The sequence below is a fragment of the Heterodontus francisci genome, chromosome 13 (genome assembly GCF_036365525.1).
Source record: "Heterodontus francisci isolate sHetFra1 chromosome 13, sHetFra1.hap1, whole genome shotgun sequence".
In the NCBI taxonomy this organism is placed as follows: Eukaryota; Metazoa; Chordata; class Chondrichthyes; order Heterodontiformes; family Heterodontidae; genus Heterodontus; species Heterodontus francisci.
This window is the reverse complement of record NC_090383.1, coordinates 116,343,016-116,404,342: the sequence shown is the minus strand read 5'-3', so window position 1 is coordinate 116,404,342 and position 61,327 is coordinate 116,343,016. Positions and strand designations below refer to the sequence as shown.

Here is a 61,327-nt window from a genome sequence, read left to right as displayed (position 1 = left end):
GTGGGAGAGAGAGGGAGAAACGAATCCAAATGAGTGAGAAAGGTAACAGAAAAGCATAAAGGAATAGAGAGTAACAAAGAAGAACCGGAGAGAGCGAGAGTTAGAAAGAAGAAAGGAAAATGAACGAGGAGAGGGTGAGAAGAAACGAGTGAGAAAAACCCCGAGAGGCATAGAAACCTGAGAGAGAGAGAGAGAAATCAAGAGTCAAAGCAAAAAATCGTATTGGCGAAGGAAAAAGAGGTTTACAATTTCAGCACCGGACCTCGGGGACAGCTCCCTTTACATTGCATGAAACACTGTATTGGAAAATGTGACCAGACTCAACCTTTCAGCGCCCTCAGATCAGTGTCTTTCCTCGCACCCAAGCCGTACTGGGACTCAACCTCAAGTATTTTCGAAGCCCTGGGTTGCTCATTTTAAAACTTTTGCTAATATATTATTGTGAATATTTAGATATTAAAATCTTATCACTGGTGGCTATTAAAGAGCATTCTTGCGAATATTTTGCCGAAATATCAATCGATTTGTGTCTTATGTTCCCTTCCTCTTTTCATTCTTTCTTTCAGGTAACTTGTGGCAAATTGGCTCAAGGACAGTGACCAAACTGGCCGAATATCGCGACCGCCCATTGCATTGACTGACTGTTATAAAGTTGACTTCTAAACCATTGTGGTCGAGTACCTTTTCCAGATTTTATTTCCCTTGGGAAGTTGAGGGACACTTTATTAGGATGGACAGTGGACTGTTCAACAGCACCTTCCTCTCCCCAGATAATGCAACTTTGAATAACTTTGCCGGGGACATCGTCTATCTCGACACTGTGTTCTTCGTGATCAAATGCACCATTCCACCCATTTATCTCCTGATCATCACGGTAGGCTTGTTGGGGAACATCACTCTGGTCAAGGTCTTTGTAGCTAACAGCGCCATGCGAAGTGTACCCAACATTTTCATTTGCAGCTTAGCCGCCGGCGATCTGCTGCTTTTGGTGACATGTGTCCCCGTGGACGCTGCAAGGTACTTCTTCGAGGAGTGGATCTTTGGCACAGTAGCTTGTAAACTCATCCCCCTAATCCAACTCACCTCGGTGGGAGTGTCAGTGTTCACACTAACAGCCCTCAGTGCGGACAGGTAAGAGGGATCTGTAGACAATTCCGAATATCTCGATCTATCTAACCTACTTGTACCTATCTATCTGTCTGTCGGTTCATTTGTCCGTCTATTCATCCAAATAATATTTCTAATTCTAATTAGAATCATTTTAGTCATTGGAAGCAGTAGACCATTATCAGCAAATAGCAGCACTGAGTGTTTAAAAATTAAAAGGAAGGGAACATACCAAAGATACACAAAGGCAGAAAAATGGCGCCTCTTTTTGAGGGGTTGAGGAATTTCTTTACTCGGGGTGAAAGGACACTGTTCTGATACATGGTTCTCTAACTAATGCAACAATCTTCAGATTCATCACAGCGGGAGCCTCAATGATGAAAGAGCAGTGCTCTCATATTCCCTGCTATCATGACCCCCTTTTTGAAATGTAAGCCTCTCAAGCCATCTGTATGATACAATTAGAACAAAACTGGCAGACATGAAAGGGCAGTACGCTAAAATCCTGTGCAATGCAGCAGCGTTGTTTGGTGGTAATTAACCTTTTTAGTAGTGCATACTCTTCATGGCTTTCACAACCATGTCTCGAATCTGCGTTGATGAATGTCAGTAGTTAAAATTAAAGAAATACACAGTGGTGTCATTCAGTGTAATCTCTAACTGAACTCAGAAAAATACAATTTCATTATGTACCCACTGCATGATGATCTATACATGAGTGATGAATATGAAAATGTATGACTGGGATTTACTGTAACCATGAACCATGGAATCCGCCATTCATTAGACTTACTTTTGCCCATTTAATTCCCAAAGGGTTTTGCACGGTAAATTGCTGCAAGTAGGAGATTGAAACAGCAAAGCGCCCTCTACAGGGTATCTAAGTCCTGTGTGAACAGGGAAAGCGACTGTATATCTCCTCAGATAACCAACTTGAAGAACTGTTAATGAACAGTGCAGAAAATGTGTTAGAACCATGAATTCGATGTCATATCAGGTACAGAAAGTGAAATAGAGAGGGGAAAAAAGATTGGATTAAGAGAGAGAGAGAAATATATATCATATATTTTATACATTATAGTTGGGGTCTTGTGGCTCAGTTGGTAGTGCTCCTACTTTTGAGCTAGAAGGCTTCAGCTTTAAGTCCATTCTAGGACCTGATGGCCTCAGCAGGAGTGTTTATGACACAGCCTATCAGGTTGCTAATCAACCTGAAAATTCTTCCAATGCTCCATACCAAGCATATGAACTAAAGGGGAAGGCAAATAGCAGCATTGTGATATGAAACAGCATGGTTGAATAGGCAAAAGCTGGTTAGATGGACAGATGTTGAAGCTAGAAAGTCATTAGGGAAAAGCAACGGTTAAGCATCTTGGCCTGTACTCTCTCCAGGTCCTTTAGCTTTCCTGTTATACTTTATTTGCCCTCGGGATCTCTGCTGGGACTTCAATCAATGTTGCTGTTCTTCCCTTGTACCCATTCCTACTCTCCACTCTGCATCATTCAGTGCATCATGTCATTCTACCCAATCAGGTTTATGAAGATCGATGACATTTAACCAAAATAAAATTCTTCTCCCGTATGACATTTTATTTCAAGAGTTCATATTTAGCTTCCTTTTCTTCAGATGAGGGAATTGTTTCCAAACCATGAGTTTTACAAGATAAGGAGCCAATTATCTATTTGTGTTTTTCAGTTGCTCATTTCACATTGCTATCTGGGGAATTGTAAAGAGTCATGAATGTGCCAAAACAGGGTGATTTCCTTCAGTTGCTAATGGCCAGTAACATTATATATACAGTGGGATGACTTTATGTGTCCATTATTCTAACCAAGCAGATTTATAATTTTGCTACAAAAAGAGACCAGCAAAATCTCCCCATTGTGTTTGCAATGTTGTTAACACAAGTGACCAGAGGAAATCATTTCCCTCACTTGCTAAAATCCAGAATAGTTTGATCAACTTGCATATTAATTCATTTCATAAACAGATGAGATATTCCTTATTCTGTTTGGCTTCATTTCTCCCCCTCCCCCACCCCCCCCCCCCCCCCACCCCCGGCTCATCCCCACACTGATTCCAATTAGTGTTCAACTTTGGTGTTAACTCTGAGCTGAATTTCAAACCTCACACCCCAAAGATGCAACTACCTCCATAGTATTGCCCATTGTTACCTTAATCTCACCCCTACTTCTGCAATAGCCAGAACTCTCGTGCATGCCTTTGTCACCTCCAAGCTCAATTAAGGAATAATAATCCTTCTCATGAGCTCCACCCTACATATACTGCAGCCCATTCAAATGTTGACCAATTGATCCTATTCAACACTGTACAATTCCCCTTTGACCACTGCTCCCACCAAACGTTGTTGATTTCCAGAAACCCAGATCATTATATCAAAATCTTTATGCCATTTACAGATCTCCTGGCTGCATTACTCCAGATCTCTATAACCTCCTTCAATCCTATATTCAAATACATGCCCTCTACATTTCCAACCTGAATTTCCTTTGTGTTCACCCTCACCCCACTTTTGATGGAAAAGCCTTCAGCCATTTGGTACACTCTCCCTAAACTCCTTTAGTGTGTCTTTCTGAACTGTTCCAAATCATCTTCAAAACCTACTTCTGAAACTATGCCTTTGGTCACCCCCTAACTTCATTCTTTTCACTAAATGCCTGACCTCATCCCTGTTGAACATTTTGGGATATTGTATTACAGTCAAGGCATGATATAACTGCAAGTTGCTATCTTCATATGTGCAATAAACATTCAGCAGGCACCACAACTGGGACATCAGATGTATCTGTGCCAGTATGTTGTTCTTCCAATCAGTTGTAACATTTTCATTATATTTTAGGATTTATTTTTCATTTTTTCCTTATCCCTCAAACCTTGAAATGTTGACTCATACTGACCTCGTCAGCCTTTGACCTCGTCAGCAGACGTGGTCTCTTCAGACTACTAGAAAAGATCGGATGTCCACCAAAGCTACTTAGTATCATCACCTCATTCCATGACAATATGAAAGGCACAATTCAACATGGTGGCTCCTCATCAGAGCCCTTTCCTATCCTGAGTGGTGTGAAACAGGGCTGTGTTCTCGCACCCACACTTTTTGGGATTTTCTTCTCCCTGCTGCTTTCACATGCGTTCAAATCCTCTGAAGAAGGAATTTTCCTCCACACAAGATCAGGGGGCAGGTTGTTCAACCTTGCCCGTCTAAGAGCGAAGTCCAAAGTACGGAAAGTCCTCATCAGAGAACTCCTCTTTGCTGACGATGCTGCTTTAACATCTCACACTGAAGAATGCCTGCAGAGTCTCATCGACAGGTTTGCGTCTGCCTGCAATGAATTTGGCCTAACCATCAGCCTCAAGAAAACGAACATCATGGGGCAGGATGTCAGAAATGCTCCATCCATCAATATTGGCGACCACGCTCTGGAAGTGGTTCAAGAGTTCACCTACCTAGGCTCAACTATCACCAGTAACCTGTCTCTAGATGCAGAAATCAACAAGCGCATGGGTAAGGCTTCCACTGCTATGTCCAGACTGGCCAAGAGAGTGTGGGAAAATGGCGCACTGACACGGAACACAAAAGTCCGAGTGTATCAGGCCTGTGTCCTCAGTACCTTGCTCTACGGCAGCGAGGCCTGGACAACGTATGCCAGCCAAGAGCGACGTCTCAATTCATTCCATCTTCGCTGCCTTCGGAGAATACTTGGCATCAGGTGGCAGGACTATATCTCCAACACAGAAGTCCTTGAAGCGGCCAACACCCCCAGCTTATACACACTACTGAGTCAGCGGCGCTTGAGATGGCTTGGCCATGTGAGCCGCATGGAAGATGGCAGGATCCCCAAAGACACATTGTACAGCGAGCTCGCCACTGGTATCAGACCCACCGGCCGTCCATGTCTCCGTTATAAAGACGTCTGCAAACGTGACATGAAATCGTGTGACATTGATCACAAGTCGTGGGAGTCAGTTGCCAGCATTCGCCAGAGCTGGCGGGCAGCCATAAAGACAGGGCTAAATTGTGGCGAGTCGAAGAGACTTAGTAGTTGGCAGGAAAAAAGACAGAGGCGCAAGGGGAGAGCCAACTGTGCAACAGCCCCAACAAACAAATTTCTCTGCAGCACCTGTGGAAGAGCCTGTCACTCCAGAATTGGCCTTTATAGCCACTCCAGGCGCTGCTTCACAAACCACTGACCACCTCCAGGCGCGTATCCATTGTCTCTCGAGATAAGGAGGCCCAAAAGAAACTGGCAGCTCCATTGTTCTGTATGAGCATCTCCTCCCAAAGCCTTAGGCTATTTGAATCTCAGAAGGCACATCACAGCTAAGCCTAACTCAGACACTATCACGCAGGAAGGAAATCTGCTGTCCTTATCTGGAATGTTAACTGCCCACTGAAATGGCCTAGAAGCCATTCAGTTGTATTCAAGGAGTCTCACCATCACCTTGGAGGAAAGTATAGGTGGTCTGATTAGCAAGTTTGCAGACGACACTAAGATTGGTGGAGTAGCAGATAGTGAAGGGGACTGTCAGAGAATACAGCAGAATATAGATAGATTGGAAAGTTGGGCAGAGAAATGGCAGATGGAGTTCAATCAGGGCAAATGCGAGGTGATGCATTTTGGAAGATCCAATTCAAGAATGAACTATACAGTAAATGGAAAAGTCCTGGGGAAAATTGATGTAGAGAGAGATTTGGGTGTTCAGGTCCATTGTTCCCTGAAGGTGGCAATGCAGGTCAATAGAGTGGTCAAGAAGGCATACGGCATGCTTTCTTTCATCGGACGGGGTATTGAGTACAAGAGTTGGCAGGTCATGTTACAGTTGTATAGGACTTTGGTTCGGCCACATTTGGAGTACTGCGTGCAGTTCTGGTTGTCACATTACCAAAAGGATGTGGATGCTTTGGAAAGGGTGCAGAGGAGGTTCACCAGGATGTTGCCTGGTATGGAGGGCGCTAGCTATGAAGAGAGGTTGAGTAGATTAGGATTATTTTCATTAGAAAGACGGAGGTTGAGGGGGGACCTGATTGAGGTGTACAAAATCATGAGAGGTATAGACAGGGTGAATAGCAAGAAGCTTTTTCCCAGAGTGGGGGATTCAATTACTAGGGGACATGAGTTCAAAGTGAAAGGGGAAAAGTTTAGGGGGGATATGCGTGGAAAGTTCTTTACGCAGAGGGTGGTGGGAGCCTGGAATGCGTTGCCAGCGGAGGTGGTAGATGCGGGCACGATAGCGTCTTTTAAGATGTATCTAGACAGATACATGAATGGGCAGGAAGTAAAGAGATACAGACCCTTAGCAAATAGGCGACAGGTTTAGATAGAGGATCTGGATTGGCGCAGGCTTGGAGGGCCGAAGGGCCTGTTCCTGTGCTGTAATTTTCTTTGTTCTTTTTCTTTGTTCTTTGTTCTCAAGGGCAATTAGGCATGGGCAATAAACATTGGCCTTATCAGTGATGCCCATAGCCAATGAATGAACTTTAAAAAGGTGCACTTACCCAATTGAACCAGAGGGGAAGCTGGAACCATAATTTTTCGACCATTGTTGATAGCTCCAGAGATTAACGTCTTCATGGACTGTAACAATATGCTAATTCCAGGTTAGGCAATAGTTTTATGGGCTAGATATCCCTGTTGTCAATAACAATGGACACATTCTTAATGCATTCATGTGACATTCCTCTGATGCATTTAAGGGAAAGCTGGACAAACGGATGAGGCAGAAAGTAATAGATGGATATGCTGATACGGTTAGATGGAGAAGGGGGTGGGAGGAGGCCTGTGTGGAGCATAAACACTGCATATACCAGTTGAGTGGAATGGTCTGTTTTTGTGTTGTACATTCTATGATTCCATGTAATGTCAACAGGGGCCTTAACCTGTTTTACAAATGGACAGATACATCAAAATGTCATATTAAAGGTATTGTGTATTATTGTTGCCAACAATTTCCAGCCATTTATGCTTCCATTACATTCCTGCTATCAGGCATGGATGAATCCCTGATATAATTTAGCAGATGCATCTCTGCTCACAGCTTGGTTTTCTCTTGTTGTGTTTTATTTAACTTTAATTACACAAATCACTACATATTCATTCTGTAGTTTCCTTTTGTACACGTCTCTTTTCTAAACATCTCCACCACCCGATCTTGCTTTCCTCCTTTAAGACACTCCTATCTCTAAAACCTACCTCTTTGACCAAGCTTTTGGTCATCTGTCCTAATATCTTATTATGTGGCTTGGGGTCAAATTTTGTTTGATAATGTTCCTGTGAAACACCTTGGGATTTTTTATTACGTTAAAGACACTATATCACTATACAAATGCAAGTTGTGTTGTAGTAATGTGATAATTGATGTTTACACATTCCCACTGTGGTAGTTTGTTGCAGCTCAGCTGTTGGGTTATATTGTGACTGGGATTTAAATATGATCACATGTTCGTGTTCAAGCCCAAGGTGTCTCATGTTCTGCAGCGATTCCCACTGTTTTAAAGCATCTTGAATTAACTGTTGGTTGATTCCTGTACGGCTGGCTTTATTTTGGCTGCTTTCTCTTCCTCATCCAGATGATCATCTTCAGTGACATGATGCTTAGACACAGGGTTAGTTTGCACCCGCACACTGATGACACTCAGCTCTACCTGCCCACACTTCCCATGGTTATAAAGCCATCTACCTCCACCTTTACAGCCTACCAGCAGCCTCCCACCAAAGTTATGGCAGGAAATTGGAAGAATCGCCTTGCAATCTCCCGCTCTGCTACAGTAGCATCGGTGCAATCTATATTTTTATTTATTTTTATTTAGAGATACAGCACTGAAACAGACCCTTCGGCCCACCGAGTCTGTGCCGACCAACAACCACCCATTTATACTAACCCTACAGTAATCCCATATTCCCTACCACCTACCTACACTAGGGGCAATTTACAATGGCCAATTTACCTATCAACCTGCAAGTCTTTGGCTGTGGGAGGAAACCGGAGCACCCGGCGAAAACCCACGCGATCACAGGGAGAACTTGCAAACTCTGCACAGGCAGTAACCAGAATCGAGCCCGGGTCTCTGGAGCTGTGAGGCTATGGTGCTAACCACTGCGCCACTGTGCCGCCCACTGCGCTACTGTGCCGCCCACTGCGCTACTGTGCCGCCCACTGTGCCACTGTGCCACCCACTGCGCCACTGTGCCGTCGTGCCGTAGTGCACTGTGGTGCAAAGTTGCATAGGGTTTGCTAAACAAAATATTTGCCTTTTAGGAAGCAGATTGCTGAACCGAGTTGGTGAAATATCCTGCAGGCAGGCAGCTATTTAGACCATATTTTGTTGCTGTACATTCCTTTAATTCTGCCGCATGTGTCGCTGAGTCCAGAGAGAAGGTCTTTCACAGCAGGTTCATTTCCCCAGAGGATGTGAGCTCTTGCTTTCAAAACACTGCACTTGAACCAAGTAAGGGCTTTGGGGGATCCACCAGTGACAGTAGATAGACTGGGCCTTGTTCTTTCCCACCAGCAACCCCACCCCCCCACACCGGCCGCCTCGCCAATGTTACTTTTGTAAAAAATGTTTTCGGCAATAAATTTAATCATAACTGCTGAGTCCACAGAGCTTCCTGTACAACTGATGAAGCTTTGATTGCTTGTGGAGTATGGAGTGTGGACTGCAGCTGTGAGTGCCGGCTGGTGTCCTGGAGACTGATAAACTGATGTTGCTTTGCCAGATGTCAGAGCCTGATATTCTTTCATGTTGTTTATATGGATTGTGTTGTGCTGATTGCTGGAGCAAATCACCAAACTGTTTATTTTATAATGAGTGTGTGTTTGTGTGTGTGTGTGGCGGGGGTTTGCCTGTATATGTGTATGCATGTCTGTGTGTTGCTGTGGGTCTGTGTCCTTATTGGTGTGTATGTTGGTTTGTATGTGGGTCAGTTTGTGGGTGTGTATGGGTGGGTATGGGGGCGTGGGATGTGTGTGTATGCTGTTGTAGGTGTGTAGGGGTGTGTAGGGGTGTGGGGTGTGTGCATATATCAATCAAGATGGTAGCTGGGGCACTGTAATGGGCCTCAGCACTCCAGGAGAGACAGCAGAAATGAGCCAGGGTGACTGTTTCTGATCATTGTTGAGTTGACCACCAATGGGGACCTTAGAAGGACGTCACCTGTAGAAGTTTTCCTAGACATTTCATAGAATCATTGAAATCTAAAGCAATGTAGGAGGCCATTTGGTCCATCATACTTATGCTAGCTCTTTAAAAGATCTATCCAATTAGTCCCACTCCTTGCTATTTCCCCATAGCCTTGGAAAGTTTCCTTTTTAATATCTAGCTCCAGATATCTATCATTACTACAGGTCAGTTACAAGTGGCATTGATATGTTGTCACATCCAGATTCTCACCAGTCAGGACCTGTAGCCATGTCATCACTGGGGACATAAAATATACCCAGAGTAACATTACATTGCCAGAGACACACCAATACACACCAAGATCTGCCACAAAGACAAACACAGTGCATGAAGGAATACAACATAATCTCTTGCACTCTAGCAAAGAACAGAGGCAACAACCTCACTTCCAGGACCACTTGGGAACACAGACACAAGCACGTAGACACGCATGCGCACACAAAATGACACACATACATATACGCACACACGCGCACACACACACAAACATTTGCCACAGGAAAACAAAAACACTCCCATCTCCCCCTAGGAAATTTGAGAACACATTTGCTCTCCGATTGGGAATATGGATGCAATCTTTCCGTAATGGATCATCTCCGAATATGAACTCTACCTCTCTCCCCCGCTTCTTCCCCACAACCTGTTGCCACCTCCACCCACACCCACCGCCCCCCCCACCATCAACGTCCCAACACACATTTCAGACCAGTGAATTAAATTACAATTATATTTGACCAATTTCTGCCTCTGGTGCTGTGACTGCAACATATTCCACCCATTGTGGTTACATGGGTTATTAGAAAGGAGAAGGACGCTGGGTCCTCTGATTTTTTTACTGGTCACTTTACTTACTATCTTGTGTAAAATATAAACTGCTTGTAATAAAACCAGAGAGCGCTGGAAATGCCCAGAAAATCCATCAGTGGTGGGCTGGGTGCAGTACCAATTCTGATGAAAGGTTTACAGCAGAGATATCAATCTGTCTTTTCCCATTCTGATACTCACTGACTTGCTGTGTAGCTCCAGCATTTACTCCCTTCAATTCAGTGCCCAGTTTTAAAAAACAAATCAATTTCATTTGTAATATACACTACTATTGAATGGATATCAATAATTCATCCTTCATCTCACTCTTCATTGTTATCTTCATTGTAGATAAATTGAATCCCATTTCACAAACATTCACAGCACAGAAACTTGGCTCAACTTGTTCAGGTTGGCAATGAAAACAGAAAATGCTGAAAATACTCAGCAGGTCTGGCAGCATCTGTGGAGACAGAAACACTACAATGTTTCAGATCATTGACCTATCATCAGAACTGGTAAAACGTCTGATGGAAGGTTTTCGACCGGAAATGTACAGCTAAATTTTAACCGAATAAAGAAACGGGCGGGTTTGGTGAGGTTGGAGGTGGAGTTAAAGTCTGAAACATCTGTTTCCCGACCCAAACCTGCCTCCAGTCTGCCCATTTCAGGCTTTAACTGAAACCGAAGGTTGGACAGGGAACTAACCCAATCCAAGGAGACATGTTGGAACTTTAAATATTAGTGTCGTCCAAGTTTTCAATTTTAACTCTCACTGAGCGTTGAGACACCTGACAGCTTCATCAAGGTGAGGACTTGGCAGACTGAGGGCGTAGGTGCCTTAATACCTACCTTCTTGATCTAGAAGCTTGCCTGAGAAGCCTCCATGATTGGGCACCCACCTCCTATCCTGTACCCCCGGGGAACTGAACCCCCCACATCCTTTGGCTCCATCCCGGTGCGGACTCACCTGCTGGTGCCGTCTCCACCAACTGACTGGAGGTGGTGTCAGGGAACCAACCAGTGATGTCAGTGACATGTGAGAATCCTGAATCACCAGCTCCCCATGACTTTCTGACCAACCCTGCAGGTCAGGTAGGTAAAAATACCCCCCGTTTTCTCTCTCCATAGATGCTGTCTGACTTGCTGAGTATTTCCAGCATTTTCTGTTTTTATTTCAGATTTTCAGCCTCTGCAGTATTTTGCTTTTGTCTATGTTGGTGTTTATCCTCCAGCCAAGTCGCCTCCCATCCCTCTTCATTTCACCCTATCAACATATCCTTCTATTCCTTTCTCCCTCATACTTCGTCTTAAAACCTCTTGGATAAGGTCAGAAATTTGAATGACTTTAATAGATTGTGAACTCTTGCGGGGACGGGGGCGGAGGTGAATACCTTGTGAATTGTCAAGAATATGTCCTTCGAATTGAATGAGTAGTTAAATTGAATGCTGGGAAATCCAACAGACTGATATTAATTAAACCCGTGAAAGCCTGCACATGTAAACAAAATATTCCCCACTAATGTTGGAGGACCAGGATGGAGGACACCAGCACCCAGTCTTTGGGGTATAAATATGTTATGCCATGTTTGGATCTGTGTAAGACCCTCTGTTAGAGAAATTTTGGGGAGTTAGGCAGTAAATGTGTGATCTGACATGCCTAGGTATCCATCTCAATAACTTAGTTTAAGGGCTTTGCATGCCTATTGGAAATGATTGTCACCAGAAGAGGTTAACTCCTCTGACACATGTATCTCTACTTAATCTTTACTTAGCCTATGTAGAAGCATGTCTCTAAAGAGGCCAAGACAAAGAGGAAGATGGTAAACAGTCAGGTTGTACCGTTATCAGCCAGTTACAGGCAGAGATAGGTGTATTTCCTAACCGTACAACTTTGCTGAGAGTGTGCAAAATGGCTTCAGAGGAATCGAGGTCTATCACGCGATCTCCCACAAACTGTCACCAATGTCCAAAGGAAGCAGAGCAGTCAACTCAACCACAAGGACAAGGTTGTATCAGCTCTGGAACATTGCTAGCCACCAGCACATAAACTCACTTGATGGATTAGAGTCTGTAATCCTACATTAATTTCTCAATTATAATAGCCTCAGAAATTGATCTTAACTATAATTTAATAACCAATTAATGCTGAATTATGACAATACACCAAACTGTCTTTATAACCTTTATTATTTGAAGTGCTAGGTGAACCTGTCTAAATTTATATTCATTAATTATTTGTAAACTCATTGTGTTTATAGTGTTATGGCCAGGTGAGAAAGGGGTCTCAGGCTCCCCTCTTGCCCTTCCTCTTACTTGACCGCAACAGGGTTTATTCCTTTTAAACAGTGGTTGTGCTTACCACCTCTGTGAGTGTTTTACCTTTATCCTTTACCGTGATTGCAAAAGAACCAATCAGACAGGTTTTCCTGAGTTTAAACAAGAAAGAGGTAAGTTTATTATACTTAACATTCTAACCCGACTTAAAATACTAATAATACACTACAAATTTCTGCACACATTCACACAAGAATCACACACACACACAATTAGATTACAGGAGGGAAAATAGATTTGGTGGTTGGATTAAATACAGAATAAATGGAACTTAACTACTGTCTGTAAAGTGGATGATCCAGTAGTCCTCGGTTGAAGATGTATTCTTGAAGCTCTTGGTTGGTCAAAATGTATTTTGGCTGGCTTGCTTCACTCGGGGTTTTCCTGAAGGCAGAATCTTTAGTTGGCTCCCTTCCCCTGATTGCTGGCTGTAGTGGTCTGTAGGCTTGGAGGGTGCCCAGTCACACACAGTTTTCATTTTTCATTTGATGTTTTCTGGGGAGAGAGAAGAAGAGAGAGAGAGAGACGGGGGAGCAGCAGCCTACTGTGCTGCTGTCCACTCGGTTACAGTCTGTCTCCTTGTCTGTGTAACCAAACTTCCAGTTTCTTCAGAGAGGAACAGATGGTCACATGGTTCTCTCACTCCCCTTTGTTTTTAATAAGGTCCAAAGTCTAAAACCCAAAACCTCTCTTAGGTGGGGTTGGCAGTGTTTACCCCCTGGAGGGATGTCCACATTTATGAATGTCTGGAGATGGTTTGGAATGTCCCACTAACGAGGCTGATCTGGCTAATCTACTCAGTTAGCCAAAGCATTGTTCTGGCTGGGCTTCTTGTTAGACTTTTTGTCTCCAGTTCAATCTCCTGGTATTTCAAATGTAAATTGCAGTGGCCATCTTAGCTGCTAGTTTTTTAAAAGTTAACTTGTAGGATTTTTTCCAATAAGATTCTAAGGTAAGTTTCCAACCGCTGAAATTAATACGTCCAATTTGGCTTATAGGGTTTTCCTGACAATAAATTAATAAACAATTGCTAGTGCTTGATTTGCTTTATGATGTCTTTAATTTAGTGAGAAAGGGTTAATTCATTCACTGAGCATCTTGTGGGTATCCTATGTAAAGGTGAGTAAGGTAAACCTGAAGTCAATCTGAACTGGGTGATGTAAGACTGTTTCAGTCTAACTCCAGTATCAGTCACTCTTAGATTTAAGCTAGGTGATAAACCAGAGACAGTTCCTTGACAGGGAGTTAAGATGAAGGATTTCTCTGTCTTCTTGACACATATTTTCAGGAATGCTGGTCCTAGTGTCCTAACGGCTCTTTCCTATTATAAGGAAAGAATGGCAATGTAAATAAGAATTCTCTGCTGATGATGCACAGGTTCTTTATAAATCACATCATTCATTTCATCTCATCAATCATCCCTTGGTATGTTCTTTACATGGAATAGTCTCATATCAGTATAAATTTGATCAATATCTTGAAAGGAGTCAATGGCAGGACACAGAGTATTAAAATAATTCAATGAGAAGAATCTGAATAACGTACGGAGTTACTTCTCTCCTCAATCATGAGCTGGGCCAATTTAGTGAGATGGTCAACTTTACTGTCCTTGTATCGTGGCTCCATGGAGGTTTACAGCAAAGAAGGTGGCTATTCATCCTGTTATTTCTCCGTCAGCTCTTTCTGCTGGAGTGGATCCTGTTGACCCCCTCTCCCCTGTCTTTCCTGCCATTTAATTTTCCCTGTAAAAGATGCAATGGTCTGCACATCAACTGCTCCCTGTGGCAAAGTGTTTTGCGAACAACTCTCTGCATGAAGAAATTTCTCTGCACTTCTCTCCTTGCACTCTTAAAGCTTTCTCTCATCAACTTTCTCCCCTCCCCTTCATTGGGTGCTGTTGGCTTCCTACGAGGGTATGGTTCCACAGGCACCAGTTGCTTGCTGGTACTTTGTCCAGCTGGCAAATGTTCAGGTGTGAGCCTTGACAGTATCAGTAGGCAACTTGACCTTAGAGGCATCAAAGGCACTGGCTGATTCTATCCTCACTGAATGCCAGTATATGGGAGCCTTTAATGGGAGAGTGACTCAGTTGGTAGATTTCAGTCAGAGGCATGAACCACGGTGGTCTTTTCACCTCCCCAGGGATCTTGAGGACAATTGCACCACCCCAACTGCTACCCTGATTAGCTACCTCAAACCGAGCATCAAACCTGAGACCTTGTTGGTACTGCTCAGATACTCGATGGATGTCAATCCCTTCAGCCACCTGAAGCTGGTTCCTGCACTGTTCAGTTTTTGCAGCTTGTAGCTGCTTCTAGAATTGGCAGATCATCCAGCACAGAAGGAGGCCATTTGGCCCATCGTACTTGTGCCAACTCTTTGAAAGAACCGTCCAAATATCCCACTCCTCTGCTCCTTCCCCATAGCCCTGCAATTATTTTTCCCTTGTCAAGTACTCTGAATGTTTTTATTGACTCTGCTTCAGCTCCTGTTCAGGCAGTGCATTCCAGATCATTACAACTTGCTGCATAAAGAAGAATTCCTTTCCCCACCCCTCCGGTCCTTTTGCTAATTATTTTCAATCTGTGTTGTCTGGTGACCCATCCTCCACCTGTAGTAAAACGCCATCATTATTTACTCCATCAAAACCCTTCATTATTTTGAACATCTCTATTAAATCATTCCTTATTATTTTCTGCTCTAAGGAGAACAACCCCAACCTCTCCAGTCTCTCCATACAACTGAATTCCCACATCTCTGGTACTGTTCCAGGAAATCTCCTTCCCCTCTCCAGCCTCCACAAGGTCTTCATTGTCCTTTCTAATGTGCCCAGAATTGGACACAGTTATCCAGCTGGAGCCGAAACAGTGATTTAAAAAAAGTTTTAACATAAGGGCGGCACAGTGGCGCAGTGGTTAGCACCGCAGCCTCACAGCTCCAGGGACCCGGGTTTGATTCTGGGTACTGTCTGTGCGGAGTTTGCAAGTTCTCCCTGTGTCTGCGTGGGTTTCCTCCGGGTGCTCCGGTTTCCTCCCACATGCCAAAGACTTGCAGGTTGATAGGTTAATTGGCCATTATAAATTGCCCCTAGTATAGATAGGTGGTAGGGAAATATATAGGGACAGGTGGGGATGTGATAGGAATATGGGATTAGTGTAGGATTAGTATAAATGGGTGGTTGATGGTCGGCACAGACTCGGTGGGCCGAAGGGCCTGTTTCAGTGCTGTATCTCTAAACTAAACTAAACTAAACATAACAGTTACTGAGACAGGTTTTCCTCAGTCACACTGAAATTCATGCTGCCTAATAAGTAGCTTCCACCTCAGTGGAGTTTTATGCACCATTTTATGGAAGATAGCTCTTGGCTCATTGCAAACGTCACGTGGTTCACGTCTTGTTGAGCTGTTTCGTTTGCCTGATTGCATCTGATGTTCCAAGGACCGATTTAACTAACTGCAGGCGGTAAATTAAAATATAAATTAATGGCAAATCATGCCCTAGTATTTAGGCAGGAAATAATTTTAATTACCCTGTATGTACCACCTACATAGTACAAATGGCTGCAACATATTCACTTTGCCGCAGGAATTATATGAAGAAATGTCTGCTCATTGAATGTACATTTATTAACTACTCCAGCACCTGGCTGTTTGAACTTACTTTGCAAAGAAAAATTGTAAACAAAATGACAATCCCCTACAAAATGTAATAATTCATGAGGCTACCAAGGTTGGAAAGAGTAGGGGAGGTGTGATAAATTAAGTACTGGTTATGTGATTCCAAACCTAGGTTATCATAAGGACTGTACTGGTTCAAGAAGGCCCACCACCGCCTTCTTGAGGGGCAACTAGGGATGAGTAATAAATGCCAGCCTTGCCAGTGTCATTCATATCCCGAGAACAAATAAAGGCTTGTAGGAGGAAGGCGAGGCTATTGAATTCCACAGATCTGAATTTCTGGGTGAAAATTGAGTTGGGAATCTAAGATATATCCCACCAAACCTTGTCATCCTAGAATTCTGTCTCTCCAAGCCCAATACCCAATAGTATTATGATAAATTATGGGTCTCTACTATCTCATTTGGTAGATCAGGGCGGCACAGTGGCGCAGTGGTTAGCACCGCAGCCTCACAGCTCCAGGGATCCGGGTTCGATTCCGGGTACTGCCTGTGTGGAGTTTGCAAGTTCTCCCTGTGTCTGCGTGGGTTTTCGCCGGGTGCTCCGGTTTCCTCCCACAAGCCAAAAGACTTGCAGGTTGATAGGTAAATTGGCCATTATAAATTGTCACTAGTGTAGGTAGGTGGTAGGGAAATATAGGGACAGGTGGGGATGTTTGGTAGGAATATGGGATTAGTGTAGGATTAGTATAAATGGGTGGTTGATGTTCGGCACAGACTCGGTGGGCCGAAGGGCCTGTTTCAGTGCTGTATCTCTAATCTAATCAAATTATTCCAGCCATTTACCAACCTTTATGCAAATAAATTCTTTCCGATATTTAAGCTAAATTTATTTTTTCACTGATTATGAGCTATTACGCTATTTCATGCCAATATTAGGAAAGTACAATGAGTCTTTGTTTCAACCTAGTGAGGATTCAGGGAGGTGCAAGAGTGCAAAGGATGATGCATTTGCTGCATAGGAGGAATGAGGGTTGGCTGTGGTGGGGAGTGGGGGAGGTGGTGGTGGTGGGTGGGTGTTCAGAGGAATGCAGACCAGAGCTTTGCAAGATTAGAGAGGAGAAATGATATGAGAGAGAGGTTAGTAACTGTGGATCAGAGAGACTGTACTACATAACATGGCAGAGAAAAGTCACTAGAGCTGATTTTGAAGCCTTCTGCTTGGTAGAAATGAGGCACCAGTGCCCCCAAAACTGTGGGGAAATTAATTACTGCCTTCCTTCTGATGACAGAGGCCTATCATCCCAGGGCCTGTTTGTTGGCCACAGCTCTCTCCTGGGTTGAGTGCTAGGCCTGTTTAATATTCAAATCAGGGTCCTTTGATGCTGTGCTTCCTACATTGCAGCAGTGACTACACTTCCAAAGTATTTCATAGAATCTAAGAATGGTTATAGGACAGAAGGTGGCCATTCAGCCCATCCAGCCCAGGCCAGCTCTCTGTAAGAGCAATTTAGTTAGTCCTTTTCCCCGTAGCCCGGCAAATTTTTTCCCTTCTGGTGCTTATCCAAGTCCCTTTTGAAAGCCATGGTTGAATCTGCCTCCACCAGCCTTTCAGGCAGTGCATTCCAGATCCTAACCACTTGCTGCGTAAATAGTTTTTCCTCATGTCGCCTTTGGTTCTTTAACCAATCACTTTAAATCTGTGTCCTCTAGTTCTCGACCCTTCCACTAATGGGAACAGTTTCTTTATATATACTCAGTCTAGACGTCTCAAGATTTTGAACGTTTCATTGGCTTTAATGCGCTTTGAGATGTCCTGAGGAAATGAAAGGCGCTATATCAATGCAAATCCTTTTTTTGTTAGAGATTAAGATTAAGAAATAAGAAGGGGAATCATCTTATGAAAAAAGTTCATTTGCATTAAGTTTGATTTGAATGTTAATTTGAAAGCGAAAGCTGAGAGGCAGAGAAAGGGAATTACAAAGCCTTGGGCAAAGACGGCTGAAGGCCCAGTCACCAATGGTGGGGCAAAGGGAGTTGGGGATGGACAAGGGGGCAGAATGTGAGGAGTTTAATTGGGCCTTGATCTGATGACTTAATTCACTGACACATTTTGAATACTTAAAAAGATGAATCAAAAACTTTTGGCTATTCTTGATAGATGGACTGACCGTCCTCCCTGCCTTTATGGGGAAGCTACATATGTAAATAGGGTTGCCAACTCTGGTTGAACATATTCCTGGAGGTTTCATCACATGATCTCCCTCCTCTAGCTGCCGCATCCAATTAAACTGCAGTTTTCCCCATCACTAATATCTTTAGAACTAATAAACAAAAGACTTCAAGGAAAATGAAAAAAATCTGTATTTTAATGTCCCTGTAATTTTTGTCCCAGGTTGCTAACACCAATGTCCAGGAGATTAATCTTTAATTCCTGGAGACTCCAAGGCAATTCTGGAGTTTTGGCAACCATAATACATGAGGGATAAAGGGACAGAAGGATATGCAGATAGAGTGAGATGAAGTAGTGTGGGAGGAGGCTCATGCGGAGCAATAAATACCAGCAGGAACCAGTTGGGTTCAATGACCCATTTCTGTGCTGTAAATTCTATGTAAGTATATTTAAGATTACTAAAGGGTCTGATGGAGTATCGTAGAATGGTTATAATACAGAAGGAGGCCATTTGGCCCATCATGTCTGTGCTGGCTGTCTGCGAGAGCTACACAGCTAGTCCCACTCCCCTGCCTTTTCCCCGTAGCTCTGCAAATCTTTTCTCTTCAGGTAAATATCCAATTCCCTATTGAAATTCACGATTGAATCTGCCTGCATCACACTCTCAGGCAGTGCATTCCAGATCCTAAACACACTTTTTAAGTAAAAAAGTTTTTCCTCATGTCACCTCTGTTTTTTATGCCAATAACTTTAAATCAGTGTCCTTTGGTTCTTGACCCTTCCACCAATGGGAACAGTTTCTCTCTATCTACTCTGTCGAGACGACTCATGATTTTGAGCACCTCTATCTAATCTCCTCTTAATTTCTCTAAGGAGCACAGTCCCACTTCTCCAATCTATCCATGTAAGTGAAGTGAGGGAAAACAGAAATAAGGTTCATAAATATAAAACAGTCACTAAACCAACAGGGAATTCATGAGAAATTTCTTTACCCAGAGAGTGGTGAGAATGTGGAACTTACTACCACAAGGAGTAGTTGAGGTGAATAGTATAGATACATTTAAGGGGTAGCTGGATATGCACATGAGGGAGAAAGAAATGGAAGGATATGCTGATTGGGATGGACAAAAGAGAGTGGGTGGTGGCTTGTGTGAAGCAATAACCCTGGAATGGACCTGTTGGGCTGAATGGCCTGTTTCTGTGTTGTAAATATTATGTAATAATGAGTAAAGTCAATGTTTGTGCATTTATTTCTGTTGCAGGTACAAGGCGATTGTAAATCCCATGGACATCCAGGCGTCCAGTGCAGTCCTTCACACATGTCTTAAGGCGGTCACCATCTGGATGATCTCCATGGTCCTAGCTGTTCCCGAGGCTGTGTACTCACAGGTGGTGCAGCATCACAATGGGGAGAATGAAAGCTTCAGCGCCTGTGTTCCATACCCACTGTCCGACAAGCTGCACCCAAAAATCCACTCAGTGCTGATATTCCTGGTGTACTACCTCATCCCCCTTGGCATCATCAGCGTCTACTACTTTCACATCGCTCAGAGCTTAATCAAGAGCGCACACAACATGCCCGGAGAAAGCAGCGAGCATGTCAGGCGGCAGGTAAGTTATCAGAAACCACCGCTCTCCGTGCAGATAGAGGGGTCTCAGCATCTGTCACTGATCTTATACAAGCAGTTAAAGGGAACAACAAGAACAACCCACATTTATTTAGCTCCTTTAACATAGGCACTACACTGGAGTGTTATCAACAAAATTTGGATGTTCGGATAGGTGGCCAAAAGCTTAGTCAAAGAGGTAGGATTTCCGGAGCATCTTAAAGGAGGAGAGATTGAGGTGTAGAGGTTTAGGATTGGGGTAGCTGAGGATACAACTTATATTTATATAGCACCTTTAACGTAATAAAATGTCCCAACGGGTTTCACAGGAGAATTATAAAACAAAATATGACACCGAGTCACAAAGGAGATATTAGATCAAATGACCGAAAGCTTTGTCAAAGAGGTAGGTTTTAAGGAGCATCTTAAAGGAGGAAAGTGAGGTGGAGAGATGGAGAGGTTCAGGGAGGGAATTCCAGGCTTGGGGGCCGAGGCAGCTGAAAGCACGGCCACCAATGGTGGTGTGATTAAAATCAGGGATGTACAAGAGGCCAGAATTAGAGGAGCACAGAGATCTTGGAAGGTTGTAGGGCTGGAGGAGATTACAGAGACAGGGAGGGTGAGGATATGGAGGAATTTGAAAACAAGGGTGAGAATTTTAAAATTGAGGCTTTGCTTGACTGGGAGCCAATATAGGTCAGTGAGCACAGGGGTGAGAGGGGAATGGGACTTGGTGTGAGTTAAGAGATGGACAGCAGAGTTTTGGATGACCTCCAGTTTATGGAGAGTAGAATATGGGAGACCAGCCAGGAAAGTGTTGGAATAGTCAAGTCTGGAAGATACGAAGATATGAATGAGGGCTTCATCAGCAGATATGCTGATATGGGGCAAATTCGAGCAATGTTACGCAGGTGGAAATAGGTGGTCTTAGTGATGGCATGAATGTGAGTTTGGAAGCTCATCTCAGATCAAATGTGACACCAGGGCTGTGAACAGACAGGTTTAATCTCAGACTGTTGCCAGGGAGAGGGAAGCTACGGAATGGAGTTTGGAGTGGGGACTGAAAACAATGGCTACAGTCTTCCCAATATTTAACTGGAGGAAATTTCTGCTCATCCAGTACCGGATGTTGGATAAGCAGTCTTAAAAATTAGCAACAGTGGTGGAGTTGAGAGAAGTGGTGGTGAGGTAGAGCTGAGTGCCGTCCGCATACATGTGAAGACTAACGTTGTGCTTTCGGATGATGTTGCCAAGGAGCAGCATGTAGATGAGAAATAGGAAGGGGCCAAGAATATATCCTTTGGGGGAGACCAGAGGTAACTGTGCAGGAGTAGGAAGAGAAGGCATTGCAAGTGATTCTCTGGCTATGATTAGATAGATAAGAATGGAACCAGGTGAGTGCAGGTCCCACCCAGCTGGATGACAGTGGAGAGGTGTTGGAGGAGGATGGTGTGGTCAGCCGTGTCAAAGGCTGCAGAAAGGTCGAGAAGGATGAGGAGGGAAAGTTTACCTTTGTCACAGTCACATAGAATGTCATTTGTGATTTTGATAAGATCGGTTTTGGTGGCGGGGCAGAAACCTGAGTGGAGGGATTCAAACATGGTACAGCCAATAGTGGAGCGATAAGAATTGAAGATGTACAAAAGGCCAGAAATGGAGGAGCACAGAGGGTTGTCGGGTTGGAGAAGGTGACAGAGAGGGGGAAGAGCAAGGCCATGGAGTTAGATAACCACATGAGGGAGAAAGGAATAGAAGGATATGGTGATGGAGCGAGCTGAAGTAGAGCAAAAGGAGGTTCATGTGAAGCATGAACACTGTCATGGACTAGTTGGGCTGAGTGGCCTGTTTCTGTGCTGTAAGTTCAAATCAAGCCCAGACAAAACAAAATTTTTAAAAAATATCAAAGGTGAATGCAATTCGGAGAAGCTGACCTTTCCATTGTGGTGTCAAATTCATGTTTTCAGTAATTTTAAGGAGGTGGAGTGCAGCCCAATAGAGAGCACCTGGTCAGAGTCACATTCAAGATTAATTGGGAATGGAGTTAACTTTTGCAACAAGATTGCATTTGGAAAATCAACAACAGCAAAAATAGGCTCCAAATGAATAAATGCAAAATAAATGGGTCTTGGAGGACAGGAGACTCAGGTGCACGGTTCCTGATTGGAATCAGTAGCTCATCAAATGCATTGATGCTCAGTAATAGGGCATTCAAATGTTGCTAGGATTACCTTGCAAGCTGGGGTGAAGATCCCCATCAAATCTTATTTATATTTAATTTATTGCTTGTAAGCTTATGTCAAAGTATCTAATGAACAGTTGAAATTGTAATTCTGACTGCAGACTGAGCATTCCATTGACATATGACAAGAATCGAGTTTGACTGGATCTGGGTGCTGCATTATGTTAATATAGTAAACCAGCAATACTGGGAGCTGACGGCAAAAATGAGGGTAAAGCCATGCCTTAGTGGGTACCACTCCCTCCTGTGAGTCAGAAGGCTGTGGATTCGAGCCCCACTCCAGAGACTTGAACACATAATCCAGGCTGACACTCCCAGTGCTCCACTGAGGGAGCACTGCACTGTTGGAGGTGCCATCTTTCAGATGAACTGTTAAACCAAGGCCCCTGTCTGATCTCAGGTGGACACAAAATATCCCTCGGTGCTATCTGAAGAGAGACCTGCCGAATATTCATCTCTCAACCAACATCACTAAAACAGAATATCTGGTCATTTAACTCAATGCTGTTTGTGGGATCTTGCTGTGCAGATTGGCTGCAGTGTATCCTGCATTACAACAGGAACCACACTTCATAAGTACTTCATTGGCTGTAAAGTGCTCTCGGACATCCTGAGGTTGTAAAAGGCGCTATATAAATTCAAGTCTTTGTGAGGTGAGGAGATGAAAATATCCTCTCTCAACTATCCCAAAAATCTTAAGGCTAACAATACCATCTTAGACCAATTTCATGCTTGGTTACAGTGCGTACGAGTCTAATCCCAAATAGAAATGTGGTTGTATAAACTACTAAGTTAAGGCCATTGCTCCATCCACGTTAAAATGAAATGCTCCAATAAATTCTTTTAAAATGCCAATGTGTTAATAAGAGGTGGTTTTAGTTGCCCTTGTCAAGTACATGAATTTTTACAGTGAAAAAATCAGAACCAAAGCACTTTCTACTTGTGTGACTGTAAAACACAAAATGGAGGGCATTGCAAAAGCCCAATAATCCAATCGCTAAACTGGTGAATAAATCACTCCTCAAAAAATGTCTTACCGCTTTGAATCCAATATTTTACTCCAAAAAAATGGAAGTGCGAAATTGAAAACAATTTCTCTTCAAACATCAGAGCTGAGTAATCCATCCTGTCAGCCTGTCCCCTCATTAGGGAGCCCTTCTTGACAACATGGCTGATTCATCATCTGTCAGGATCATCAGTGAATAATATGAAGAGTATCTTGTAATAATGTCTGTCTGTGCAAGCACCACAGAATATGAAGAAATGGTCGCTGCATCAAAAGAGCACCCAATAGGCAGCGAGTCCCCAGTGTGGGGAAACTACGAAGTGGGGAAGCTGTGTGTCAGCTGATTGGGTGGTGATGTGGTGGAAGCAACCGAAAGCTTCCAGTGTGGTCCAACCGCTAACATACCAGTAATCACTCTCATTCTCCACGTTGCTGACCCCAACAACAACAGATTGCATTGATATGGTGCCTTTAACATAGTAGAACATCCCAAGGTGCTTCACAGGAGTGTTATCAAAAATCTAGCCACATAAAGAGATATTAAGACAGATGAAAAAATACATGTTCAAAGGTTTAGGGAGGGATTCCAGAGTTTACAGCCCTGGCAGCTGTAAGCACAGCCACCAATAGTGGAGCGATTAAAATTGGAGATGCTCAAAAAGTCAGAAATGGAGGAGCAGAGAAAACTTGGAGGATTGTGGGGCTGGAGGAGGTTACAGAGGTAGGGAGGGGTGAGGCTATGGAGGGATTTGAAAACAAGGATGGGAATTTTAAAATTGAGGAGTTGCCGGACCAGAAGGCATGGGTGAATGGATTTTGATGTGAGTTAGGATACAGGGAACAGAGTTTTGCATGAATTTTAGTTTGTGACGGGTGGAAGATGGGAGGCCAGCCAGGAGAGCATTGGAATAGTCAAGTCTAGAGGTAACAAAGGCACCAGGATGCAGTGGCCTTGAAAGCCAACATCCCAAAATGCTGGTTCGACAATTCAGTTACTCTTGACGCCCAACCATTCCTTGATGTAGTTGAACATTTCTGCTTTCCTCTTCCTTTCATTATTCCTCCGTCAGTGCCCTGTGAATTTCTGGCCACTCTTTTGACCCACTAATCTCAGCAGCTCTTTCTCTCAGAGCTTGCCCTGCTAACCAGAGTATCTGGATTGTCCATCATGTACCGTCTAGAGGACCAGAAAAGAGAGTTTTGAAAGGGGTCACATACAGCACAGTGGGCAGCACAGTGGTGCAGTGGTTAGCACTGCAACCTCACAGCTCCAACGACCTGGGTTCAATTCTGGGTACTGCCTGTGCGGAGTTTGCAAGTTCTCCCTGTGACCGCGTGGGTTTTCGTCGGGTGCTCCGGTTTCCTCCCACATGCCAAAGACTTGCAGGTTGATAGGTAAATTGGCCATTATAAATTGCCCCTAGTATAGGTAGGTGGTTGGGGATGTGGTAGGAATATGGGATTCATGTAGGATTAGTATAAATGGGTGGTTGATGGTCGGCACAGACTCGGTGGGCCGAAGGGCCTGTTTCAGTGCTGTATCTCTAAATCAATAAAAAATAAATATATATAAAAATAGAATAGTGTTTTGTTATCTGCTGAAAAATATGTCTAGTCCACCTATGGAACTTGCTACCACAAGGAGTAGTTGAGGTGAATAGCATAAATGTAATGAAGGGGAAGCTAGATCAACACACGAGGGAGAAAGGAATAGAAGGAAATGCTGATAGGGTGAGATGAAGAGGGGGTGGGAGGAGGATCATGTGGAGATAAATAGCGGCACAGACCTGTTGGGCCGAATGGACCTATCTCTGCCATACACTCTATGTTATACTGCACGAGCTTGGTGACGAGGGTAAATCCAGGCTCAGGTTATGGCCTAATGCCAGATTTATTCTTTGCAATTTTAGCACTGATGTGCAGTGGAAAGCACTTCACAGTATTTGCAGTGTTAATATGTCTGAAATATTTGCAATGTAAATGGATCCTCACTCTACCTGGCTTCATTGTATGGTTTTTTATATTTACATTTATGCACAGATTTAAAAAGGTGCCAACGTCTGAACCAGTAGCTTGTAATTGAGCTGAACAATATCATGTGGCAGCTTGATGGCTACATATCTCAATGCAGATGGAGTTTTAACATGGTTAACTGGAGTTATTCATTGAAAATATTGACCAGGAGCATGTATTAATCAAAAAGGAAAGCTTGATGGGATTTTCTAAAACCAGCTATCTCCCGAGGGAGTGCTACACAGTGTAAATCACAACTGCAACTGTTTATAATGTATACAGACTATTTTTGTATTCAGCTATTTAAATCACATATACTTATGGTTAGGGCCCATTACCATGACCTTGTACAACGGTATATTTTTGTAGGACGGCTGTTATAACGGGGATACGGTAGCATAGTGGTTATGTTACTGGACTAATAATCCAGAGGCCTGGACTAATGATCTGGAGTCCTCAGTTTAAATCCTATTATGGCAATTGGGAATTTAAATTCAATTAATTAAATCTGGATTAAAAAGCTAGAAATAAAAACAAGAAATGCTGGAACCACTCAGCAGGTCTGGCAGCATCTGTGGAAAGAGAAGCAGAGTTAACGTTTCGGGTCAGTGACCCTTCTTCGGAAGCTAGTATTGGTCATGGTGACCATGAAACCACTGGACAGTCATGATAACTTATCTGGTTCACGAATATCCTTTAGGGAAGGAAATCTGCCATCCTTACCTGGTCTGACCTACATGTGACTCCAGACCCACAGCAATGTGGTTGACTCTGAAATGGCTGAGCAAGTCACACAGTTGTGTTCACTTTCTCAAGGGCAATGAGGGATGGGAATTAAATGCTGGCCTTATTGGCGATGCCCAGAACCTTTTTTTTTATTCATTCATGGGATGCGGGCATCGCTGGCTAGGTCAGCATTTATTGCCCATCCCTAATTGAACTAGCATTCTTGAACCACTGCAGTCCTTGTGAGGTAGGTACACCCACAGTGCTGTTAGGGAGAAGGTGAATGAATAAAAGCAAAACTAATGTAAGCACTTTTGCAGTACTACAGTTGGGTTGCTACAACCAAGTATTTTAAAGGACGAGAGAGATGGAGAGGTTTAAGGAGAGAATTCCAGAGATTAGGGTCTAGACAGCTGAAGGCTCCAATGGTGGAGCAATTAAAATCGGGGATAAGAACATAGGAAACAGGAGCAGGAGTAAGCTGTATGGCCTGTTGAGCTTGCTCTGCCATTCAATACAATCATGGCTGTTCTTGAGCTTCAACTCCACTTTCCGCCCGTTCATCACAACTCTTGATTCCCTGAGACCAAAAATCTGTCTGTCCCAGCCTTAAATATATTCAACGATGGAGTACAGAATTCCAAAGATTCACAATCCGTTGAGTCAATAAATTTCTCTTCACCTTAGTCCTAAATGATCTTCCCCTTATCCTGAGACTGTGCCCCTGTGTTCTCGATTCTCCAGCCAGGGAAACACTCTCAGTGTCTACCCTTCAGAATCTTGTTTGTTTCAATGAGCTCACCTCTCATTCTTCTAAACCCCAGAGAATATAGGCTCAATTTACTCAGCCTTTCATCATAGGAGAACCCTCTCAGCTCAGGGGCCAATCTCGTGAGCCTCTGCTGTACTGCCGCCAATGCAAGTCTATCCTTCCTTAAATATAGAGTCCAAAATTGCTCGCACTATTCCAGGTCTCACCAAAGCCCTGTACAATTGGATTAAGACTTCTTTATTCTTGTACTCCGATCCCCTTGCAATAAAGACCAACATGATATTTGCCTTCCTAATTGCTTGCTGTACCTGCAAGCTAACTTTCTGAGTTCTTTGTATGAGCACACCTAAATCTCTCAGAACATGAATATTTACAAGTTTCACCCAGAAGAGACCAGAATTGGAAGGACACAGAGCAGAGATCTTGCAGGCTGGTAGAGCTGGTGTAAGTTACAGAGCTGGACTTAATCTCGTGACTATGCCACCACATTTCAGACAAGCACAGATGCAGACTGTGCCACCAGGAGGTCAGTGTCAGGTCCCAATCTGATGTCCGAACGCAGTAAAGCCAAACTGAGCAAAGCCTTCTTCAAAAGGCCCTCTTCCAACTCACACCAGCTAACGTATAACTCCAAACTCATGTGAAGCTGTGTTTTACAAATGTCTAGGTGGGACCTACCTAGGATACTTCAAAGCTTTGAATGGGGGCTATGAACTGCTATGAGAGAACAGATAACCTGATGAACACTCCTAGCACATGTTACACCAGTTGGTGCATATTGTCACATGCAGTGGACAAGGAGTTGCTACATCCTATATTAGGTAACTTGCAAGTTCTTGAGAGACGACATTTCTAGTTATAGAGGGTGTTACCAGTTAGCTGGAGTATACTTCTTCAAAGAGCCAGCACAGATGCAGGGGGCCAAATGGCCTCCTTCAATGCAGTGTAATTCTCTAATTCTGTACAGGATATGGTAGTGTGGTGGTTATGATATTGGAATAGTAATCCAGAGATCTGAATTCAGAAGCTATGAGTTTAAATCCCACCATGACAATTTCAGAATTTGAATTCAGTTTAAAATAATTTGTAAGTAAAAAGCTGGTCTCAGTAAAAGTGGCGACATAACTTTAGAATTATGATTTTTTAAAAACCCAACTGTTTCCCTAATGCCCGTTAGGGAATGAGATCTGCTGTCCTTAACCTGGTCTGACCTATATGTGGCTCCAGGCTCACTCTTAACTGGATCATCAGGGTAATTAGTGATAGGCTGTGACCACATACCAAGAAAGAATAAGGAACAAATCGGGTGGAGTTTTTCTTTTGTCTGCCCTAGGAGATTGTTTGTCCAAGGTGGGGGATGGGGGGGTTGGTAAATGGTGGATGAGGTTGCTTTGTTACAAAAGCAAAACGCTGCTGACGCTGAAAATCTGAAAAAACAAACTAAAAACACTAGAAATACCCAGGCAGCATCTGTGGAGAGTGAATAGAGTTCATGGGCTGAATTTTCATTTCAGGATCCCAATCCCGACGCCAGGCTGAAATCTGCATTTGGAACCCGGAAATTCCAGCGGAGGGACCCTGGAAGAGATTTTCAAGGAGGCGGCCAATTAAGAGGTCACCTCCAGGAGCCCTATCCAATTAAGGATGGTGGGCAGGCTCCTGAGGCTGCAGGGGCAATAGGAGACCCTCCAGCACTGAAAGATCGGCAGCCCCACTGTTAGAAATGGGCACTGCTGAAGTAGGCAGGTTGCGCCTCCACTCTTGGTTGTGAGCAACATATGTGGGAAATAAGGGCCAAAAGGGTTAGGGCAGTCGGCCAGGAGGGGAAGGACTTCTACAGTAACGGGCATGGCCCTGGGCATCTTCCCATTGAATGAAGCCTCTGGCCACTGGGAGGCTGCCACCGTTTTACAGGACTCGATGGCTCCCCTGAATGCCGGCTGGAAAATCCAGACAGGGTCAGTAGGGTGCTCTTAATTAATCTCTCAAGGGGCTTAATAGACTACCCACTCCGACTGGCTGGTAACTAATCCTGCCCGTTACCCTGCTTCCTGCAGAAATCCTTGCAGGTGGGAACGTGTCGTGCAGCCAACTGAATGGGATTTCCCTCCCATTTTCAGGCATCCCCGCCTCCATGGGCCCACGAAAATCCAGTCCAACATTTAGGGTCAATGATTTTTGGCCAGAACTTGAAAAAATTAGAGATGTAACAGCTTACAAGCAAGTACAGAGGCAGGGGAGGAAAGAAGAAAAGGGAAAGTCTGTGATGGGGGGGAATGCAGGAGAGATTAAATGACAAAAGGGATATGGTGCAAGGCAAAAGGGATTGGTAATGGGACAAAAAAGAATCAAAAGATGTGTCTGGAGGAGCTGAATATGACAAAAGCAGATTCATGACTCGCAACTGCTAGCTGACAAAATGGGGACAGAGGTTCTGATCTGAAGTTATTGAACTCAGCGTTGAGTCTGGAGTTTACACTGTTATTTGCTGGGGGAATCTGATAGCCTTTCCTTGTCCCTGTTTCCATACATTTGTGTGATCTCAGTCAGGGTGAGATCAGCCTGAGAAAGATCCTGAACTCAGATTGGCAGCTGCAATTTAACTGTGGCCGAGAGCATGACTGATGCAGGTTAGACTCAGATTAAGCAGTACCTGACAGATGGTGTTTGGTGACAGATTCTGGAGCTGCAGCTCTCTTTGTAGCAAGTGAACCAATTGAATTGACTGGAACTGCCTGACCACATGTAGGGAAGGAAGAAGAGGATGCATTCCAGTAAAGATACCCAACAACAACCAGTCTTCTTGTTGCAACTGAATGGTAGCTGTTGAATCAATTTAGATTTCATCGTGAAGGTTTCACTGGGGATCCCATTGCATTTAATTGGGTAAAGGCCACTGACCCGCACGCCACAGAGAGAATAGCATATTATCGGAGGAGCTGTGATGAGATGATAAACCCATTGCACTATTTGAAGGAAATAGGATGTTATCCTGGTCAATATTCCTTCCTTCCACCACCAAATTACAACAACAACTTGAATTTATATAGCCCTTTTAATGTAGCAAAACAGCCTAAGATGCTTCTCACAGGCACAATCAGAAAACATTTGATGTCAAGACACATAAGGAGATATTCAGGCAGGTGGCTGAAAGCTTAGTCAAAGAGATAGGTTTTAAGGAGCATCTTAAAGGAAGAAAAAGAGGCAGAGAGGTGTGATGAGGGAATTTCATTGCTTAGGGGCCAGGCAGCTGAAGGCACGTCCAACAACGGTGGAACGATTAAAATCAAGGATGCTCAAGAGGGCAGACTTGGAGGAGCGCAGTTATCTTGGAGGAGTGTCAGGCTGTAGGAGGTTACAAAGATAGGGAGGGGCGAGGCCATGGAGGGATTTGAAAACAAGGACGAGAATTTTAAAATTGAGGCGTAGCTTAACCAGGAGTCGATGTACCACCTAGAAGGACAAGGGCAGAAGACACATGGGAACACCAGCATCTGCAAGTTCCTCTCTCAGCCACACACCATCCTGACTTGGAACTATATCACCATTCCTTCACTGTCACTGGATCAAAATCCTGGAACTCCCTTCCTAACAGCACTGTGGGTCTACCTACCTCACATGGACTGCAGCGGTTCAAGAAGGCAGCTCACCACCAGCTACTCAAGGGCAATTAGGGATTGGCAACATATGCTGCCCTTGCCAGCAATGCCCACATCCCATGAACCGAATTGTAAAAAATCCACAACCTGAAATCCCAGTGGAGCTCGCATGGAGTCTGTATGTGGAGATAGGACTGTTCTCCACTCTCCGATTTGTGCTCCCTGCTAACATGGTCCCTGCTTGGAGTACGGAATTGCCACTGTAATGTAAGAATGAATACTAGGGCAGTTTTTCTGGCCCCATTGATGTAGCTTTTTATATGATTCTTAGCCCGGCAATGCTTTACTGGTTGCATGAAAGCTGTCATCTGTGGCTCAATGGGTAGTGCTCTTGCCTGTTGAGTGTGAATGTTGTGGATTCAAGTTCCACTTCAGAGACTTGAGCTCAAAAATTAAACTTCAGCGCAGTATTGAGGGCCAGCTGCACTGTTGGAGGTGCCGTCATAAGATGAGATGTTAGAGTGAGGTCTCAGGTGCACATAAAAGATCCCATGGCATTATTCAAAGAAGAGCAGAGGAGAGTTACCCCTGGTGTCTGGACCAATATTTATCCCTCAACCAACACCTATAGCAGATCTGAAAACAGAAAATGCTGGAAACATTCAGCAGGTCTGGCAGCATCTGTGGAGAGACAAACAGAGTTAACATTCCAGGTTGGTGACCTTTTGTCAGAACTGGGCGTATTTAGAGATGTAACAGTGTTCAGAAATGACAAAAAATGACCTGTAACAGATTGTCCGGTCACTTATTTCTTTGACGTTTGTGGGATCTTGCCATGCACAAATGGCCTGGCACGTTTGCTGCATTACAACAGCACCTAAACTTGAGAAGTACTTTATTGGCTTGTGGTTGAAACGTCCTGAGGTTTTGAAAGGTGCTGTATGAATGCTTGTTCTTTCGCGGTTCAGCTCTTCTGTTGACATTTTTATTCGCGTGGCAACAGTAGTTGTCTTGTAGTGAATTGAGGACAGATCCCTGATTTTTGACTTAACTGAGTGGCCTCATTGTTGTTTCAGAAAGCTCTGAGAGACACATTCTGATTCTGATTGCTCCAGATTGTATTCATCGTGTTGTTCTGAACTGTCCATGTTGGCTCCTTTGAGCCATTTGGTGCCCTCAGGTGTTGCTTTCTGTATCTTCTACACTGATTAGCTCTGGTAAATAAACATCTATTTATAAGGTGCAAAGGCTTTGAGCTGTAATCCTCTCCTTTGTGCCTGGAGATGATTGCTCTATGGTGAATTGAAGGTTTATTTTATTTTATTTTATTTAGAAATACAGCACTGAAACAGGCCCTTCGGCCCACCGAGTCCGTGCCGACCATCAACCAGGTTGTTGCAGAATAGCACATGAGATTTTCATCATTGCCGAATCACTTGTGAAGACAAATGTCGAACGCTTTATCTGTGATGAAGAGGTTTATTTTGTGATCGGATAAGTGGACATATGCAAGAAAATTGTGCACTTGCACTGCATTCCTCTGTGAGCTACTTCTCGGGTTAATTTTTGAGCGTAGAAATATATTAACATGGGGAGAGAAGAGAAATTTTGATTGTTTAGTTTGCCCAATTTCAGAATTTTTGCCAGATGATGCAAACAGAAAAAAGACTCACAGGTCCACCCAGCCTGTCCCACACAAATTTGATGTCTTGTGTGCAACATGAGGGCTCAGAGGATACAGTTGGGGAATGGGACAGACTGGCATGCTCTACAGAGAGCTGAATGGACTCCTTCTATGTCTTAAAGCCTCTATGACTCTAACACAGACATTCATCACCCAACCTGAAAGACACTTTCTCACCACTCTCTGAATAAAGAAGTTTCTTCTGAATTCCTTATTGGATTTCTTAGTGACTATCTTATAATGATGGCCTCTAGTTTTGCTCTTCCCCACAAGTGTAAACATTTCTCTGTGTTTATTCTATCAAAACCTTTTATAATTTTTAAGAGCTTTATTAGGTCATCGCTCAGCATTTTTGTTTCAAGTGAAAAGAGACTCAGCCAGTACATCCTCTCCTGCGAGGTATAATCCCTGGATTTTCTGCCTTCCTCCTTGCAAGTCTTTTTTGCATCCTTTTTATAATATGGTGACAAGAACTGCATATAGTACTCCAAGGTTCAATACAAGTTCAGCATAACTTGACTACTTTTCAATTCTATTCCTCTAGAAGGAAACCCAAGTGCTTGATTTTCTTTTGTTATGGCCTTATTTAGCAAGGGATATACTTGCATTGGAGGCAGTTCAAAGAAGGTTCACTTGGTTGCTTCCTGGGATGAAAGGGTTGTCTTATGAGGAAAGGTTGAGCAGGTTTAGCCTATATTTATTGGAGTTTAGAAGAATGGGAGGTCATCTTATTGAAACATATAAGGTTCAGAGGGGGCTTGACAGGGTAGATGCTGAGAGGATGTTTCTCCTCATGGGGAATCTGGAACTAGGGAGCATAGTTTCAGAATAAGGGCTATCTCATTTAAGAAATGGAGATGAGGAGGAATTTCTTCTTTCAGAGGGTGGTGAATCTTTGGAATTCTCTACCCCAGAGAGCAGTGGAAGCTGGGTCATTGAATATATTCAAGGCTGAATTAGACAGATTTTTGATCTACAAGGGAGTTGAAGGTTATGGGGAGCAGGCAGGAAAGTGGACTTGAGGCCTTGGTCAGATCAGCCATGATCTTATTGAATGGCAGAGCAGGCTTGAGGGGCCGAATGGCCTACTCCTGCTCCTATTTCTTATGTTCTTATGTTTTTGACTTACATCACTACTTTTAATAATTTTTGTATTTGTACTCCCCGATCACTTTTCTACCCCAAAAAGACTTTTATTTTCCAAGTGGCAACTAATCACCTTATTTTCTCTCCTAAATGTAATGCCTCACAGTTATCTGCATTGAAATTCGTTAGCCAATTATATGCATATTCTGCAAGTCCATTAATGTTTTCTAACTTGTTGCAGTCCTCCTCAGTGTTCACTATTCCCACCAGACCGCCCCCTAATTTGGTCTCCTCCGCAAAGCTGGAAATTGTGTTTTTGATTCCAAAGTCAAAATCATTCATATAAATTGTGAATGATAGCAGTTCCAGCACTGATCCTAGTGGTTTGATGTAATTTTGCCACTTAATGTGAATTTCAGCCCGGCTTGGTCAGTTTCAATGGACTATCTCTTTAAATTTACTCATGAAAGCGTGTTTTATTTTTTTAATATCTAATTTGCTTGTTCTGTGACTAGCAACAACTTTTTCTCACACACAATTACACAGGATCTTCACTCTTGTATATTCAGGTTGTGACTTAGCTGATGCATCAGCCTCTCAAGTAAACAAAACTTTAAAACTGCAAAAATACTTCTGGTCTTTGTTCTGACAAATCTCTTGTACTCAGTCAACAACAGCATTTATGTAGCGCCCTTAATGTAGCAAAATGTCCCAAGGCGCTTCACAGGAGCATTAGCCAACAAAACTTAGTGCAAAATTTGACACTGAGCCACATAAGCTGGTATTAGGACAGTTGGTGTAGGTTTTAAAGAGCATCTTAGAGGAGAGGGAGAGCACGAGAGAGGCGGAGAAGTTTAGGGAGGGAATTATAAACTTTATCAACTGCTTGTGATGTGACTAGTGGTGTTCCGCAGGGATCAGTCCTGGGACCTTTGCCGTTTGTAGTATATATAAATGATTTGGAGGAAAATGTAGCTGGTCTGATTAGTAAGTTTGCGGACGACACAAAGGTTGGTGGAGTTGCGGATAGTGATGAGGATTGTCAGAGGATACAGCAGGATATAGATCGGTTGGAGACTTGGGCGGAGAAATGGCAGATGGAGTTTAATTCGGACAAATGTGAGGTAATGCATTTTGGAAGGTCTAATGCAGGTGGGAAGTATACAGTAAATGGCAGAACCCTTAGGAGTATTGACAGGCAGAGAGATCTGGGCATACAGGTCCACAGGTCACTGAAAGTGGCAATGCAGGTGGATAAGGTAGTCAAGATGGCATACGGCATGCTTGCCTTCATCGGTCGGGGCATAGAGTGTAAAAATAGGCAAGTCATGCTGCAGCTGTACAGAACTTTAGTTAGGCCACAGTTAGAATATAGTTTAGATTAGATTAGAGATACAGCACTGAAACAGGCCCTTCGGCCCACCGAGTCTGTGCCGACCATCAACCACCCATTTATACTAATCCTACACTAATCCCATATTCCTACCAAACATCCCCATCTGTCCCTATATTTCCCTACCACCTACCTATACTAGTGACAATTTATAACGGCCAATTTACCTACCAACCTGCAAGTCTTTTGGCTTGTGGGAGGAAACCAGAGCACCCGGAGAAAACCCACGCAGACACAGGGAGAACTTGCAAACTCTACACAGACAGTACCCAGAATCGAACCCGGGTCCCTGGAGCTGTGAGGCTGCAGTGCTAACCACTGCGCCACTGTGCCGCCCTATTGCGTGCAATTCTGGTCGCTACACTACCAGAAGGACGTAGAGGCTTTGGAGAGGGTACAGAAGAGGTTTACCAGGATGTTGCCTGGCCTGGAGGGCATTAGCTATGAGGAGAGGTTGGATAAACTCAGATTGTTTTCACTGGAACGACGGAGGTGGAGGGGCGACATGATAGAGGTTTACAAAGTTATAAGCGGCATGGACAGAGTGGATAGTCAGAAGCTTTTTCCCAGGGTGAAAGAGTCAGTTACTAGGGGACATAGGTTTAAGGTGAGAGGGGCAAAGTTTAGAGGGGATGTGCAAGGCAAGTTCTTTACACAGAGGGTGGTGAGTGCCTGGAACTTGTTGCCAGGGGAGGTGGTGGAAGCAAGTACCATAGAGACGTTTAAGAGGCATCTTGACAAATACATGAATAGAATGGGTATAGAGGGATACGGACCCCGGAAGTGCAGAAGGTTTTAGTTTAGGCAGGCATCAAGATCGGCGTAGGCTTGGAGGGCCAAATGGCCTGTTCCTGTGCTGTACTGTTCTTTGTTCTTTCTTTGTGACACTGTAAAAATTTTTTATATTCATTCATGGGATGTGGGCATTGCTGGCAAGGCCAGCATTTATTGCCCATCCTTAATTGCCCTTGAGGCGGTAGTGAGCTGCCTTCTTGAACTGTTGCAGTTCATGTGGTGTCTTTGACCCAATGACAGTGAAGTATCAGCGATATAGTTCCAAGTCAGGATGGTGTATGATTTCAAGGGGAACTTGCAGCTGGTTGTAGTCCCATGTGTGGTAGATGTTGTGGGTTTGGAAGGTGCTGTTGAAGGAGCCTTGGTGAGTTGCTGCAGTGCATCTTGTAGATGGCACACACTGCTGTTACTGTGTGCCAGTGGTGGAGGGAGTGTATGTTTAAGTTGGTGGATGGGGTGCCAATCATCTGGGCTTTGTCCTGGATGATTTTGAGCTTCTTGAATGTTGTTGGAAATACAAACATCCAGGCAAGTGGAGAGTATTCCATCATCCTCCTGACTTGTGCCTTGTAGATGGTGGACAGGCTTTGGGGAGTCAGGAGGTGAGTTACTCGTCACAGAATTCCCAGCCTCTGACCTGCTCTTGTAGCCAGTCTATTTATGTGGCTTTTCCAGTTCAGTTTCTGGTCAATGGTAATCCCCAGGATGTTGATGGTCGGAGATTCAGCAATGGTAATGCCGTTGAATGTCAAGGGGAGATGGTTAGATTTTGTCTTGTTGGAGATAGTCATTGCTTGGCATGAATGTTTCTTGCCAGTTGGCAGCCCAAGCCTGAATGTTGACCAAGTCTTGCTGCATGTAGGCATGGAATTCCTGGACTTCCTGTCATCCAGATATGGTAGCGGAGGTGAAGCCCTGGGATAGTAAGATGCTGTGAAGGGGTTAGATGACCGTCCTCATCCTTATCCATCCTGCGACTTACCCTGTGGAATTGGACCTCAGAAAGGAGAAGGGAGGGGGAGACATGTAGAAGATTGGACAACAGCCTGATCCACCAAGTGGCAGCAGCAGGTTCGGAAAATAGGCCACGCAGGTCATGGGAGGAGAGCTGATCAAGGAAACGAACTCGATGGGGGAATGGTCTATTTCCCGTTCCTGCATATAAGGACAGAAGAAAACTTGAATAAGAAAATGGCAAATAGCAACTGATAAATGAACACACCCATTGTGCTGTGAAACATTAAAACCATTTTCTTTTGGTGTTTGACTAATTGATGTTTATTAATGTGGGATAGTTTGAGTAACTGATGTTTATATTGGATATAAATGGAATATGGTTCATGTTCCTCTTGCAGCACTGGCTATGTAACCTTTGCATCCTTTGTTTAAACCTGTTCATTTGTTTTTGAGCATTTAATTATTGATTGTTGATAGCGTAATTGGAGGAAAGCTGTGTTAATCGTAAAATTGGAGTTGAAGAAACTTTGGGTTAACGTATGCGGTGGCAATAATTCAGCTTTTTCAAATAAATGGAATGGGTAGGCTCTGTTACCTGGTTGCCTTTGATGGCAGAGTGACAATAGTAAATGCTTGAAGTGCACAGTTGGCAGGCCAACTACCAGGAAGACACAAGTCAACAGTTCAGATAGAGATCTGGGGAAGATTTTCACTTTACTGTGTTTAGTTGTAAAGGGAATTGATACTGCACCAAAATGGATTTCTAACTGGGGAAGCTTATTACCCTGCTCCACACTTACGCTGAAATGGTTGGAGTCGGAGAAACCATTTGAGTTAAGGGAGGGGGGCAAGGGGTAACATTATTGTTGGCATTCCTTTGGGTCGCTTGGTTCTGCCCACTGATTTTACCTTCCCTTTTGTTACTCTTTCTATTCCCAGATGGAAACCCGGAAACGTCTGGCCAAGATCGTGCTGGTGTTTGTCGGCCTGTTTGCGCTGTGCTGGTTTCCCAACCATGTCCTCTACATGTACCGCTCCTTCCACTATGGCCAGATCGACCCCTCCCTCGGGCACCTCATGATCACCGTGCTGGGCCGCGTGCTGAGCTTCTCCAACTCCTGCGTCAACCCCTTTGCCCTGTACCTGCTGAGCGAGAGTTTCCGAAGACACTTCAACGGCCACCTCAGGTGCCAGAGGAAGCGGCAGCCCTCGATATCCAACAGCTATTTCCAGAGCACCTCTGCCATGCGCATGACGTCCGTGAGAAGCAGCAACAGGAACACCATTAGCAATGGCCACAGCCTCAAACAGGAATCAGTGGCGTGAAGCTTAACTCAGCAGGAATTTGTCTTTCATTTTTCTTCACCTCTCACATAACCTCAATTTTGAAGCTGTTAAACACCCAAATCCACTTGCCCCACCCCAAACATCATTTGACTTCCTGCAACATAAAAGGACGAGGTGATACAGTGGATCAGCATACTGCATTTTCATCTCTTCAATCCAACCCAGACTGATGACTTGAAAGTCTCCGCTCTCTGTCGATACTATGTGAAATGAGTTTGCATATCTCATCCCACTGCGTCATGCATCTGGGCTCATGGCACAGAGGGGCTCAGAATTCAACATTCGTTGATGTAAAAATGATCAGACTTGCTCCAAGATTATCCCGTGAGTTGGTGAATCTTTATGTGAAGAAGAACTTCCTGATCTTAGCCCTAAATTTGGCTTGTAGTAGCTTGAACTTGTGTTCCCTTGTCCTGTTGTCACAGTTTGGTTGGAATTAGTGGTTTAACTTTACCTTTTGTCTACTATATATTCATTATCTTAGATCAATAAGAGCCCCTTTTAGTTGTTGCTTTTGAAGGATGAATATTCCACATTTCTCCAATCTTTTCTCATAATGGAGTCCTCAAACACTAGCAAGCAGTCTCATGGCTCTTCCCTGCACTGCCTCCCAGGGTTGAACATCTCTTTTGTGGCTTGCTGACCAAAGATTTATATAGCACCTTTCACAACCTCAGAATATACCTTTACAGCCAATGAAGTATTTTTGAAGTTTAGTCACTGTTGGAATGTCGGAAATGCAGCAACCAATTCGCACACAGCAAGCTCCCACACGCAGCAATATGATAATAACCAGATAACCTGTTGTTGTGGAGTTGGTTGGGGTATAAATATTAACCAGGACACTAGGGATAACTCCCCTGCTCCTATATGAATAGTGAAGTTGTATCTTTTACATCCACTTGAGAGGGCAGATGCAGCCTCAGTTTAATTTTTTTTCTGAAAGACGGTACCTCCGACAGTACAATACTGCCTCAGTACTGTGCTGGAGTGTCAGCATGGATTATGAGCTCGTCACGAGAGTTGACTTCTCTCAGATAAAAGACAAAGCAGAAACTTCAGTATCTAACACCCCGCCCAGTGCATAATGGAAATTGGTTCATGGACAGGCCCCAAATCTTGGTCTTTTACATGTGCGACAGCATACACTAAGCACAAAAATAAACACAAATACAGTATAAATAGCATTAACTTAATCGATCTTGAGCTGTGCTGTTTTTTTTTGGCAGAGGGCTGTGAAGTGAACTTTCAGCAGAGTCGGCACAGACTCGGTGGGCTGACGGGCCTGTTTCAGTGCTGTATCTCTAAATAAATAAATAAAAAATTGAGAAAGTAGATAATCAGAGCTGGATAATGGAGGTGTGCAGAGTAATAGGGTGAAAGATGACTGGGGATCTCATGCAAGGATTTATTTAAAGTGACAAAGGTCAACAATTAAAATAACTAATAGTGACATAAAATGGCACATTATTAGCAATAAAGGTCAATGAAATACGAGAGGAAAGCACAATTCCAAATGCCTCCTGCCTGCACATTTTAGTGGTTTGTAATTGGTTAGAAAAGCTTATACTTTCTTCCAACGATAGAAAGCCCAACAGGTCCAATGTTGCACATTTTTTAACCAATCAGTGGTGGCTAGTGACCTTTTCTGACAGGTGACACACATGCCTAAACAAACCATAGCTACGAGGCCCACACCAACAGTAATTTCAAACGATATCATATTACAACATTTTAAAGAGTCCCAGTAAGTACAAAGGATGAATGGAATAAATCTTCTACCTTAAGCCACAGGTGGAGATGGTGACATAGTGGTAATGTCGCTGAACTAGAAATCCAGAGGTCCAGGCTAATACCCTGGGGACACAGGTTTAAATGCCACCATGGCAGCTGGTAGAATTTAAAATTCAATTAATTAATTTTAAAAACTGGAATTGAAAACTATGAAGCTACCATTGATTGTCATAAAAACCCATCTTGTTCACTAATGTCCTTTAGGGAAGGAAATCTGCCATCCTTACCTGGTCTGGCCTACATGTGACTTCAGACCCACAGCAATGTGATTGACTCTTAACTGCCCTCTGAAATGGCCGAGCAAGCCACTCAGTTCAAGGACAATTAGGGATGGGCAACAAATGCTGGCCTGCCAGTGATGCATGCCCACATTCCATGAAAGAATAAAAAAAATTCCCACTAGGATTCTCTGGATGTTAATTAAAAAGGTGCAAAAAGGAGTAAGTTGACATAGAGGTCAAATGGGGTCTTGGTTTAACCTCTCCTCTGAAAGACGGCACCTCCCACAGTGCAGCATTCCCTCAGTACTGCAGTGAAGTGTCAACTGAGATTTTTGTGCTTATGCCTCTGGAGTGGGACGAACCCAAGATCTTCTGCCCGAGAGGTGAGAGTGTTACCCAATGAACACTATTTCAAAGAAGAACAGTAACGTTGTCCCTGGTGTCCTGGCAAATATTTATCCCTCAATCAACATCACCAAACCACTATCTGGCCATTATCATATTTTTGCGTGTGGGAACTTGTTGCGTGAATATTGGAGATGCGTGATGCCAGAATCATCACAAGATACAAACACAAAGGCGACAGAGGAGACTGCAACAACTACAGGGACATCTCACTCCTTAGCGTCACAGGGAAGGCCTTTGCGAGGGTCATACTTAAAAGACTCCAGTGCGGTTTCCGTGCCGGCAGATCTACTCTGGATATGATCTTCTCCACACACCAGCTACAAGAGAAGTGTAGGGAACAGAGTATACCCCTTTACCTTACTTTTGTAGATCTCACTACGGCATTCAACACTGTCAGCAGAGCAGGGCTGTACAAGATTTTGGGAAAAATTGGCTGTCCACTGAAGCTCCTCAGTCTCATCCACTCTTTCCATGACAACATGCACTGCACTGTACAGTTTGATGGGTCCACTTCCGACAGTTTTGGAGTGAAGAATGGAGTGAAACAGGGTTGTGTCCCAGACCCCACCCTGACCTTTGCCTTCCCTGCAGATATGGAAGGAATCTATTTGCAGACTAGGTCAGACGGCAAGCTCTACAATCCATCAGGCCTGCAAGCGAAGACAAAAACACATCACATCCTGATCAGAGAACTCCTCGATGCTGATGATGCTGCACTAGTCACACACACAAACTCAGCTACAAAGACTCATGGACTGTCTCTCCCATGCCTGTAACTTGTTCTCCTTGACTATATCAAGAAAACCGTAGTCATGGGACAAGGTGTTGCATCTCCACCCCTGATCACATTAAATAGCACCCCACTGGAAGTGGTTAGTAAATTCTGCTATCTTGGGTCCATGGTGACAGACAATCTGTCCCTTGATGCAGAGCTCGATACACGCATAGGGAAAGCAGCTACCACTATTGGTCAACTTGCGAAATGTGTATGGGATAACACCAAGCTGTCCCTTAGGACCAAGCTGATGGTTTATAAGGCCTGTGTTCTCAGCACCTTGCTGTATGGCTGTGAAACATGGGCGATTTACAGCTCCCAGGAAAAGAATCTCAATTATTTCCATCTTCGCTGTCTGCAGTGCATTATGGATATATGCTGCAGGACAAAATCACAAATGCAGCAGTCCTCTCAAAGGCAGAGCTCCCAAGTGTGTTGACACTAATCAAACAGAGGCGGCTTTGATGGATCAGACACATTCACAGGATGGAAGACGGTCACATACCCAAGGATCATCTGTATGGTGAGGTAGCCGGGGGCAGACGACCAGTGGGGCGTCCGAAGCTCCGCTTCAAGGATGCTTGCAAGGGTGACATGAAGGCCCTGAACATCGACTATTGCACTTGAGAGTCACTAGCTGGCAAAGAGGGAAATGGCCACACATCCTGTGGACTGGTGTGCATCACAAAGATGACCAGTTGCTACAGCAGCTTGGCAACGGGCACCAACATCAAAAACAACAACTCACAGTGTGACTTGGCAGCTTCACATGTGGCACTTGTGGCAGAACCTGCCTGTCAAGGATTGGCCTTCACAGCCATCAGCAAAGGTGCATCAAGAGAAGACACCCCAGCTAAATGGATTGTTTGGTGCATGTCCATCATCTTTCATAGATAGAAGGATGCCAGCCGCTGTCTGCATATTGGCTGCTGTGTTTCCTACATTTGAACAGTGACTACACTTCAAAAAGTACTTAAGAGGCTGCAAAGCACTTTGGGACATCCTGTGAATGTGAAAGGCTTTTTGCTTTTCTTTTTCACAATGTCATCTGCAGCCCTTTTAAGATGGTAAAGCACGTGACTGTGTAAGTGCAGCGGAGTCATTAAGGTTGATTAGCTGCCATCTATGTGTTAATGAGACTATTGCACACACAGCAGGGAGGACTGAGCCTGTTTACACTGTGCCTGAGTGTGAAAACTTTTGGATCCGTCAGCAGTACAGTTACAGAAAGCTGCCGAGGTCTGTAGTTCTGAATTTCATTATGCTTTTCATCATAGTGTAGATCAGGGAACAACTTCTGCTGGTGAATGCCTTTATAAACTTAATTAAAGGTATTAAACCACTGGGGCCTTCGAGATGATGTGGACAAAGGAAGACAGAAAAGTGAGGTAAAATATTACAACCCAGTTCCAAATTAAATCAAGTCAAACAATTTAAGAAATTTAAGGACTGCAAATTCTCTCTTCATTCCCCTTTGAAATATACTATTATTTTCTTTATCAGCCTCACACTTATTTATAAACAAGAAACTCCCAAAAGCCCACACTTGGGAAATAGAATTGACAGTCTGCAATTCTAATCAATAAATTCAGCTTGTGGTATTTTACTCTGCACTGTTCCCCAGTAAAGATCTGTGTAGTTAAGAATGCCTTGAAACCGTCACGAAAGAACATTTCATGGCCTCCGGATGTCACAGCCAGTGAAGTACATTTGAAGTGCAGTCACTGTTGTAGAGAACATAGCAGCCAATATTTGCACAGCAAGATCCCACAAACAGCAATTAAATAAATGACCTATATATATTTTTTCAGTGATGTCGATTGAGGGATAAATATCGGCCCAGAACACTGGCGAGAACTCCCATCCTCCTCTTTGAAAAGAGCAGTGGGATCTTTTACATTAGCTTTAAAATCAAAGTCAGAAAATTTGCAAAATAGTCCATTTTACAAGTGATCCTAATCAATGAATAAATGGTCATGAATAACATATTTGTGCCATCACAGTTTAAAAGAGAAGTTGATATATATTTTGTTTCAGTATCAATATTAAACTTTTATTAACTTCTGACTTTGATCTGAAGAAGAAACATAGTTCAAATGTGCTGATGCCTTATTTTAATTCCAGAGAACCAGCATTTAGAGATCTAATTTGATTTTAAAAGATTAATATAGCGCATCTTTGGTAGTCTGCATCTGTTCACACTTAGAAGGGGAAAGTATAAAAATTACAACACTTTGAAATTATTGAGTGAAATTTTCTGCTACGTATTTCCCTGCTCTCGTAGAATTACAAATTGGTTTGTTTTGAGTTTTGTGCAAATTACATAAGGTGGGAAAATGGAGTTGATGTGCAGATCAACTGCGATCCAATTGTGCAGGCCTGAGGGGCCGAGTGGCCGAATGCTGTTCCTAATGCTATGTTACACAACTGGGTGTGCTCACTCTGTCAAAGATACTAGTGACCGGGTAGAAGGGAATGGACTGATTCTCCCATTGTGCTCGCTGCCTGAATGAGGACTCAGTTGTTTGCCAGCGACCATGATCATCAAACAGAAAAGGATAACTAACCCCTAACTCAATAGCAACGATGCTTATGGATCCCATCATGTTGCACAAGGACTAACTCTATGACGCAAGATGCTTGCTCTTTATTTGGAATTGCACATAATCGGTGGCCTAGTCATGTTTTCTTTGGGGTGGGTAGATGTTTGGATATGAGCTTGCCATGTAGAAGTAAAGTTGCTGTCAGCTGTGGCTCATCTGTGAAACCCATACCCAGTTAATTTGAGTCAGCCTTAGCTCAGTGGCAGGACTCTCACCTCCGAGTCAGAAAATTGTAAATTCAAGCCCCACTCCAGAGACTTGAGCACAAGACTAGGCTGCCATTCCAGTACAATACTGAGAGGCTGCTGCCCTGTTGAGGTGCTGTCTTTTGGATGAGACGTTAAACCAAGATCCTGTCTGTTCCCTCAGGCTGAATGTAAAAGCAGAGTAGTTTATCCCTTCACCAACGTCACTGAAATCTCAGTAACTGGTCATCCGTCTCATTGCTGTTTGTGGGAGCTTGCTGTGCACACATTGGCTGTCGTTTTTCCTAAGCTACAACGTTTAAAAAGCACTTCATTGTCTGCAAAGTGTTTGGGAAATCCTGAGGTTGTGAGAGGTGCTATATAAATGCAAGTCTTTGCTTCATTTTAGGTCAGTTTTTAAATAGGAATTAAACAGAATTACACAACAAATTCAAATAGAAACATTATTATTTCCATTAATCTCAATTCACGTTAATCAAAAGAAAGAAATAACAATCGTGTCAGACAAGAACTCTAAAATATAAAATCCAAGTGCTGGCTCTGTGTGTCACCAGACAATGCTACTATTCTGCAAAATTTCTTTGAATATTTAGAAGCAGAAACCACTGAGCTGGTTTTCAGTGGTCAAATTGCAGAATGGACCATCTTTGGAAGAACACCCATTATTTTTGTGGAAGGATATCAAGGCTCTTTGAGAGTGTACAAAGAAGGTTTACCAGAGTGATCCCAGAGATGTGGGACTTCAGTTATGTGGAGGGATTGGAGAAACTGGGATTGTTCTCCTTAGAGCAGAAAAGGTTAAGTAGAGATTTAATAGAGGCGGTCAAATTAGTGAGGGGCTTTGATAGAGCAAATAGGGGGAAAGTGGTGCCTTCAGCAACAGGGTTGGTAACTAGAGGTCATAGATTTAAAATAATTGGTAAAACCGCTAGAGGGGAAAGGATGCAAAATATTTTCAACTAGAGATTTCTTTAAAGATCTGGAACGTATTACCCCAAAAGGACGGTGGAATCAGATTCCATAGGTACTTTCAAAAGGCAATTGGATACGTACCTGAGGACTAATTTGTCAGGTTATGGGGAAAAGCTGGGTGTGGGATTAAATTTGACAGTTCTTTCAAAGAGCTGGCACAGGCATGACAGGCTGAATGGCTTCCTTCCTGTGCCTTACTATTCGGTGATTCTATGATTTCTGAGTTCTAGCCAATGATCTAAGGCACATTCATAGAAAAGAAGTAGTGATTCAATGAAAGTGTAAAAGAGAAGTCCCTGGTGGGCATTTGAACACCATTAACACATTCCCTCCCCCCCCGCCTCTCTTACACCACTGAACTTTATCTTTTCACCATCTCCAATGCGTTTTGATGGAACACTGAAACTGTGACACCACTTTCACTACAACATTAGCCTTATGTTGAAAGACAGACAGCTTGCTCTGTACAAGGGGGTGTTCAGTCAAATACGCATTGATTATGTGTCTGTCATCTACGGTTACACATCAGTTTAGTTTAGTTTAGTTTAGAGATACAGCACTGAAACAGGCCCTTCGGCCCAATGAGTCTGTGCCGTCCATCAACCACACATTTATACTAATCCTACACTAAATCCATATTCCTACCACATCCCCACCTGTCCCTATATTTCTCTACCACCTACCTATACTAGGGGCAATTTCTAATGGCCAATTTACCTATCAACCTGCAAGTCTTTGGCAAGTGGGAGGAAACCGGAGCACCCGGAGGAAACCCACGCAGACACAGGGAGAACCTGCAAACTCCACACAGGCAGTACCCAGAATTGAACCCGGGTCACTGGAGCTGTGAGGCTGCGGTGCTAACCACTGCACCACTGTGCCACCCTTTTATTGACACTCGGTTAAAGCGCTTTGATTAAAGAAAACTTCACAGTTAATAAGATATTCAGCACAACAAATGACAGAAGTTTCTCAATTCCCTTTGGTTTTAAAGCTGCTTTTCCTTCACACAAGTGATCCCCGCTCTGAATGCAAGTTCGCAACCCTCTTTTCATTTGCTCAGTTGTCTCAGGATAGCTCCTTTGATGAAAGGCATCTGCAGCCCTAAAGATCAAAAATATGCCTTTTGTTCAATAATTTGTTGCTGCTGTTTTCTCTGAGTGCTAGTAATAAGGGACAGAAAGCCTGACTGTTCCAGGTCACCCCTTTGCACTTTCCACAGCCAGAGAGAAATTGTAAGCTTCTCTCAGAGATACTATGAAGGTAGTGAGTGTTGAGACACTGAGAATCCACATCAAGCAATGCGAGATCTTTTGGCTTTCAGATTAAGCCCAACATCTGTGTGTTGTCCTGTCCACTGTGTGTAATGACACCACATGCATTTATGCAAAGTTTTTTTAATATGTTAATTCCTGGGATGTGAGCATTGCTGGAAAGGACAGCATTTATTGCCCATCCCTAATTGCCCTTGAGAAGCTGGTGGTGAGCTGCCTCCTTGAACTGCTGCAGTCAATGTGATGTAGGTACACCAACAGTGCTGTTAGGAAGGGAGTTTGAGGTTTTTGACTCAGTGACAGTGAAGGAACGGCGATATAGTTCCAAGTCAGGACGGTGTGTGACTTGGAGGGGAATTTGCAGGTGCTGGTGTTCCCATGCGTCTGCTGCTCTTCTCCTTCTAGGTGGTAGATATTGCAGGTTTGGAAGGTGCTGTCTAAGGAGCCTTGGTGAGTTGCTGCAGTACATCTTGTAGATGGTACACATTGCTGCCACTGTGCGCCGGTGGTGGAGGGAGTGAATGTTGAAGGTGATGGATGAGGTACTGATCAAGCGGGCTGCTTTTCCCTGAATGGTGTTGAACTTCCTGAGTGTTGTTGGAGCTGCACCCATCCAGGCAAGTGAAGAGTATTCCATCACACTCCTGACTTGTGCCTTGTAGATGGTGGACAGGCTTTGTGGAGTAAGGAAATGAGTTACTCACCACAGAATTCCCAGCCTCTGACCTGTTCTTGTAGCTACAGTATTTATATGGCTGCTCCAGTTAAGTTTCTGGTCAGTGGTGACCCCAAGCATGTTGATGGTGGAGGATTCAGCAATGGCAATGCCGTTGAATATCAAGGGGAGAAAGTTAGATTCTCTCTTGTTGGAGATGGTCATTGCCTGACACTTGAGTGGTGTAAATGTTACTTGCCACTTACCAGCTCAAGCCTGAATGTTGTCCAGGTCTTGTTGCATGGGGGCACAGACTGCTTCAGTATCTGAGGATTCGCAACTGCTACTGAACATTGTGCAATCATCATCAAATATCCCTACTTCTGGCATGATGGAGGGAAGGTTATTGATGAAGCAGCTTAAGATGGTTGGGCCTAGGACACTACCCTGAGGATCTCCTGCAGTGATGTCCTGGGACAGAGATGTTTGACCTCCAACAACTGCAACCATCTTCCTTTGTGCTAGGTATGACTCCAACCAATGGAGACTTTCCCCCCTGATTCCCATTGACTTCAATTTTGCTCGGGCTCCTTGATGTCACCCTCGGTCAAATGCTGCCTTGATGTCAAGGGTAGTCACATTCACCTCAGCTCTTGAATTCAGCTGTTTTGTCAATGTTTGGACCAAGGCTGTAATGATGTCTGGAGCCGAGTGCCACTTGTGGAACCCAAGCTGAGCATTGGTGAGCAGGTTATTGCTGCTTGATAGCACTGTCAATGACCTTTCCATCACTTTGCTGATGATTGAGAGTAGACTGATGGGGTGGTAATTGGCCGGGTTGGATTTGACCTTTTTTGCGGACAGGACATATCTGCACAATTTTTCACACTGTGGGGTGGATGCCAGTGTTGTAGCTATACTGAACAGCTTGGCTAGGGACACAGCTAGTTCTGGGGCATTGCAGTTGGGATGTTGTCAGGGCCCATAGCCTTTGCTGTATCAATTGCCTTCAGTCGTTTCTTGATATCACGTAGAATAAATTGAATTTGCGGAAAACTGGCATCTGTGATGCTGGGTACCTCGGGAGATGAATCATCCACTCAGCATTTCTGGCTGAAGATGGTTGCAAATGTTCACTCACCATCTCCTTGCATATAGTGACTGGAATCCTCTCCCACAAAAATCTTTTGATGCTGGGGATCAATTGAAAATTTCACAGCTGTGATTGATAGATTTTAGGTAAGGGCATTGTGTGATCTGGAATCAAAGTAGGAAGATGGAATTAAGACACAGATCAGCTATGATCTAATTAAATGGCAAAACAGACTCGAGGGGCTGAATGGCCTTCTCCCATTCCTATGTTCCTCAGAATTTGTTGGGACGGTGTGGAAGGAGCTTCACCCTGTGCGTAACCTGCACTAGTGGATGTTCTCAGAAGAGGTTGGTCATTGCACAGGCATCAAGATATTTTGTTTTTGCTTTGAGACAGTTGCTGTGTGGAGTGCTGCAACTTAGAAACTGATGCTAAAGTTTTATCATAAATGCAGGCTTAGGGACCTGGCCTGACCCTGGAATCACACCGATCACTGGTGCTCTCACTTTATAAATGTAGCCTGACAAAGGGAAGTAAATAAGTTTGTATTGCTCAAGATTGACAATCTGACCCTCATTAGGATGAGAACATGTATGTCAACAATATTTTCCTTAAGCCTCGCAGCTAAGGTCACTAAATTGCGCTATTGACAATAGAGTGGACGTAACCATGGGCAACAGTTCCCAAAAGGCCTCTGAAAGTAATGGAATCCAATGTGATGAAAACTCAATTTGATTTGCTCAGCCACCAAGAACCAGCATCACCAGGTCGGAGATCAAACCTTTAATGGAATTGGGTATTCAGGAGAAATGTCTTTCCCCAGAGAGTGGTAAGAATGTGGAACTCGCTACCACATGGAACAGTTGAGGCGAACAGCACAGATGCATTTAAGATATACACATAAAGAAATAGGAGGATCTGGTGATAGGATTAGATGAAGAGGGGTGGGAGGAGGCTCTGTGCAGCCAGCATGGAGCATTAGGGCCGAATGGCCTGCCTCTGTGCTGTAACTTTGATGTAATCCAATGAATCTTCTCAAAGCAAAGAGCTGAGAACTTTACCCTAGGAATGAAACTGCAGATTATCAATGTGTTGCGATTTAAGACTTATTTTCAGAGGATGTGACACGAGAGTGTAACAATCTGAGTGTATATATGGTCATTCCATTCCAAGGCATCAGGGAAATTATTTTAAAAATTATATATATATATCGTATGTGATCCAGTGAAATGTGTCATGAATGCTGCTTTATAACTTGCAGGAGATGTGGATTCTGCTGAATAATGAACATTGTATATAAATATGACAATTTGAACTATCTGTACACTTTCAGCATTGTTGAGCTATCTCTTCTAGGCTGACACTCCAGTACAATATCGAGGGAGTGCTACGCTGTCGGAGGTGCCATCTTCCGGATGAGACATTAAACCCGGGGCCCCATCTAATCTCTCAGGTGGATGTAAAAGATTCCCACAGCTACTATTTCAATGAAGAGCAGATAAATTCTCCCTGGTCTCCTTGCCAATATTTGTCCTCCAATTAATATCACTGACACAGTGGCGGAGTGGTTAGCACCGCAGCCTCACAGCTCCAGGGACCCGGGTTCGATTCTGGGTGCTGCCTGTGTGGAGTTTGCAAGTTCTCCCTGTGTCTGAGTGGGTTTCCTCCGGGTGCTCCAGTTTCCTCCCACAAGCCAAAGACTTGCAGGGTGATAGGTTAATTGGCCATTATAAATTGCCCCTAGTATAGGTAGGTGGTAGGGAAATATAGGGACAGGGTGGGGATGTGGTAGGAATATGGGATTAGTGTAGTATTAGTATGGATGGGTTGTTGATGGTCAGCACAGACTCGGTGGGCCGAAGGGCCTGTTTCAGTGCTGTATCTCTAAAAAAAAGACACCGATGGTCTAGCCAATTGTTTCACCTCTGTTTGTGGGATCTTTCTATGTGCAAATTGGCGACCACATTTCTGACTGAACTGATACTGATAAATGCGTAGATATCTCTCTTTGTGCAGGACAATTTAATAGACTGCACCTGTCCTTTAGTACAGCTTCCTGTGCTTTCTAATATATAGCTGATGCAAGCATTGTGCGCTATATTCAGTGGGCTTCCTGTTACAATGGCCAATGCCACTGCAGCATTTTGAGCTTGGGGTTATCTCTAGCTGTTTTGCCATGTGGAAATGTGTTTGATTGCATTCACTAAAACTGCTTGATTGTACAGAACATCCCCAATTTGAATAAAAAGATGAATTATTCAATTATTTATCAGGCTCTTCCTTAACTGTTTATTTCATATGATGTGATAAGATTTTCCAATTTCCGCTTTACACAGATGTTTTATTATAATATGAACTCTGATTTATTTCCTCAAAATTGTGCTGCGATTGGGAAATTCTTTGTTATAGGCACTGAAATTAAGTAGTGGCAATATTCACCTATTAGGCGGGAGATGTTGGCGTAAAGGTAATGTCACTGGACTAATAATCCATAGGCCCAGGCTTATGCCCTGGGACATGCGTTCCAAACCCACCGCAGCAGCTGGTGGAGTTTAAATTCAATTAATAAATTCAATTAATGAATAACAATCTGGAATTGTAAGCTACTCTCAGTAATGGTGCCATGAAACTAGCATCGATAGTCGTAAAAACCCATCTGGTTCCCTAATGTCCACTGGAGAAGGAAATCTTCTGTCCTTACCCGGTCTGGCCTACATGTGAGTCCAGACCCACAGCAGTGTGGTTGACGCTTAACTGCCCTCTGAAATGGCCTAGCAAGACACTCAGAATGGACTGCAGTGGTTCAAGAAGGTAGCTCACCACAACCTTCTCAAGGGTAATTAGGGATGGGTAACAAACGCTGGCCCTGGCATTGATGCCCACATCCCACGAATGAATATAAAATGAATGAACCATCCATTTGTATGGAAATCTGTTAACAGGGGATTAATCTAATTCTCCAAAAAAAACGTTTTTTAAATGTATATCATTCTTTGGGATGCATCCATCCCTAGTTGCCCTTGAGAAGATGGTGGTGAGCTGCCTTCTTGAACTGCTAGAGTCCATGTGGTGTAGGTACCCACAGTGCTGTGAGGGAGGGAGTTTGAGGTTTTTGACCCAATGACAGTGAGTGAATGGCAATTTAGCTCCAAGTCAGGATGGTGTGTGACTTGGAGGGGAACTTGCAGGTGGTGGTGTTCCCATGCTTCTGCTGCCCTTGTCTTTCTAGGTGGTAGAGTTCGCGGGTTTGGAAGGTGCTGTCGAAGGAGCCTTGGTGCATTGTTGCAGTGCATCTTCCTAACAGCACTGTGGGTGTACCTACACCACATGGACTGCAGCGGTTCAAGAAGACAGCTCACCACCACCTTCTCAAGGGCAATTAGGGATGGGGAATAAATACTGGCCTTTCCAGCGATGCCCACATCCCATGAATGAATAAAACAGTCCTGCTCCAGGGACATGAGCACAATATCTAGGCTGATACTTCAGTGCAGTACTGAGGGAGTGTTGAACTGACAGAAGAAGGGAAACAAGTTGCATTTATATAGTACCTTTCAGAACTTTAAGATATCCTAAAGCACTTCACACCACAGAAATTATTATTTCTTTTGAAGCATAGTTTCTGTTGTAATGAAGGGAAACATGGAAGCTAATTTGCACACATCAAGGTCACACAAACAGCAATGAGATAAATGACCAAACAATCTGCTTTACTGATTTTTTATGTCCACATGAGACAACAGCCAAATGAAAGATGACACCATTGACAATGCAGCACTCCCTCTGTACTGCACTTGAATGTCAGCCTGGATTTTGTACTCAAGTCTCTGGAGTGGGGGTTGAGCCCACAAACTCCTGGCCGAAAGGTGAGAGTGCTACCACTAGCTGACACAAAGCAACTGGGTAGGGGTTTCACAGATGAGTGCATGGTATGAATAAAGCTCATCTGATTTTATCCTCTGGTTCATCGAGACAGCTCCTTCAACCTGTAATAGCGATGCAAAGAATAAAATGGATTTACAGCCAGACTATTTCCAGTAAATCCAGTTTAATAACCCCTCCTGCATGTATTATTTATTCTTGTAACCTGCAAATATATAGGAACATTTGGCCCATAAGCTAATCAAAGAGAGGGATGATAGGTGGGTTATAATAGTCACAGGACCTCATTCAAATATCCCCATGAAAATCTGGGATTATATTTGATTGAACTGTAAGCAGTTTTGTACTTTTCTGTTGGGTTATGTAGTGAGAGGGATTAGATTATAAAAGGAGTGCGTCATCAATATGAATATAATGATAAAATGGAAGAGAGGGAAGAGAAAAATGCCCCCATTGCATTTCCATTTCTAGGTCAATTAAAAAAGCACTAACTTTACAAAGCTAAATTTCAAATTACAGGACTGCTCAAGTAGGCTTGATAGGGTGGTGTGGACTGGGTCCAGCTCTATTTGAGGGAGTGAATTAACACTTGTCGTTCAACTTCCTCTGTGTGCTATTATTAGTGCACCTGTCAACATGTTTGTCATATATTGTTGTCTGTGCTATTTAAGTTTTAGCACCCCTCTTAACACGCTTCATTACGTTCTTGTTTATGCTATTTAAATGAACTTATTTTCACAGCTTAGAACCACAGCATTATACAGCACAGAAGGAGGCCATTCAGGCCATCGTGCTGTGCTGGCTCTTAGAAGGAGCTGTCCAATTGGTCTCACTCCTCCACTTTCTCCCCGTAACCCTGCAAATTCGTATTGAAAATAACTCAGTTGGAAATTGCCACCTGGACTGGTCCAATCTTGTTGTTCCATGGTAGATGGTATCATGGTAAGAATGATGACAGTGCAGGGAATTAGGCAGTGTGGAAATTATACTGTGTTTATGCTACAGTGTCTTTTTTTTAGATTTTTAGAGATACAGCACTGAAACAGGCCCTTCGGCCCACCGAGTCTGTGCCGACCATCAACCACCCATTTATACTAATCCTACACTAATCCCATATTCCTACCAAACATCCCCACCTGTCCCTACCACCTACCTATACTAGTGACAATTTATAATGGTCAATTTACCTACCAACCTGCAAGTCTTTTGGCTTGTGGGAGGAAACCGGAGCACCCGGAGAAAACCCACGCAGACACAGGGAGAATTTGCAAACTCCACACAGGCAGTACCCAGAATCGAACCCGGGTCCCTGGAGCTGTGAGGCTGCAGTGCTAACCACTGCGCCACTGTGACACAGAATTCAGATGGATACAATGGGGATTATAGGCATCAGGGCTGTGCCAGCAACATTCTCCATTTTATTGGTTACCAAAACCTCTCAGTATTTCTCTCTTGCTCCTGCAGATTCTTTTTCTCCCTACATCCTATCAAGAAGGGCAACGCTAGTGAGATTCAACTTTTTATAATACAGCCAAGGTGGGAAATGATCAATATCTTTTGTTATGGGAACGGTCAAGCAAAAGTTCCAAACACTGGAGGCCATTTTGGAATGTGTGATGAGACAACCTCAGAATTATCCAAATAGTGCCAGAATGAAAAAGAAAGACGTGCATTTATATAGCACCTTTTATGACCACAGGACGTCCCAAAGTGCTTTACAGCCATTAAAGTATTTTTGAAGTGTAATCACTGTTGTAATGTAGGAAACGTGGCAGCCAATTTGCCCACAGCAAGCTCCCAGAAGCAGCAATGTAATAACAACCAGATAATCTGTTTTTGTGATGTAGATTGAGAGTTAAATATTGGCCAGGATGCCGGGGAGAACTCCCCTGCTCTTTTGGAAATGGTACCACAGGATGTTTTGCGCCCACCTGAGAAGGCAGACAGAGCCTCAGTTCAACATCTCATCCAAAATCCAGCAGTACAGTACTCCCGCAGTAAAGGACTAGAGTATAAGTTTAGATTATGGGCTCAGCTCCTGGAGGGAAACTTGAACCCACAACCTTCCGACTCAGAGGCAAGAGTACTGACAATCGAGCCACAGCTAACACACCTAAATGTGTTCCCAAATATTAGTGCAAAATAAATAATCTGGACAGGCTTTTGAATTAATGCCATGAATAATTAACTATGCTTTTCTTAAAAAGAGGAGTGAGTTTGACCCTGCTGTTACAACCAGAGAAGCAATGTGTCTCGGGTGTCTCTTGCTGTCCTCACCTGGTCTTATTGTAACAGGGTTTTATTTTTAAACACACTGTGTTTTGAGCTCCCCTTTTTGTGAATCCGTGTTCACAGTTTCCAATTATCAGGCAAATAACTGAGCACAAATAGGCTTTCTTTATTTTAAAGTAGAAAGATGAAATTGATTAAATCCTTAAACTTAGTTCTAACATGGTTCACGCCTGTGGACATACGACACTCTCATGCTAACATGCACACGTGATATAAACATGCAAGATAGGGACAGAAAAGAGTAGGAGAAATAAGTAGAACAGTTTGAGGCAATATCTTGTTACTGTTTCTCGAGCTCGCTGTAGTCCTTGACTGAAGTTATATTCTTGCATTTTGTTGGGGCTCAATAATCTTCTTAAAACTTTGTTCACGTGTCAAACCTTTCTCTCTTTGAGAAATAGGCAGACAGACAGGCAGAGGAGAAGTTCTTAGTTCCAGGAGAGCATACAGCATTGTAACTGGCAATTCCTTTGTTGGGAGTTCAAATTCAAAAAAGCTCCCAGGGTGCTCAGCAGGTTAGTCATGTGACTAGTTCCTTATATGGAACAGTCTCTTCACATCCTTTGTTGGAGGCTCAAATTTCTCTGCCCCAGGCAGCTAGCCATGTGACTAAAACTAATCTCACCACTTCTGTGTATTGGAGAGCAACTGCAGAGGTTTCATTGTTTCAACATGATCTGTTACCATGGAAATGTCTTTCCAGTCACGGCTTACAATTTTAAGTTTTAATGTTCATGTGGTGAAATTATGTTTGCCTCAGTCTTGGCAGGTGGGGGTTTGCATGACACTATCTGTCCATATTGTGATATTAGCTGTGTTATGGGAAGTATCTAATGGGAACAGGACTTTACCAAAGAGAAGGAAAACTGGGAGATGGACTTGTGCTTCCTTCGGTTCTGCTCATGGATAGGTCTGGGATCAGACAGCCATAAAATATGAAGAAGACTGGGAAAGGTGAGTAAGAGGCCGGATAAGCAATTTTAGAGCATAAAAGAGGGTACACAAAATGGAACCTGCAGTTATATGCTGAGTAATGTGCCATTGCTTTTAGTCATCTGCTTCACCCTGTGGCAATAAATCTTCATCAACTATTTGTTAAGCTACAGAGAGACTTGTGGCTTGAGGGTTAATTGGTAATCAGGCTGAGTTCTAGGTGTTTGACCCAGCTACATTAGTGCTGGACTCTCTCTCATCTGTTACAAGCCATTTTGAGCTGTCAGCCTCAATGTTGTAGAAATGGGAACTGGGTGAGTTACAGAGAGCTGCACAAACATTAGAGGGACAGGCTTCTGACCATGATGTATTTACTATCAGTGTAATACTCTATACAATGTCCCCTATCAGTTTCATTCCATACTTTGGAAGTAATTATTTTCACTGGATACCTAAGGATTTTAACAGGCAGTAAAGGCAATGATACCTACATGCCCAACCCTCTTAGTACTACTCGGTACTACTTAACCACCTTCTCAGTGAATCCTTCAATCCCTCTTTCCCAGAAACATACCTAGTTGGCTCTGCAAACAAAATATACTGATTAGCTCAATGTCTGTCTCCAACTCCCTGGTAACTTATGCCACAGCTCTGTTGCCCTGTTCTACCAAATGCTCCCCTTTACATCTGAACCCTATGCCATGGCGAAGAACTTGCCCAGATCAATTTCATCAGAATCCTTCATAATGTTGAAACTGTCACTTGAATCACTATGGATTCTTCTCTTTTCATAACCAAATCTCCTTGGCTACATGCCTTGATACTTTACAAGGGCTTTAATGTCCGTCCCATCATTAGGATGTAGCACATACTCTAGGCTGACATTGCAGTGCAGGACTGACGGAGTGCTGTATTGCCAGAGGTGGGTGAGATGTTAATTCAAGGCCTTGCCTTCCAGTTCAGGTTGAAATTCCATTGTAACCAACACTTACTCCTCAACCAACGCCACCAAAACCAGATGAAATGGTCATTCATCTCACTGTTTTCATGGCCGACCTCCCATGTTCCACCCTCCATAAGCTTGAGCTCATTCAAAACTCTGCTGCCTTTATCCTAACTCGCACAAAGTGTTGTTTACCCATCACCCTCTGTGCCCGTTGGCCTCCATTGGTTCCAGGTCCGGCAAAGCTTCAATTTTAAAATTCGCATCCTTGTTTTCATGGTTCAGTCCTCCCTATCTCTGTAACCTCTTCCAGCCCTACAACGTTCCAAGATCTCTGTGCTCCTCCGATTCTGCTCTTTTGGGCATCCCCGACTTTAGTCACTCCACTTTTGGCGGCTGTACCCTCAGCTGCCGGGGCCCTAAGCTTTGGAATTCCCCACCTATACTTCTTTGCTTCTCCACCTCTCTTTCCTTCTGAGAGGCATTCCTTTAAAACCTACCTCTAGTAAAGCTTTTGGTCATCTGCCCTAATATTTGCTTACGTGGTTCGGTGTCAAGTGACACGTCTGTAAAGGGCCTTGGGACATTTTATTACACTAAAGGTGCTATATAAATGCAAGTAGTTATTGATTCTGGAATGTTGTGTGCACAAATTGGCTGCTATGTTTGCCTAAATAGCAACACTGACTACATTACGGAAGTACTTCTTTGACTATGATGTGCCGATCAATTCATCTTTCTGTAAAAGATAGGACCCCATTACAGCTAATTTTCCCTTTTCACCCTACAGACATGTGCTGTCCTGGGATGTAATACTCTAAGCATTTTGGGCAGCACAGTGGCACAGTGGTTAGCACTGCAGCCTCACAGCTCCAGCGACCTGGGTTCAGTTCTGGGTACTGCCTGTGTGGAGTTTGCAAGTTCTCCCTGTGACCGCATGGGTTTTCGCCGGGTGCTCCGGTTTCCTCCCACAGCCAAAGACTTGCAGGTTGATAGGTAAATTGGCCATTGTAAATTGCCCCTAGTATAGGTAGGGGAATTGTGGGGATGTGGTAGGGAATATGGGGTGAATGTAGGATTAGTATAAATGGGTGGTTGTTGGTCGGCACAGACTCGGTGGACCAAAGGGCCTGTTTCAGGGCTGTATCTCTAAATAAAATAAATAAAAATAAAGTGTGATTCCTTTGATCAGCGTGACATGCCAGATGTTACCTTACAAGAAAGGCGGGGGAAATTAGATGATCCGGGAAATGGACTGTAAATTCCGGGTATTTTCCATTGCAGCTCTGATAAAGATATTGACATGGGAAGGATCTTGCTCTAATTTGTGCTTATCTGGATTTCCCCTGCCATTATTTTGTCCTGCTAATAGCATCAACGCCAAGGGCATTTAGGGCTTCTGGGCTTATCTGTCTATCTATGTATATTGTTTTATGCCTCTGTATTTAGCTGTCAGTCCACCTCTTTCTCAATTTTAACTCTCGCCTGCTTGGCAGGAACCAGGCTGGGTGGGGTGGGTCAGTTAAAATTGCAGGTGGCAAGGACGCTCAGTCTAAGCTTAAGGAGTTCCTCTTTTAATGTGCAGGTAGAGCTCCAATGATGTCATGAGGCCAAACTTGCCAGGACAGGAATCGGGAGTCAGATGAGGCCCAGGGTGAAGATTTAAAATGTTTTTGTTTAGGTTTCCTAGTGGACCAAGTGCAGCAGGAGCACAGCTTCAGATTTCACACCATGCGCCTCCCTTAACCCAGGAGTTAAATTTCTCCAGGCCTTGACATGCTCGCCCAGGTTCCTCGCACAGACTGATCCTGTCCCATGATAAAATCGCGGCCAATAGCTTTTTCTCAATATATATATAGCTCTCTTTCTACATCTATCTCTTTGTGTTTCTCTATCTATATTTATCTATCTAGCTAACGCTATATCTCTCTATCTATTCCTGTCTCTATCTCTCTATCTATATTTCTCTGGTTATTTCTATCTATCTCTCGATCTCTCTCTGTAAATATCTATCTATCTTTCTATCTATCTATCTGTCTCTATCTTTATTTCTATCTGTCTATCCCTATCCATCTATATTTATCTTTCTCTATCCATCTATCTCTCTATCTACCTCTCTACCTCTCTATCTATCAGTCTTTCTATCTCTCTCTCTCTATTTATCCATCCATCTATCTCTTTCTCTTTCTCTATTGCTTTGTGGCTGTCAACATTCCCCTCATTCTGCCTTCCACAGTAACATTCCTAACAATAGAATTATTTTAAAATTCAATATTTCAGCATTACTTGCCCTTCCCACTCAGGTACATATCAGCATCCTTATATTTTCCAAATCCTTTAGATGAGCAGCAGTGAACATTGAAACATCGGAAGACTTCACTTTATTGCTGCTAAACTATCTCAGTCAAAGTGCGTTTCAGAATCTGAAGCAGATTATTGATAAATCTTTTCCGTGAGTCAGATAGAAACACCCCACCAGAGAGCTAACGTTAAAGCACTCTTGCCTCGAGTGACATTTTACTGATGCACTCAATGCCTTAGTGTTGAGCACATCAATCAGATATACATTCCCTTAGAATAGGAAGAAATTTCAACTATGACAAGATGTTCTGTTAATATTTTGACACAAGTTGTTATCTGTCAGTTCCTGTAAACTCCCCCCTGCCCCTCCCTCCAAGGCTGCACTGGCAGTTTAAACAATTCTGTCATATTTTATCCCTCTTTGTTCCACCTTACTCATAGGTCATGCACCACACAGGTACATGTGCAAAAGCCCTGAGGTCTATAGCAGATTTGATTTCAATAATCTTCCATCACAGATGACAAAGTTCAGTGAAAGCATCATCCGTCACTGTCTAGCTGGAGATTTTAGCTCTCAATGTCAGTCGTGACACCTGTTGAAAGTGCATTAAAAATAAGGATAATCTATAAACTTTATGTGATAAAGATCGCAGACAACATGTATCACATTTTAGACTGGCCCAACACACAAGAAACAAAATCATGAGATAGAATTTCAGTGGAGACTTCCCAACCTCCTGGTATCAAACATGGCCCAGTGGATAGCGCTCTCACCTCTGAGTTGGGCAGGTTTGGGTTCAAGTCATGCCCCAGGAATCTATGCACATAATCCAGGCTGACATGCCGGTGTGGTGTTGAGGGAGTGCTGTGCTGTCAGAGGTGCTGTTTTTCAGATGAGATGTTAAACTGCAGCCCCGTCAGCCCTCTCAAAGAGGTGAAAAGCACCAGGATCCCATCTCCCTACCAAGCGTCCACATTCATCGAATGTAAAGGAAAGCAATACATCAAATAACAAAAAAAATTATCTCGTCTTCCAGAGTTCAGGCTCCTTTCATAGCCTGCAGCCCTTGGTAGGGCTGGGTTGTGCCCTTCTGGAGGCCATTATCCTCCAGTTCACTGAGAGTACAGGCTTACAACACTAGTAAGATCCCTTAGAAGCCAGGGAAACGGAGGGTCCCAGTATGGGGAGATCCTGTCCCTCCCCGGACCCCACCTTCGTCTGTTCTCCCACATAACTGACCTTGCAGGTGGAGGTTCCACCTGTTCCAACGGCCTCCCACCACAGTTGTGGATTGGCCCAAAAGAATAGCTGATGAAATTCAGCCCCTAACTCAAATGACCCAAGGAATTTCTCAGCCTGTAGGATCAGGCTTTCTGATGTTTAGTTTAAATCAATAAAACCCAATGACTGCCACTTCTCAAACACCGAGAAACTTAAGTACCTTGTTTTTAATTTGATTGCTTTGTAATAATGTATCCGAAGTCACTTCTAATGATGTTAGATTCTGTTGCTGAGCTTCCTTCAAAGTAAGAGCCAGAGATAGTAGTTCCAGGACTGATGGTTTCCAATACACACGCTTTGTGCTAACACAGCCTGGTGAACTGAAGAAAGTTAAAGATGGCCAAAATAAGGATGAAAAATTTGCAGAAACAAACATGAAAAAACTTCATTTATATTTTATTCCTTTCTCTCATTTTGAACTAAATATTGACCCATTTTAATTAGAAGGGTTTCTTGTGTTAGAAGCGACAACAAGGGAGAGTAATGTTCTAATGAACTAATTAATTTCACTGACAGTGAAATCTTCTGTAGGGTTAATTGCACTGCCACCCATCTTCAAGGTTTAGCCATAGCTCTGGGTTCCACCTTTTATAAATACATGAACCCTACTTTCTATTGCTCAGCTTTTCCAGAGACTTCCAAGTTCATTCTCCCACATTTGGTTATCATGTGTCTGTTTTTTTTGAGTAATTTGTCTGGAAATTTCCGGATCCTAAACTGGATACTGTTACGACCAGGTGAAAAAGGTGTTTGTGGGTCTCTTTCAGCCTTCATCTGATCTTGCTGCAACAGGGTTTAATTTTTAAACATACTGTGTTTTGAGCTCCCCCTTGGTGAATCCTTGTTCACCGCTTTCCAATTATAAGGCAAAGAAATGAGCACAAACAGATTTTCTCAGATTTAAAGAAGAAAAGTGAAATTTATGAAAGCTTAAACTTAAACTCTAAATCAGTTAACATCTACGGATATACGCCATGCCCAACTTCAGAATGCATACGCGATACACACAGGCAAATAGAGACAGAAAAGAGCAGAAGAAAAATAGAGAGGTTTGAGACAGTATCAGAAGAGTTTCTTGTTACTGTGCTTCGAGCTCACTGTAGTCCTTTTGTAGGTAAAACTTGCTTGTACATAATTCTTGCTTTTTGTTGGGGCCCAGTATTCTTCTTAAACCTTGTTCACTGTAGGAGACTTTTCTCTCTTGGGGTTCATGTGTCTTCAACGGTTTCTGAACCTGGTGAGAATGAGATGGGAGCAGACAGAAGAGAGGCTGTGGCAAGCCAGCCACAAGACGTCTTTTCCAGTCCAGGAACAAACAGCTTTCTGAGTTCAAATTCTCTGTGCCAAGTTGCTGATGTGACTGACTGGTTTGACCAAGGCTCCTTTGTGTATTGGGGAGCAGGGATTGGTGCCTTTGTTCCAAGACTGTCTGCTCGTATGCAAAAAAAAAATGTCTTTCCATTCAGGGGCTTGGCAACCCCTTGTAATAGGCCTTCTTTTCTCCCCAGCACAATTTTAAAATTTAATGTCCAGGTGGTGAACTCTATGTGCCCTATCCTTGGCTGGTAGGGGCCTGCATGACAATACTGATGGACCAATTTTCGGAATGCATAGAATTGTTCGTAAGCCTCAGGCACCAGCCGTGCATACCAGGACATCACGGCACTCTCCCAGCAATTTAACTTTCAGTAAGCTATTCAAAACAGATTCCAGCTACCTTCTACTTCATCGACTGGTTCCCTCTTAGGTAGAGATAAAAAAGTTCCGTGGTACAATTTCGAAGAAGGGTAGGGTAATACTCACTGGTGGTCTGACCAATATTCATCCCTCAACCAACTCAACAAAATCTCTTGTCTGTGGGACCTTGCTGAGTGCAAATTGGCTGCCCCATCTCCCTACAATACAACAAGTGTCTATGCTTTAATGAGCAGGATGTTGTGATAAAGAAGCAAGCTATTAACTCAGTGTCTAATAAATGAAAAGACTGCTGGCATTTTGGTTATGTGACTTGAACATTAAAGGAAGAAAGCCTGAAGAATTCACAAACCTTCCAGCATTTGTTTTCTTTTTGTAGTTTATCTCTTCTGTTCAGCTGTAAAGCTCTCAGTAATCAGAGATTACATCAGGGACCTTTCAACAGTTTGCCAAGAAGAGTTGAAAGAACTACAGACTCCTCTGACACAGTCAAATCATGTGTAGATGAATTCAGTGACTAGTTATGCTCTAT

At 43.5% G+C, this 61,327-nt stretch overlaps 1 protein-coding gene across 1 annotated transcript; it reads left to right on the top strand.

The window, feature by feature from the left end:
* Window positions 1-730: 730 nt before the first annotated feature.
* On the top strand, window positions 731-37,445 carry nmbr (neuromedin B receptor). The gene is made up of 3 exons (XM_068045708.1): window positions 731-1,131; window positions 19,505-19,853; window positions 37,059-37,445. The coding sequence occupies exons 1-3, from the start codon at window positions 731-733 to the stop codon at window positions 37,443-37,445; spliced, it is 1,137 nt and encodes a 378-aa protein (XP_067901809.1).
* The last annotated feature ends 23,882 nt before the right edge of the window (window positions 37,446-61,327 follow it).

Bases quoted from the DNA above. Each gene is read 5' to 3' on its own strand.
- nmbr (XM_068045708.1), top strand. From the start codon at position 731: ATGGACAGTGGACTGTTCAACAGCACCTTCCTCTCCCCAGATAATGCA. The intron at 1,132-19,504 runs GTAAGAGGGATC...TTTCTGTTGCAG, and splicing joins ACAGCCCTCAGTGCGGACAG to GTACAAGGCGATTGTAAATC. The intron at 19,854-37,058 runs GTAAGTTATCAG...TTCTATTCCCAG, and splicing joins GCGAGCATGTCAGGCGGCAG to ATGGAAACCCGGAAACGTCT.